The 72,089-nt window shown below is 37.4% G+C and overlaps 7 protein-coding genes and 1 pseudogene across 9 annotated transcripts; 3 read left to right on the top strand and 5 right to left on the bottom strand.

Annotated features, from left to right (window-relative positions):
* Positions 1-11,421: 11,421 nt before the first annotated feature.
* On the top strand, positions 11,422-12,576 carry LOC147514273 (uncharacterized). The gene has a single exon (XM_086581444.1). The coding sequence runs from the start codon at positions 11,422-11,424 to the stop codon at positions 12,574-12,576; it is 1,155 nt and encodes a 384-aa protein (XP_086437570.1).
* Positions 12,577-24,450: 11,874 nt separating this feature from the next.
* LOC147514272 (uncharacterized) lies at positions 24,451-25,888 on the top strand. Its single transcript, XM_086582146.1, has one exon. It carries the CDS (start codon positions 24,574-24,576, stop codon positions 25,618-25,620), a length of 1,047 nt encoding a protein of 348 aa, XP_086438272.1. The 5' UTR covers positions 24,451-24,573; the 3' UTR covers positions 25,621-25,888.
* A 2,951-nt stretch (positions 25,889-28,839) lies between these two features.
* LOC147514271 (calmodulin-lysine N-methyltransferase-like) lies at positions 28,840-33,298 on the bottom strand. Its single transcript, XM_086582134.1, has 5 exons — positions 33,262-33,298; positions 31,575-31,620; positions 31,269-31,384; positions 30,399-30,531; positions 28,840-29,734 (listed from the first exon to the last, which is right to left on the bottom strand). Exons 2-5 carry the CDS (start codon positions 31,580-31,582, stop codon positions 29,455-29,457), a joined length of 537 nt encoding a protein of 178 aa, XP_086438260.1. The 5' UTR covers positions 31,583-31,620; positions 33,262-33,298; the 3' UTR covers positions 28,840-29,454.
* Positions 33,299-33,305: 7 nt separating this feature from the next.
* On the bottom strand, positions 33,306-34,898 carry LOC147514270 (tRNA(His) guanylyltransferase 1-like). The gene has a single exon (XM_086581435.1). It carries the CDS (start codon positions 34,896-34,898, stop codon positions 33,306-33,308), a length of 1,593 nt encoding a protein of 530 aa, XP_086437561.1.
* Positions 34,899-35,052: 154 nt separating this feature from the next.
* On the bottom strand, positions 35,053-40,282 carry LOC147514269 (oligopeptide transporter 7-like). Of its 2 annotated transcripts, XM_086582118.1 has the most exons (7): positions 39,401-40,282; positions 38,816-39,300; positions 38,594-38,691; positions 37,110-37,679; positions 36,318-36,573; positions 35,892-36,074; positions 35,053-35,802 (listed from the first exon to the last, which is right to left on the bottom strand). In XM_086582118.1, the coding sequence occupies exons 1-7, from the start codon at positions 39,426-39,428 to the stop codon at positions 35,185-35,187; spliced, it is 2,238 nt and encodes a 745-aa protein (XP_086438244.1). In that variant the 5' UTR covers positions 39,429-40,282; the 3' UTR covers positions 35,053-35,184. The 2 variants fall into 2 exon arrangements, with proteins under 2 accessions (XP_086438244.1, XP_086438251.1); XM_086582125.1 differs by lacking the exon at positions 39,401-40,282 and having other exon boundaries at positions 38,594-38,694; positions 38,816-38,959.
* Positions 40,283-45,773: 5,491 nt separating this feature from the next.
* Positions 45,774-51,860, bottom strand: LOC147514267 (phospholipase D delta-like). The gene is given in 11 exon segments (XM_086582094.1): positions 45,774-46,117; positions 46,226-47,770; positions 48,139-48,287; positions 48,377-48,524; positions 48,778-48,846; positions 48,944-49,210; positions 49,667-49,861; positions 49,988-50,104; positions 50,503-51,174; positions 51,177-51,309; positions 51,311-51,860. Coding segments are annotated over 10 exon segments (1,956 nt in total). The 5' UTR covers positions 51,442-51,860; the 3' UTR covers positions 45,774-46,117; positions 46,226-47,695.
* Positions 46,515-47,650, bottom strand: LOC147514268 (SNW/SKI-interacting protein A pseudogene; annotated as a pseudogene).
* Positions 51,861-52,136: 276 nt separating the features above from the next.
* On the top strand, positions 52,137-53,771 carry LOC147514266 (DNA-directed RNA polymerases II, IV and V subunit 3-like). Of its 2 annotated transcripts, none has more exons than XR_015207480.1 (3): positions 52,137-52,518; positions 52,676-52,767; positions 53,124-53,771. XR_015207480.1 is itself a non-coding variant. In XM_086582104.1 (3 exons), exons 2-3 carry the CDS (start codon positions 52,826-52,828, stop codon positions 53,394-53,396), a joined length of 279 nt encoding a protein of 92 aa, XP_086438230.1. In that variant the 5' UTR covers positions 52,137-52,518; positions 52,676-52,825; the 3' UTR covers positions 53,397-53,771. The 2 variants fall into 2 exon arrangements, 1 of the variants encoding a protein (XP_086438230.1); XM_086582104.1 differs by having other exon boundaries at positions 52,676-52,831.
* Positions 53,772-72,089: the final 18,318 nt, after the last annotated feature.

The raw sequence follows: 72,089 nt of genomic DNA, 5'->3' as shown, positions 1-72,089 counted from the left end.
AGGGCACATATGGTAGGAACATCCAGAATCAAGAATCTACCTTTCGGCCATATAATCTTGTGTGGACTCACAGAGACTCACATTGTCCCCTTCAGAGCCTGAAGCAAAACTTGCCTCAACTTTAGCCTTACATTTCTTCTTAGCATTGTACTTGTTATCTTTCTTCGGGTGAGGACAATTACTTGCGTAATGTCCATTTTCATCGCAATTGTAGCACTTCACATGTGTTAAAGGTTTCTTTGACTTGGACCTAGACTTCTCATTGCTTGTAGAAGCCTCTTCATGCGACCTTCCTCTTGCCACTAACCCCTGTCCTGCATCATTGCTATTCTCTACATGTGTCTTCTTCATAAACTTATAAGAAAAAAGTGCACTCTGAACTTCGTCAAGATCAACATCTTCTCTATTCATAAATGTAGTAATTAGATGCTCATAGCTTTATGACAAAGAGAATATTAAACATGCCGCTTGATCTTCATCATTCATCTTCATGCCAACATTCAAATAATCCGCTAGGCATCGACGGAACTCACTAATGTGCTTTTGCATCGTTGAACCATCCACCATCATGTACCGATAAAGACGCTTCTTAAAGTACATCTTGTTCGTCATGCTCTTGGTTATATACATAGATTCTAGCTTGAGCCAAATACCGGGAGTGGTATTTTCTCCCATCACACTATACATGACCTCATTAGCAAGACACAACCAGATTGATGAACAAACACGTAGATCGAACTCTTCCCAATCATCATTACTCATATTTGCAGCCTTTGAGTTAATCCCCTTTAAAGCCTTGTGCAAACCTTGCTAGATGAGGATGTCCCTTACTTAGACTCTCCAAATCCCAAAGTTATTCTTCCCATTAAGCTTCTCTACTTCAAACTTAGCATTTGACATCTTGGGAGCCATTTTTCAAGTCACACACAATAACCTAAAAGAAACAATTTCACTTCGGAATTTTATCGAACACCTTTCTACACAAATTTTGAGCACTATGGTTCTTTACCAAAACTCAAAATCCTAGGTCGTAAACCTCGCTCTGATACCAATTGTTGTGAATAATACAATGCGGAAATAACGTTATCCACAACAAATAGATCAACCCTACACAAGGATTTATCTTTCTCACTATACAAGACTTCAACACCCTCCAAGTAATATCTCAACACTTCTCAATGTCAATAAACAAGCATATAAAGTAGAACAATTAATGTAAAGGAAGAACAAACCACAAGACGAGATATATTGTGGTTCGGCAATTTGCCTACGTCCACACTGCGAGTTCCAAGCTTTACTAGATGTCCAGAGTAACAGATTACAAGATCTCTCAATTCACTCACAAAGAATGAACATTCAACTCACTAAGAATTGCTCTCTTACAATCTCTCTCTCTTTCTTGGTTTTGGTTAGGTTAAGTTTTTACAAAAAAAACTTTATATTTATATTGTTTTTAAAAGCTTCCGAAAATAGTCAAATTCGTGCTGAAAAGAGAGAAAAGTGTCTTTTTTCTCTACAATGTGGCTAAATAAGAATTTGATAACGTTTTGTTTGTGAACTTGTGAGAATGTTGAGCCGCAGTGATAGTTAGTGAACACAAAGAAGAGCACAGGAACTTCCATTGACGATGCATAACACCATATATGTTGCCTTCTTTATCTAGCTAGCTCTCTTGTAGTAATTAAGGGCTGAATTGCAAAACTTTATACAGAAACGTATAGTAGATATAACTAGCTTTCATGATCGACAGTTGGCCAATTGGCCCGCTCCTATTAAAGTGTTAATGCATGTAGTTGACGAGAAGAAACTAAGTAATCACTAAACTACAACACATAATCAGTTGATTGTAATGATCCAACTTCATCATCTTCCATATTTAGTAGTCTCTTTGATCCACTAATTTTGACGTGTGTGGCCTTTTGTTTATACAAGCGGATTTGGTGTTGTACTTGGCTCGGGGTTACCTTTCCATAATAGGTTATCTATAATCCATATACATCTCAAGATTCTCCCAAATTCAGTATTAACAAATGGACTACAACTTCCAAAAGAGGAAAGAAAACAAATTACACAGGTAGCTAGATTACTTGTTGTAATCATTGGTTACAAACTCATAATCATGAGTTGCCATAGCAAGAGCTGTTAGAAAAATGGATGTGCAATTGAAAATTCAAAGTGTAGTGAACACATGGAATTTGGATTTGCACAAATCCATTAAGAAACGAATGAGTAATTTGCCTCCCAAGTTACCGCACTTGAGATGAAATGGTTGAGAAATGAGTGTGAAAAACACTTAGTCCCACATGGGAAGAACACCAAAGAGCTGTTGAGCTTATAAGGCCTAATTTTGGCCACTTAAGTTGGGCCCCAAGGGGTACCGTACCACTAATTTTCCATAGAGATGAAACTCAATCAAGTTCAACAATGTAGAATAATCAAAGTTAATTAAAGGGCCCAAAAACTCAAAAAGCTCATAAAACAAGCTTCAAAAGAAAGACAAGGCTTAGAAGACCAGTGGCTAAACCTAAGGAGGCTAGTTAGGTAGTAATTAGAATCTAGACCAATGGCTAAACCTAAGGAGGCTAGTTAGGTAATAATTAGACTCTTCTCAGGAGTAGCATATCATTAAATAGATAATAGTTTTTATTATTGTTTTCTATTTTCATTATTTTCAAGCTCAAGTTTTTATGAATCAAAGTTTGTTTTCTTCCATTCAAAGTTGTTTTAATCTTGTTATTCATCAACTAGTTTTTCAAAACACGTACTTTTCTATTCATTCATTCACACCCAAAAAATTAGTTATACTCATTTGAATCAATCAAATGAGTATAACTTGCTAACCAAGTTATCTCAACCACACCATTTAGTTACATGTGTTTGAATCAAACCAACCTAAATATCCATGTTTTAATCATTACTTAGATAACTAATGCTTTACCACCTTTTAAATATTCACTTAACAAAACAGCTCAGTTTCCTGATTCGCGGTTGGGATTCGTTTTCAGGGTGTATAAATCGATGGTCCCATGCTGTCACATTGGATTAGGAATTAATTAGAGTTTAAATTGTGAAATTTAAAAAAAAAACAAAAAAAAAAAAACCCATTCGTTTCTCCAAACGTCCATCTCTTTCTCAATTCTCCACTTTACGTCTCCCCGCTACCATCTTAATTGTGAAGTTAAATAAAAAAAAACTTCATTTCTTGCAGTGATAAATCAAGGGTCAGGACACGGTTAAATCAAGGGTTTGGGAATTTTGAAAACTTTAACAGTAGAAATGCCTTAGTTTCTCCTTTCGTTCTCTCTCTCCACCACCCCCACGGTTCCTCTTCCTCTCAAAATATCGGTTTTACTCCTTTTCCCTCTCAACTCATGTAGCTCGAAAGGTTCCTCTCCAATCAAATTCTTTTTTTCTTCTCTCTTCTCTCTTACTTTTTTTAGGCTTGGCTTAAGGAGATCTGTCCAAACACCTGAAATCAAACCCGTTTTCAAACTCAAAGCATTTCCAATTGCATCATTTTATCGCTTTAATGTATTGGATTCATGGTTTCCGTTTCAGTGCCATTTTGGAGTGGAACTTTTATATAACAGGTAATTATTTCCATTATTTATTATTTTAAATTGTGTGATTAGTTCCATATTAAATTACATTTTCTATTTTGTTTTCTGAGTGTCTTTCAATTTGATGTTAGTATTGCTTACTCAAATCATTGTTCTCGGGGATCTTTATCATAGGAAATATACCCACTACTTGGTATGCATGTTTCTTTGTGGATATGTATGTGATAAGTGCTTAAAAAGTGCAATTTAACCCTCAATTATGCCTCTTGTTTAGCCATCTTAGTGAACTAATAGTGTTTGTAAGTTATGTTTTATAATTTTACTGGTGAAAAAGAGAGTTTTGTGGAATATTAGAGAAAAAAGGGTAAAACGGAGCAATTCAGAGCATTAAGGATCACATGGGAAGCCCGTGGACAATCATGGAGAAGGCCAAGTAATTGAAGCTATTAAATATGCGACTTGGACCTATTTTAAAAGCCTATTTGAAAGCCCAAGGCTAGAGGATTCGTTGCTTGGACCAAAGCCCGCAAAAGAGGATAGAAGGATAGAGCAAAAGAGGGAAAATAGACTTTCGCGTCTGGGACACATGTATTGTGCGTCTAGACGCAATGCTCACGTCTGAGACGCAAGGATTGTGCATCCAGACGCATGAAATGATACTATAGCCACTTCCTTTTCAGTTTTGGAGATGAAGTTGGACTCTGAAAGAAGTTGATTTGTATTAGGAAACAAATGGCGGTTTGGAATGCTTCTAGAACTCATTGTAACCCCTATAAATAGAGGATCTAAGTGCCTCATGTAATTTGCCAATTCACTTATACTCTTGTCTCCAGAACTAGAGGCAGAGAGAGATTAATAATAAAAGATTCAGTTTTAACTAGTCGAGTCTTCATAAATTAGTCTTTCTAGTCTTATGTTCTTCAACTCTTCTTCTTCTCGTTCTTCGTGTTATTCTTTCTTTATGGAAGGCTAATATTCTCCTTCAAGGGAGGAGATGAAGCCGATGCTTAAGGTTTAATGATTCTTCTGGTTCATGGTGTTCTACAATTAGGTTAGTTCTTTATGTTTTTAGTTATTGGCTCCATTGCCCACACCAGGGGATGGAAGTATAGAATAGGGTTTATGTTTTGCAATATTAATATCATGCTAGTGTTCTTTACTTTTCTTCTAGTAGTATAGTTATTTAGAGTTAGGAAAGTATTCTTTGTGTTGCCTTAGAAGGGGTAGCTTAGGGAGTGGCTGCCTAAGGGAAGTATTCTTTGTGTTTGCCTTAAGTGGTAATTCATTGAATGGTCGCCTTATTAGGAAGTACTCCTTGATGTTGCTCTCGGTAATACATTGAATGGCTGCCCGAGTTTACATAAAAGAAAAAAAGATTAATAGCATAAACATAGGAACAACCTTAAGTAGAGTTAATTGTTAACGATGTTTCGTCCAAGAGGGTATCGACACTCGCTCGATTGCCTAATTGTAGTCTACTTGTAAGAACAACCATGGAGCAGAAGGTCATAAATCAAAAGTATTGGTGGATTCGAATCTCTTGAATTCCCTCTCTTATAAATTTTTAATAGTTTAGTTAGCTTAGTTTAATTTAGTAGTAGAATCTAAAATCTCTACAATCATAGTTTTTAATGCCTCAAACCCCCTTTCCAATCCTGTCATTCACATAACATACACTTAAAAGTGGAACGATACCCTACTCATCCTTTACTTATTGAGGGATAAATGGTTCGTATTTCTTCTTTAGTTATTGTTATCTTCTTATGACGTATATTGTTTGTTTGCTTTGGGGTCTTGAATTTGGTATCATGGTGCTTGAATGTTACTACCGTTAGACATGGTTACTATTTGTAAAGCAATAGTGTGTTTAACGGGCTGTTTCTTGACTCGCGGCTGGGATTCGATTTCAGGGGGTATAAATCGAGGGTCATGGTTCTGCCATATGTATTAGGAATTAATTAAATGTCTTAATAACCCTCGTAGTGCAAACCCTTGGTTCTCATTTTCGCCATTAAGGCAGTTATTTCTCCCCAGTGGTGGATTAGATATTAATTACCAGTCTTAATAATTATGTAAACTGAACAAAGAGAAATCTTTTGGTCTTCACAATCAACAAAGAGAAATAAACCCCGTTCCCTTCAAAACCCTTAGTTCTCTCTCACCAAGGAAGGGTTGCTCTCCTCTTTTCAATATTCTCTATGACCAAATAAGAAAAATAAAAATAAAAGAAGAAAGAATCATCGTATATTTGTATCCATCACTCCGTCAATTAGCAAGTTGTAAATTTTGATATTAGGTACGTTTCTTTTTTTTCCCAATTCTCTTGGTCAATCAATTTTCAAGATCAGTTACAACTCTTTTATTTAATTATCTAAATAAAAAAATTCTTCAATGGACCAGTTCTCATGATAAAAAAAAAAGAGATTGAGAGGAAAAGGAAGGAAGAGTTGAGTCGGTAATTCTCTTACCGAACTGAATTTCCTATTTATGATAATTTATGTCAATACTTTTCCTTTTTTTTTTTTTTTTTTTTTCCCCATTTGAACAACATAAGTTATAGATATTGGTTCATAAAGTGTCAGATATTGATTTTATTAATGATATTAAGGTATAAACAGTTGGATCCTTCTATGAGTGGAACTGTGGAAGAGGTGAGGAACCTATTTTTCGTGACAAAGAAGGTGAGAAACATTCTGTTCAGTATTTATTTTTTACGATTAGAATGGTTGTAAGTTGTAGCACATGCATCTGATAAATTATTGCTCCAGGAAAACACATACTAAAGGAGGAGGTCTTAAAGTTACAAAAAGGGGAAGCAAAGCCCAAGGTATTTTTAGAAACAATATGTCTTGCTTTCATATCTTATGTTCAACTGTATGAAGTGATTGCCAGTTTTTGTTCATGGGCCGGGTTTTTGGTTGTGGGTTTACTTTGCTCCTTTTGATTACTCTCTTAAAGTTGTGCTTTTTATTTTATGATAAACTTCTTATTTCAGTGTCTATAGTATATTAGAGTAGTACTATCTATCGCACAATTATGCTTATGCCATCTTAATCATGGTCAATTTGCAGTCCTTCATTAAATGCCTCTTGATGGAATACGTGCCAACTTTTTTAAAGGTTGTTGTTTCCACACTTCAGCACGGAGGTCCTTCTTCCGGTTTTGCATTTGGCATTTGGAATTGCAAGATCATCTTTGGCTTTACACTTAAGGTTAGATGACTACTTTTTGTTTAGTTTTCCACGGGCCTTTCCAAAATGAATATGTATTATCTCAATTCAGCTGGTAAAAATGCCTTAAAGAATTAGAATGTAGCAGGTCTAAAAAACGCACTGCCATGTCAACTAGGAAGGCTTGCAATCTTTAAGGTGACACAATCATAGATTATCCCAATCCTTAGACCGATTTTGTAATTCTATACCTTGATTATTGATTCCAAATATAAATTAAATAATATCGTTGAGCTGAATTAAGGTATAGCGGTGATTCATGTTGCTTCTTTGTCATTGTGCCACTAAACTGTTTATGTATTTGTATATAATAAGACAAGGCGGTTTTTGGAGAGAGGTGTTAGTGTGAGGTGTGGATCAGCTTTGAGGGGACATGTGTGCAGTGAGGATCTTCTCAGGTTTTACGTGGGCTTAGGCTTGGAATAGAAAAAAAATTCAGCCCATTAAATGAATTGAACATTTAACACACGGGCATTAATTTTGTGAATAAATGATTCTCTTTAAAATGTTATTTTGTTTTTCGATGATACTTTAAAACGTTATTTATCCTTTTTCTCTGTGAAACTGTCCAAATTGGCATTAAACACCCTCCAATTTTTGCCCACCTTAACTTTCTCATGATTCTCACAGTTTAGCTAAAAAAACCAAAAGTAACGTTCTCACAGTCTCTATTCTCTCCATTCACCTTCCATTAAATTTTTGGTTTGTGTTAAAACTTAAAAAGGAAAAAATGGTCCAGGGGGAAAATTAACGAGCTTATTTAATTTTGTCCTTTTCTTCTCCTCTATCCTGTTTTGTTTTATAGTATTCCAAATATTTTCTATTTTTGTTTCTAATTCTATCTTGAATGAATGAACAATGCAGAATTTCTAAGGACAATGTTTGTGGGAGTGTCTTCTACTTGCGCATGGCTCAACAATCAGTTGGGCTGGCAAACTGGCACAGACTACGGAAGGTAGAGCAGAAGTCATTGAAAAGGTTAACATGGGTGTGGACTCTGTGACTCTTTCTCATGATTATGGACCTTTTTTTAGTTGAATAGTTTGTTTTGATTGGTTAGAATAATGCAACATCTATAGACTTTGGTGAAAGAAACCAATTTGTGCTTTTAACTTCTATTGAAGAGTTGAACAACTTTTTTTGGTGTTTGATTGGAATTGGGGGTTTAGATAATTTAGAAGTGACTATCTATTATCACAAATTAAATCATCAACTTAAGAGTAAATCTTCCATGTGTACTATACTTATTACAAGTCCTAATATAACCCTTTTGATTTGGTTCATTAATTGACTAAATGCAAGATAAGCTCATGAGCAGAGTACTGTAAGGTGAGAGCCACTTTCAATATCTAGGTGATGACTTCCTTCTTATGCACACCGGCATGTATATCAAGTTCTAATATAGTGTCCTGCATCTCTATGCACAATCAACAATGTGCATGGCGACATTATTATTGTAGTATTTTATAAGTTTAATTACTAAGAATATGAGGTTTTGATTAGGAATATTTCTAAATGAGGATCTAACTCGATCTATATTTTCCATATCTAGAAGGTCACCTTCTTTACATAGCATTCTATGTAATTAGTTACACCATGCTTGAGATATTTCACACACCACCTTTTGTTATTGCGCAATTGAAGTACAATGGTTTTCATATTTCTAGCATGCATATAGTTTTTGTCATCAGTCTATGGTTTTCAAATTTTCGTTATCTTTTTAGAGTCTGAATTCCAGTTTACATGCTTCATTTCTAATGCACTAAAAATCAACTCTTTAGATGTAAGCTTTCATTATAGAAATAAATTGTATATCCATGCGCTTTTATGGGGATTTGGTCTAGAGACAATTTATGGTTTTACTGGAAGCAATAAAAGTTTTATCATCTATTTTGTATACTTTTCAGGGAAAAACGAGCGGCAAAGGAAAGATGTTACCAAGCAAATCTAGTGTTAAATGTAGTTAAGGTGATATCATACCCTACTTTATTGATATTATTCTACTATACTCTTATTCTCTTAATGCAGTTCACGTATCCATATTCAAGGTAATGAGACTTGCCTAGCCTACCGTATGTGAAGCGTACCTGTTTCAGGTGATATTTTGTTCACTATTTCATTGTTGGTGTAGAAAATTTCCTTCATTTCATGTTGAGTTTGAGTTTTCGTTTCATATCACCCCTCTCGATAACGATATGTCCGCATAACGGTAACTCGCATGTGCAATGAAAACAAGCGACCTTCTGACCATGCATTTGTTTGTGAAGTATTTCAGAAATTTTAGTATGTATTGAAGGTTTCATGGGGTATGACCATAGTAAAAATAAAGTGGATCTATAGGTGATATGTTCGTTCTTCCTCAAGCCATATGACCAATTTTCATATGACATCGTTTAACAATTACTTTTTATGTAATAATCCTTGCTAATCTCTACTTTAGTAATCTTAAATTCTTTAGTAATTATAAAGAATTCAAACAACTTTTGCACTAATTATCTTTTCATTCTAATTTATTTTGTCCACCCCATTGAATTTCAACGTGATAAACAAACACAATTGGTTCACATTAGTGTTTTGATTTACTTATTTATTGAGGTTCACAGGTGAGACGTAGAATGTTGAGATGTAGAAGAGGGAAGGAGCAAATTGCAGTAGGTCACTGAGGAAGCGAGATAAAGTATCATAGTTTGTGCTCTGCTTTGAACATTGAATGAATTACATATAGATTGCATTATATATAGCAATTAGATTTTTATCTTTTTCTTTTGTGCATGAGCAGTGAACTGTATTGCTTGGCACATTGACTCTTTCCCAATTTAATTGGTTTATTGTGTTATTCTGATTTTAATGATAGTGAATGTTGGCATAAATGACATCTCTGTGAATTACCTCCCACACCCCACACACACACACACCACAATTGACCATTGAATCTCCTCTTCACTAAACAGTATCAAACCTTACTACCTTAGGACTTTTAACAAGAAAGCTAGACAAATATCTCTAGATGCATCTGAACTTCCAGTGAAATGTTTGGATTCCTATATATTTTAGTTATAATCCAGGTGAAAACAATAGTTTCATACTTCAAATTCAAATTAAACTTAGCTGTTTGGATCTTCATATACGTCCTATTGGTCTTTATGTGTAAGTAGTAACATTTTAAATAATATTGTTAACCTTGAAACTGTTCAAGGTAGAAGACATCATTAACCAATTGGTGCTGCCATTCCATCTAAAAAAAGTTCCAAAACTTTTTCAGAGCACAAAAAGAAATTTAAGGGGAGTAGCCTGGAAGCCTATAGTCACGGGATCAGAACAACTATGACAGACTGTGATGTGTCTGATAATAGTACAAACCCATGTGGAGGAGGTGGGAAAAAATATTCTGTGAATATGTTACTGTTTTTGTTGTACATGCTTTTGGTCTTAGAGATATTATTGATACATGGCAATGGAGTGAGTTCTTCGCATGATTGGTGAAGCAAATGACTGTGTCAAAATTAGTAAGTGGCTGCACCCCTCGCACTTAATATTCTTTTTGCTAAATATATATTCTGAATTTATTTAGTCAAACTTAATCAAAATTTATTTTTCTTGGCTATGCAATTTAATTTTATTTTCTCTTTACTTTTTCCTTTATAATTCTTCCTCTCTTTTTTGATAGAACACGAGATTAAAATAAATTAGCGATTTAGCGTCGAGTGTTTGTTAGAGTGCCTGAAAGTAATGACTATCATTAATAGTAGGAATACTAAAATACAAACTAAAATTGTCACATCAAAACCTAATACCAACACCACCAAACATATTTAAATCTTCTATTTCCGTTAATCTTTGTACTTAATACCACTTGATATTTTCTTGCTTTTTATTGTTTGAATGCATGCAGAACAAAAGCAGAGGAAACTTTCAGGGGTATCGCATGAATATATCATGATGTACTTATGCGAGCTAGAAACTGAGTTTGGTTAATTGTTTGATTTACTATATTTTATCAACATTTCTAGGTATGACCAGTGCTTTCAACACAAAAGTTCTCAGTGCAAATCTTTTAATCTTCATAGTTGGAGGATACAGAAGATACTCATGTTGATTTCTTTCCATATGCAGATTATATGATTTTGTATTGTAGAAAAGTGTAATCTCTATGAATCAATAAATATGGCTACTGTCTATTCACTAGACAAGTCTTTCTACCCAATCTACTCGGTATCGGAGCCATCTCTATTCCAAATCACAGTCGCCACCACCACCATTTCCTTCCTTAACACACCACCTCCATTTCCTAACCGCAACACATCAACCACTTTTCCATTTTTTTTTTGCTTCAACAGTTTTTTTTGGTGTTCGGTTCTTTGTAATGTGTTAGGCGAGTTTTCTATTTAAATTCGTTCTATTCTATATTGGGGCTACTGTGGTGATCCAAAAGCGTGTTTTTTGGTGGTTGGATTTGTTTTCCGTTCCGCCGGTTCTTCGTGCAGCACTATTTTTGGGGTTCCTCCCTCGTATTTTTTTTTTGGTTGTTGCACAGTTTTTCGCCTTTGGTAATACAATAGCTTCTTTCGGTGGCTGATCTTATTATCGATTCTTAGTACAGCAGGATTCATATTTTTTTTTCTCGGTTCATAATGGCCGGTGAGACTGTATCTACGGTAGTTGCAGATGGATCATCTAACTCGTCTAATTCATCAATGCATCATCGCATTACTAATTCATTGCTTAGTGGCAGTAATTTTCCTGCTTTGTCACGCTCAGTTAATTTATTTCTTGGTGCCCGAGGGAAGACTGGTTGGTTGCAAGGGAAGGTACCAAAACCAACAGAGGCTACCAAATTGGCAGAATGGGACACTGACCGATGTAAGATCTTAACATGGTTATTTAATTCTATGGAGCTTGATGTTTATGAATTATTTATGTTTTATGATACGGTTGACGTCACTCATGCTAGTCAAAAGAATGACTCGGTGAAGGTTTATTATGGAAATCTGAAGAAGGGATGGGACGAGTTAGCTCATTACAAGTCTCAATTTCTGGCCAGTATTTCTGGTATGACTCCTGTTATTGCTAAGGAACTCCACAAAGTGTCGGAAGATGAGCAGGTATACCAATTTCTTTTGGGTCTTCGAGATGAGTATGAGACCCTTCGCTGTCAGATTTTGGGTACTTTTCCACTACCTTCTCCGAGTGAGGCTTATGTTATGGTAGAAAGTGATGAACGTCGTCGCCGTTTAAAAGTCACACCATCTTCAGAGACACCTACTCCCATTGATCAGATGGCATTTGCTGTTAATTCCGGATCTCGATTTCAAGCTTCTTTTGCTGGAACTCGCAAAAAGGAGCCATTCGTTTGTAATCACTGTGGGAATACGGGACACACTAAAGACCGTTGTTTTAAATTGTATCTGAAGTTGAGATTTAAGACTGGTTCTCATAACTATTCTAAGAACCGTGCTCCTCATACTGCTGCAGTGGCTGAAACATCTTTTGAGACTCTATCAGATGCACCTGCAGACATTAATCAGCTGAGTTCTAGGATTGATCAGCTTTTCACTATTGTTCAGAATTCTCGTGTCCAGAATTCTACTATCCCTACAGCTATAACTGCCTCAGGTACTCCTACTGCTCTCCATGTTAGATTGGGTTATGCTAAACCCACATGGGTTCTTGATTCAGGGGCTAATGACCATATGACTAGTGAGTCTAATCTTTTTACATCCACTGTATCTATTGTCCATCAGTATGTACGCCTTGCTGATGGGTCATCTACCCCCTATTCTAAGTAAGGGGGAGGTTTGTCTTTCACCATCTATTACGCTTCAGTCTGTCCTGCATGTGCCAAACCTTTCCCTTAATTTGTTATCAGTTAGTCAGTTAGCCAAAAATCTCAATTGTGCTGTCATTTTTCTCTCTGACCGATTTTTATCCAGGGCCGGAGTACGAGGATAATTTTTGGCATGGGGTATGAGCATGGCGGGCTTTACTATTTTGGGGAACCTCCACCGGTCACTGCCTTGCAAGGCTCTGTGTTGCCAGCTTCTGGCTCTTATGTTTTCTCTTTACAGTCTTTGAACTTATGGCATGCTCGCTTCGGACATGTTAACTTCTAGTATCTTTGTTTGTTATTTCCTGAATTAATAAAATCTTGCAAGTGTCATAAGTTTCATTGTCACATTTGTGCTTTCTCTAAGCATACTCGTTCTAGTTATATTTCTAGAATGCATCGTACTCCCTGTGCATTTGATCTTGTTCATTCTGATGTTTGGGGACCGTCTCTGGTAACATCTTGGTTAGGACACCGCTACTATCTCACTTTTATTGATGATCATACCAGGTGTACTTGGGTTTATCTGCTCAAGCAAAAATCTGAGGTTCTCTCTTCATTTACCAATTTTCTCAGAATGGTTAAGACTCAGTATAATATTACCGTTAGGGGTATTCAATCTGACAATGCCAAAGAGTATGTTTCAAATGCCTTTGTGTCTCAACTTAATCAACAAGGCATTCTTCAACAACTTTCCAACACCTACACACCTGAACAAAATAGGGTTGCTGAAAGAAAAAACCAGAGTCTTATGGCAATCGTTCGCTGCCTTTTACGAGGAACGAATGTTCCTAAATCTTATTGGCATATGGTTGTTTTGACTACTGGTTATCTTCTTAACCGTACACCGAGTCGTATTTTGCATAATAAAACCCCCTTCCATCTTCTTCATCCGGATAGAGTTTTATTCCCGATAGCTCCCAAGGTGTTTGGATGTACTTGCTATGTCCAAAATCGTAGTCCAAGTCGAACAAAGTTGGATGATAAAGCAATTAGGTGTATATTTCTGGGATACGCTGTCTTCGATCTCAAAAGGATATCATTGTTATGATCCCCACACTCGTAAGTTGTATCATACTATGGGATGTAACTTTTTTGGAGGATACACCATTCTTTGTTCCGAAACTCTATTTTCAAGAACAAGATACCTTTATGGGCTCTTCTTTTCCACCTGGAAATGAAAACTCTATCCCTGTTTGTCCTTTACCTATTTTTTATACTAGGTACTTGAGCAGCCTTTACAGGAAGATGTTCGTCATTCCCATGTTCCACCCCTGTCAGACTCCTCTGCTCCTGGTGTCTCTTCCCCAAGTAACTCTAGTCCTGTTTCTGAGGTTATTACATTATCTGGTCCACATGTTACTCCTCCTCCACTACCACCACCACCACTTCGTAAGTCTTCACAGGATAGGCATCCAACTGATCGTCTCATTGTTACCTGTTGCACTCACCATCCTATTAGCAAGTTTGTTTCTTACCAGGGACTATCTGACTCTTATCGGGATTTTCTAGCTGCAACATCTCCGGCCGGTTTCAATTCCGAGATCAGTTTCTGAGGCCTTACGTGATCCCCACTAGGTTACTACAATGCACTGTGAAATGGAGGCCTTGGAATGGAACTATACATGGGATATGGTTTTCCTGCCACTCTGTGAGAAAATAGTTCAATGCAAATGGGTGTTTTCTATTAAGTATTTGGCAGATGGTACTGTGGATCGTTACAAGGCTCGATTGGTTGCCAAGGGGTTTACCCAGGTTCTTGGCAAAGATTTCGGTGATACATTTGCTCCAGTGGCAAAACTCTCTTCTGTACGGCTTTTGATCTCATTGGCATCTTCTTATTCTTGGCCTCTGTATCGGTTGGATATCAAGAATGCTTTCTTTCATGGTGATCTAACAGAAACTATTTATATGGATCCTCCACCTGGTTTTCACGGTGAGGGGGCGTATGCTGGGAAAGTGTGTTGTCTTCAAAAATCTCTATATGGTTTGAAACAGTCACCACGTGCCTGGTTTTCTCATTTCAACCAAGTGGTGTTGTCTCTTGGTTTCAGCCGCTGCCAATCTGATCACACTTGCTTCATTCGAATGAACAAGTTTGGACATCGTGTCCTCCTTCTTGTGTATATTGATGATATTATAATTACAAGTGATGATATATCTGGTATTGCTCAGTTAAAATCTGATTTGAGTAAGGCATTTGATGTGAAAGATTTGGGGCTCCTTCGCTACTTCTTAGGTATTGAGGTAGCACGTTCCCGACATAGGATTTCTCTATCTCAGAGGAAGTATATTCTAGACTTGATGAAGGATACATGCATGTTAGGATGTAGGCCAGCTTTGTCACCTATGGATCCTAATGCAAAACTCTCTTATGAGTCTGGAGAATTACTTTCTAATCCATCTAAATATCAGCGTTTGGTTGGGAGATTGATTTACTTGACTAACACCAAGCCTGATGTAGCCTTTGCGGTTAGTGTTGTTAGTCAATTTATGCATGCTCCCCGTACATCTCACATGGATGCTGTTTATCATATCCTGAGGTATCTCAAGTCATGCCCAAAACTTGGTTTGTTCTATGCATCAGGTAGACAATCATGATTGTCTTGTTATACAGATGCAGATTATGCTGGTTCCAAGATAAATAGACGGTCAACATCTGGTTTATGTACTTTCTTTGGGTCACACCTAATATCTTGGAAAAGTAAGAAACAAAATGTTACCTCCAGATCTTCTACAGAGGCTGAATATCGTGCAATGGCTCAGGGAACTTGTGAGCTTCTTTAGTTACGTTCTCTCTATGATGAGTTAGGATTTCTAGTGGGGCCTTCTTCGAAGTTGTTTTGCGATAACAACTCAGCTATCATGCTTGCTTCCGATTCCGTACTTCATGAGCGGACGAAACATATTGAGGTAGATATACATTTCATACGAGAGAAGGTCAAAGTTGCTATTATCGTTCCAGTGTTTGTTCGATATGTAGAACAAACAGCCGATATGTTCACCAAGCCAGTTGGACCCTCATTGCTTAAGAGTTCCATTGTCAAGCTGGGCTTGATAGATATCTTCGCTCCAGCTTGAAGGGGCATGTTGGAGGATACAGAAGATACTCATGTTGATTTCTTTCCATATGCAGATTATATGATTTTGTATTGTAGGAAAGTGTAATCTTTATGAATCAATAAATATGGCTAATGTCTATTCACTAGACAAGTCTTTCTACCCAATCTACTATATTGATCAAGTTTTTTTTTTTTTTTTTTAATAATATTTTATTTGATATCCAAAATAAATCATACAAAGTTAGAAGGGAGTCATATGTGCTACAAATTATGCCGCAAGCCCCTTCTAAATGGCAAAACCAATTCTCCTAAATACATACTCATTGGAACCAACCGTCATCGTGTTGTTATCCATGATGAAGGTCTTTCAGATACCTAAGGTTAGTTATAGGTTACGTTGTGTATGGTTATTGTTCTTCTCTGAATTCTGCCATTTAGCGTTCTTAACTATTTTTCTATCGTTTTAGTAAATGAATGGAGTAGGTTGTATTAGACTATCATTTATAGATGCGTTTACCATTTTTAATACTTTGGTTTTGAATGTATAGTTACCATGGAAAAACAATTGCGGTGGAATCGCACCAAGAAAGATTACGAGAGTCGTTTCATATGTTTCCAAAGAGAACATTACATGTAGATCAGTTGTTCTAATCACAGTTCCATGTCATCTGATCAGTTTACAACTTCCAGGTGATCTCATCATTGCCTCCTATCCCTTAATAAGTTATTCTCTCTGCCTGCTACAATGGGATTGTGTTTTTGTTAATTTCTTAGTGTGCACTCTAAAGTATCACAACCTTTTACTTGAAGTTGTGAACACAAAACGCTCATGCATTAAAACCAAATTAATTACTTAGAATTAGAGCGCGCATCATTGAAGTTTTATATATTTCATAATCTGAAAGTACATTTACCCTTATCATGGTATGGGATTTACTTCTTTGGGTAGCATGCCTTAATAATTAATACTTTTTGTCCATGTTGTCAATCGGAATATTAAATGCATGTGCTTGGTACTGCAGTATTGGTTGTTACATGCAGTCCTAATGGAACTGTCATGGTTGTTCATCAAGTGCTCATAGTATTGGAATAATTGACTGCCAGTTCTTCCACAATCGTCTATACAACTTCGTAGGGAGTGGTGGACCTGGCCCCTCTCTTGAACCAGGATTTCTAAACCAGATGAGGTCGAGATGTAATAACAGTGGGGATTTACATGTGGAGCCTGGCATGAACATGGACTATGAGGGGACAACAAGATCAAGGTTTGGTACACACTACTATAAGAGATTGGTGGAAAGGAAGGGAATTCTACATGCTGATCAGCAGTTGATGACCAGTGAAGCAACTGCAAGCTGGGTTCAAACCTACTCATTAGATAATCCTATCCTCTTGTACATAACCATTTATCTCTGTATTAGTTATTTTACTCTTCAGTTCACCTTGAGGGAGATTATGCACCATTTCATTCCAACCTCCATCAGAAATCAGGGAGCTTACTCGAGTGTCATCAGGAAGATGAAGATGGTCTTTTGCCTCTTGTATAGTGTTCAGAATAATGCCATCAATCCACGGTTCATGCCATAAAGGGATAGTTTCACCTGTTGCAATGTTATACTTCATAAACTGAATTGCTATCTTCCTAGTGTCAAGTACATTCCACCAAACCCATGAACAATCACTAGGAATAACCATAGACCAAAAATGCTTTTGTATGATATTTTGGCTCCACATCCACTGTGCCCATGCATATACTCTCTTCTTCCATTGCTATCTTAAAAACCAACCCACAATAAGCTGCTTTATTCCAAACTTTAAGATCTAGAATGTTCAAACCCCCTTCTTTCTTTGTTTTGGCTGTGCTTTTCTTACTAGCATGTTGCATCTTTTTGGTCATATCTGGGCCACTCCATAAGAATCTGTTGCAGATTGTTATTATTTGTTCCAGTATCACATTAGGGAGAGCAAAGGTTCGTGCCCAACATACATGATATGTAGTTAACACAGAATGTATTAGTTCCAATCTCCCTACATGTGACAAGCATCTTGACTTCCAATTAGTTATCCTTGCTGTAATCTTTTCTATGAGAGGCATGCATTCCTTTATGCCCAATCTTGCTGAGACTAGTGGCAACCCCAAATAAGTAATTGGAGGTTCAACTAACTTTACTCCCATAGTATCAGCCATAAGCTTGCTATCACCTTGATTCAATCCTCCTGTAAGTAAGGTTGTCTTAGCTGAGTTGATACTAAGCCCTATGTATTATGAGAAAGTATCTAAAGTGCTTTTGATTGCTTCCATTGATTGTACCTCCCCTTTAAAGAACAACATGAGGTCATTTGCAAAGCATAGATTAACAATCTTCAATCTCTTGCATTTAGGGTGGGTTTGATCAATCTATTAGCCAAATCCTTATTGAGTAAGCAACTCAATATTTCCATGATTAGCACAAAGATGTAGGGGGATAAAGGATCGCCTTGTCTCATACCCCTTCAATCCTTTGAAATATCCTTCAGGAGTTCCATTGATGAGGATTGAATAATGAGTAGTGGAATAACAACTCCTAATCCATAGACACAGCTTTGGAGGGAATGACAATCTATGCATTATACCTTCTATTGCATCTCAACTGACTGTGTCATAAGCTTTGCTTAAATCCACCTTAAGAGAACACCTTGGAGACGGATGCTTTCTTGTGTATCCTCTTAACAACTCATGTGACAGCAATAAGTTATCCTGTATTGACCTCCCCAGCACAAACCGGCACAAAAGTTGATTGATTGAGGGAAACAAGAGAAGGGAGAACTTGCTTTAGTCTGCATGAAATAACTTTTGCAACACATTTGTAAATGGTGTTACAGCAAGCTATTGGCCTATAGTCTGTTACTCTCGAGGGATTTGGTATCTTGGGGACTAGACAAATAAAGGTGGAGTTCACACCTTTAGGAAGTAAGCTAATAGAGAACAAGTACTTGATGGTTTTGGTGAAGTCCTCTCCAACTATAGACCAACAGTTTTTGAAGAAGAATGCATTATAACCGTCTGGGGCTGCAGCTTTGTAATCATCCATCTCAAATAGACAATCTTTAATTTCCCTGTCAGTAATATCCATAGTTATAGTTCGTGATTCCGAACGAAACTTCGGAATTCCGCCCGTAATTTCGGTTTTTCAAAAAAACGGAATTCCGAATATAGAGTCGAAATATCCGAAATTCCAAAATCATTCGAAATTCCGAATATGATAGGGGTCGAAATTTAATGAATTTCAGTTTTTAGATTTGTCGGAATTTCGAGAATTCCGAAATTCCGAACTATGGTAATATCTGCTACCAATCCACTAGACTCTTCTATCACATTTCTCACTTGTAGACTGTCATAGAAGTCATCATTTCAAACTGTGGGTGAAGTAACCCCAAACAAGTCTTTGTAATGGGTTACAAACAATTTCACCACCTCTTCATGATCTGTGACCTTATTTCTAGCAGAATCAGAAATAGTCCAAATCTTCCTCCTGCTCACATTTTCTTTCATTACATTGTGAAAGAAAGTTGTGCATCTATCCCCCATAATCATCCAAAATCTATCCCCCATAATCATCCAAAAACACAAAATAAACTTACTTGTTCACCTGTTTTATATGTTCATTATTTTTTTCAACAATAGACAAGTCCAGTGAGTTCACTCAGTTTCTTCCACTTCAACTCCAATACAGTTCGCCCCCTCCACTTTCTTTTTCTACCGATTTGTCTCTTCTTCTTCTATTCTTTTTTTTTGTGCCTCTCTCAGCCACCGCCACTGCCTCCAACCACCATGGCCTGTTCTAGATATTTTTCAACCCCGACCCATTTGAACCAATTCCCCTTTATCAGCACTTAAAAATGCCAATGTTACACCCACTCTCTCTACCCAATTCAAAAAGTGCCAACTCCTTATTCCATTCTCTATTCTATATCAGTTGAGCTACTTATGAATTATGATCAAATTAAGTTCATATTTAATCCCATTTTAAGTATATGATGTTAGAGGGAGAGAACCCAACGACATAATGGCCTTTTAGAATGCAAACACACACACACGTTACTATTTTCTTGTTATGCTCCCACGTGGACTACCTTAGTAGTAGGGTAAACTTAGAAGCAGTTTTACTCGCATTTGCAGGGAAACCTTTTTTGGTATGAAGTAACTCTGGTTGTTTTGCATCATATGTACTACGTATCTCTTGATTTTCTGCATATAATGATTATTATTCATTTATGGACAGCAAACCAACCAGGACGAAGAAGAATGATGGTGCGACTTCAGTCAGCTATTCCCAACCTATTCGAGTATATGTACCTCCTATTGCTCCTCTACCACTTTATCGTATTTATCCTTTTGCAAATCTTTATCCTCTCTTGGGCCGTGGCTAATTTAGTACTTCCCCTTCCCTTATGGAGGACTAGTTGATGCCTGTGCCAGTCGGCACTCAAGATACATTGCGTTTAAATAACTCTTCAAAAGACTATCTCCATGTAGCAATGGATCAATGGTATAACCATTTCTAGTAGTTTTATATTTCATAATCATTTCATGCGTCTCACTTGATACTAACTTGATATTGATTGCACAACTTCATATGTCCTAGAACAACTTCATATGATTGCACACTATTGTCCTCCCCTATGGATAAATGCGCCACATAACACATAACAATGACTATACGAACTTCCTAACGTGTTGTTGAAAACTTTTAGCAATTTAACTTGGTACATGAAAGCAAACCACATAATATATGATTTTTCCAGACTTAGTACCTTTAGCATTTTGTTTACAAAAGGGCTAGTTCTCAAAAGGAAAATATCCCAATTCTTAATTTTGACAATGGATTTCGCACTTGAAGGATTGCGGGGACCCAATTTCAATGAAATAGCAGATCCTATCAAGCTTGGATCGCATGGTTGTTATGGTTTTTTCACTAAATCATATGTATATTGAGTAGGGTTTCTTTCGGTTTTAAGCTCCAATAAAACTGATTAATTTTCTCCCTTATGGTCGATTTTAGTATAGGGAGTGCTGTATTATGTTAAGTGGTTAACAGTTCGACACATTTTTGTGCAATTGCATTGTCCAGTAGTTGCATTTGTTGTATGATAAAGTGAGGATATAGTAAGTACGTGTCAAATAAATGTACAAATATAATTTTTTTCTTAAAATGCATTATGAGCATTGTCGTTCGCTTTAAGGCACCTTCCAGTTATAAGGTATTGACAGCTCAAGATTAAAGCAGGAGCCAAATTGTGGCGCATAGGTCTTGTGAACATACAATCTAGTCCGTCAAGTTTCATCAGGTTGATGTTAATCATGTCTTTTAGAATGTCATGTAGGCTTAGACCAGTTTCCATCTCATGCAAGCCTACTATATCCAAACCTGACTGGGTATCTAATATCTACATTTGACGATAACACTACACTCTTGAGTTGCAATCGGAAGAAACCTGACAACAAAAGGAAACTCTAGTTTTAGACCTCAATTTAGGTTTCACTTGAAACCTGACAACAATAGGAAAAATTATAGTAATATACAAATATGTAATGAGGTTTTCAAATGTAGCTTCCATGAGCATTTCATTTACTTATATTCATTGTACACGATCTCTACTACACCTTCAAACAAAACCTCATCTCCAATCAATTACATACAAATTTCAATCAATCAAACCCTGTGAATTAAAACAAACATAACTGAATTCTTATTGAAGTTAAAAAATAATGCGATTCAAAATGGAATTCAAAAGAGTAAACTTACTTGGAAATATTGAGATGGTATGGTTATGCAAAACCTTAAAATTAAGAATTAACAGATGGGCTCTACTACCAAAACTATAATTTCGTGTCTTTACTATTCATAAAGAAAATGAAACCAAATGCAACAAAAACAGGCGCCATAGACACATCTTGATCATCCCCTTTACTTCTTCTTGGCAGCATCCTCAGCCTTGGTCAGCAAAACAGGAAAAGAGACATAAGAATTATGCCAAAGGTGAAATAGGGAGTCTTGTACAACCACATATTTGAAATTACAATAACTCCACAGCTCCTTAGCCCTGTTCTTCCTCTCCTTCAATTGCGTTCTTGACTTCTCCACCTTCGTATCCAACCCATTTTGTGAATCAAAAGTATACGTGGCCCCAAGTCAAATAACTTTAACAAAATTCTAAATTTTCTGCATATTACATGTGAGCCTCCCACACCTTATTTAGTTCAACCTCAATCACAAACCAAAAATAAAATGAGGCTTCACATCCTCTTTAACATACCTAACCCAGTACCGTCATTCCCAAACCAAAACTACAACAAATGTGATTTATGCAATAGAAATGTGTGCATAGCATATATCCATAGAACATATATTGGTACAATTCTAGTTCTACACAAAAATTTCACCTTAGAGCAGTTGTCCTTAAAAAAAAAGCAAAAAAAATAAAATTGTCTCGAACATATAATTAATGGAACCGCATCTCAAACAATTTGTCATAAGTCATAACACACACATGAGCAATTTACTTCTGTATAAAAAATTATCTGTTCAAGTACACCAATATATACTTACTTCTTCAACGTGTTGAGCATCACCAAGCATGCAGACCTTCATCTTACGCCGAGGGATATGGGGAAGCTTACAGAACCACTGAAACTCTTGTCTTTCTGTGGGTTATAGTTCTTTAGTCCAATCTGAAGTTCAACTGTTTCCACAAATTTTCATTTTTTTTTTTCCTTTAAAGCAGCCACGATCTGGGTGATACATTCTCTCAATACATCACTCTCAAGCTTACTGAAAAGGTAGAAAAGAAAACATTCAATGACATCAATCACTTGGGATAAAACTCAATATAATCAACACAATATATTCAACACCAATAATATAAATCAACTTATGTTAGCGCTTGGGATAAAATACAATATATTCAACACCAATGATCTGAAGAAGACTATAAATCAACTTACACAAATAATAAAAGTGATGTTTCATCATAAATTTTAATGGAAATCTCAGCAAAATGAAATTTGGACTGCAATCTCCCAACCCGTGGTTAAATCACATAAAACTTAAAGCTTATAAGATCAGTGAGTCCTAGGTGTGGTAGGACTCGACTATTTCTTCACTATTAAAGGGTGTGGCAAACAACAGTACCTCCTAGAATCATGGGGATTCCCATAAGACCAGACTGATGAAACAAATTCAATCTTCGTGCTTTTTGAATGAAACAATCAACTTATTTTTGTACTCAAAAACTTTCCAAACTTATTAGTCCGATCCATAACCATATCATACATACACAGAGATTCCCAATCTCACTTAAAATTATATAATTTAACCTATAGCTCAATAAGGAAGGAAACCCATTCCAAATTTCCAATGAATTAACTTTACCAGTAATGGCGAAATAATGCGTTTTTCGACAGCAAGCACAACACCTTCTTCAAACCAATTGCAATGGAACCCAACTACACAAAAGACACATACAAATCATAATTTGACACAACCCCATTTCTTAAACAATGAAAATAAAGTGCGTTATATATACCTTGATTGCTTCAATTGCATATTCAACTTGAAACAATTTGAATCTGACCAAGGTTAAAATCAAAATTAAAATAATAGTTTCAAGTGCTTTCCTTTTGATTTTCGAGAGAGATGAGATTATATGGTTTAATTTTCAAGAGATGAGATTTGGGGCAGTGTCAATTTAGGAAGAACTGATGGTTTAAAACTGTTTCTTTAGAAGTGACGAAGGTTAGGGTTTTTAGGAAAGGTAGAGTTAATTCCCAAAAAAAATAAAAAAATAAAAATCGCAATACGGTGAGTTGAACCCGCGGCCTAACGTGAACAAAAACCCAATAACACCAAGTCGGAGTTGTTCCCGTCATCGATTGAACTGATGAGAATGTAAAATCGGAAGATTTGTGTTTCTTCGGAGATCAATTGATATGGTGAGTCGAACTCGTGACCTGATGGAAACAAATCCCAGAAAAACCAAGTAGGAGTTGTTCCCGTCAGTGTCCCGATTCTAACAATTAAAATTAGCGCACATATCGACTGTTAGATCATGCTAGAAATTATCTAGACTGTCTTTTATTATAATTTTGTCCTGTAGCGGAAAAAAAACCCTATCTTATTAGATAGATGTGGCTGTCCAGTTGATCGCACGTGTTGTGATCTTGCGTCTATGTATGTTTCTGTAATCACTCTATGCTGTTTGTTTTGTTTTTCCATTATTTATTAAGCTCAAATTTCAACCTCCCCCACAGGCTTCTTTCTTCTGGAATGGTATTCGCAAAGTGTATAGTATAAATAAACGTTTAATTTGGGGTATTGGAAGTGGAGATTTATATCTGTGTCCTTTATCAGCGTTGGATAATGCTGAATAACTAACAAGCCAATAGTCCTGATCGATTTTGTGCCTCTCACCAAGTAACTAGATAATATGTTGGTGTCTAGTGCTAACGGGGAGGATAAATTAGATGGATTGTTACGAAAACTGGAAAGCTAAGTGTCAAGTATGATTTTCAAGTGTCACCTAAAATAATGAATTTTCAAGTTCAGCCCAAATGCAAGAAGTTGCATTTGTACTGTTTTTTAGATGCCTCTTGTTTTAGCTACTGAATCTTGTCTGAAGTTGAAGCAAATTTGAAAGTCCCAACTGAGGTCCGTTCTTGCCAATCTGTATGTGATAGATGGTTGGGCTAATTGAATGGGCCTGGGCCCATGACCCAATGGAATAGAACTAGGACAAAAGTAAACAAAGAAAGAAATTGGCGAAAAGCGGTCTAATTCCAATTCGGAAACCCCTAAAATTTTGGTTCCGTTATTATAAATACCCCGTCAAATCAATCTTAGGGTTAGGGTTTGGTCGAGATGTCGGCAACAGGAATAGTGAAGTGGTTCAATGGTAAGAAAGGCTATGGTTTTATTACTCCTGATAATAAGGACACCGAAGATCTTTTCGTCCATCAGTCTTCAATCGACTCAGATGGATACCGAACTTTATCCGAAGGCGAGTCCGTTGAGTTTCAAGTCGAATTAGCCAACGATGGAAAAAAGACCCAGGCTGTTAATGTTCTCAGAAAAGGTAAGACGACTGCCACTACTACTACTATCATCGAGTGTTATACTTGTAGTCAGGTTGGCCATATTGCTAGGGACTGTCCACAGAAAAACAAGATTCTTGTTACTGATGGCGTCGTCGCCAACGGGGCCGTTATTCGTTGTTATAACTGTAAACGTATTGGCCATGTCGCTAGGGATTGTCTGGTTAAGAGTACTGCTGGTGAGGGCGGTCGTTGTTACAACTGCGATGGGAAGGGCCATATTGCCAGGGAATGTCAAGTGAAGCTCGGTGGTTGTTATAACTGCGGCGGGCCTGGACATATTGCTAGGGATTGTCAAGAAAAGAGTAATGCTGCTACTGGTGGTGGTAATAATAATAGTAATAATAATGAAGGCTATGGCACTCGCGATGGTGGCTGTTTTAACTGTGGTCAGCATGGGCATAGAGCTAGGGATTGTCAAGAGAAGATTAATGCAACTGCTGGTGCTAATAGTAATAATGGAGCTTATGTGATTCGCGATGTTTCTTGTTATAACTGCGGGAATCCTGGCCATAGAGCTAGGGAGTGCAATGCAAAGGAAACTGCTGATGGCCAAGGCGAAGGTTGTTATAACTGTGGCGATTTTGGTCATTTTGCCAGAGACTGTAATAATAATAATTCCAGGGGAAGTGGCGCGTGTTATTCTTGTGGTGGGTATGGCCATCTGGCTAGGGAGTGTTTTAATGAGAACAGTGGTGGCGCTAGACGCAATGGTGGCAGCACAAGTGGCGGAAACCAATGCTACAACTGTAAGGAGGAAGGCCACTATGCAAGAGACTGTCCCAATACAGCTGCAGAAGCAGCAGCAAATTAATCGAACCTGAATCAGAGATTGGGGGGTAAACAAATACCTTGTGTTTTTCCCAATTTTCTATATCATATAGCGGTTTACTATTGTTTTGGTAGTTTTGGTGATGAGACACCACTCTTTAAATTCTTTTTTTTTTTTTTTTTGTCTAATTGAGGTTGCTATTGATTAATTAGTTTTTTTAGGGAGAGTGAAGAACAATTGTTGGTGTGTCAATAGATGGTGGATTATTCTTATATTAATATTCCCATAATGATATTGTTTTTTAGCACAATCAGTTCACTATGTTTTTTTCTTATTTAGGTGGATGCTTACTATCTCGTTCTACCCTTTTGTGTTCGTTGTGGAGTATTGGTGTTTTTCACCACTCTAGTTATTTGTTTGGAATAGGAAAAAGAGGGCATAAAGGAATGAGAATGAAATAGAGGGAATATAAGAAGTTTGCCTTATAGATTAGCAGTACAATTTAGCCAAATTATTCCCAAAATTTTGCTATGAGAGATTAAGAGTTGGAAAATAATGTAGGAAGGAAATAAGTAAAACCTAATATTGTGCTATACGACTTTTACTAATTTGAATTAGAAGCAATATTGAATTGGGAACAAAAACTTGGGTGGGAAATATTGAAATCAAAAAGTAGGTTGGAAAGGACTCGCTAGAAGTACAAGAAACCAAAACAAGTTACTTGCCCAATTATAGGGTCTTTTTTGGCACATAGATCATGGTTATTGAATAATACTGAAATAATGTTTTCTCTGTTCCTGTTTTCATACTTTATCAACTCGTAGAACCTTGTGAACTTTAAACTGTATTGTTACTGAATAGAAAAGGTTGTCATTAATTAATGGTTAGGTTTTGGAACTTTAAAGACCTTTTGTAAAGGTTCTAGCAGCAGTTTATGAGTTGCATACATCCTAACCAAAAGTTTAGGTGTTTCGTACATGCAACTCACAGAGCGTGTTGCGTTGAATGTAAACAAGGACCTTTCTGTCTAACTATTTTAATTTACTATGCAAAACTCCTCATTGTGGTTGATATTGGGAATTAGAATAAAGGAAAGGGTGGCCGTATTTACACCATATACAAATTTTCATCAACCCAAGGGTCGATTACCTTTTCAATGTCATGAATGATTGCCCAAGATCACTAATTCCAGAGTCTAGTATTTGTACATTCTGATCTCTTATAGGAGCTCCCCACCCTAAGATGCCAGGCCAAGGCGCCTTGTGGTGGGATAGTGCTAATTTTCTGTGCAGTCCGGGACTTAGGAGTACATTGATTAAGTTATATACTCATGTATCCATGGAACTTTTGTTGTGCCGTGTTTGAAGAAACAGAAAATGCTGGCCTTAATCTTTCGTATAGCACTGAATTTATAGTTTTCCATTTATGCATCGTTGCGGTATTGCGGGACTATGAAGTATGATTGTCTGTGTGGGTTCTTTTGATGAGGTAATGAGCTCTTTTAAACTCCCTCCCCAACGTGTCTGCAGAGAATCAGAGATAGACTTAAATTGTGTTGTGTAGCACTGATTTTCTAGTTTTCCATTTGTGCATCATGGATGTAATAGCAGTTGCACACGACACTTAAATTGTGCCATGTAGCACTGATTTTATGGAGGGATTCCTGTTCTTACACATCTTGAGACTATCCCCCTTGCTACTGATTCTCTCGGCAGTTGAAACAAGTTTAAAACTGAATTCTGACTGAAAACTTAGAACTGAATAGTAAACGCTGTTGCCTTTCAGCTTGCGTTTTTGCATAGCGTCCAGCTTTATTCGAGTCTTCCAGTTTGAAGTTCCTTCTTGCCTATCTATCAGCTCCAGCTTTATTCGAGTCTTCCAGTTTGAAGTTCCTTCTTGCCTATCTATCAGCTGAATGCAGCCCACTAAAAAAAATTCATGTGAAAGCAACATTTGTTGATTTACCAGAATGTAGAATCGGTCTCTCGTCTACATTAAGAAGTATGAACCAAAGCTAGTTACTTGACGAACTTATACTTTCTCTTTCATACATGGATCATGGTTATTGAATAGTTCATATAGTTTAGAGTGTATGTATTAATTAGCTTTTGGAACTTTACACACCTATTTAAAGGTGCCAGCAGGCAACTTGTGAATCTGCCAAACCGAAAATGTAAAGAGAAAAGAACTAAAAAACTTTAAAAAATGTTGATAGAAGAAGAAGATTGTTGAAAGGAGGTGGACATGCCATGTTTAGTAAAGTGAATTTTCATGTTCACCCCAAATGCAATTATGCAAGAAGTCAGGTCTCTGGGACCACCATTGTGGATTTGCGGATGGCCCTGTATTTATGTAGCCCTCAAAGTTCTACTCTTTTTTTAGATGTCTGACCTTAGGGACCTCTTGTTCTTGCACACCGTCAGATGTCCTCCTTCTTCCTACTGACTCTTTTCAGAAGTTAAAACCAGTTTGAAACCGAATTCCAGCATTTGACTGCAAACTCACAACTCACAACTAAATAGTAAATGCTCTTGCATTTTCGTTTGCTTTCTCTGCATAGGCAGCAGCGTGATGCTGGTTTGAGGTTCGTGCTTGCCAATCTGTGTGTATAAATTCATTAAGGATTGTCCATCCTATACCAGCTCCGCGAGGAAGAATCCTTGCATTAACTTGGACCAAGGGGGGACTTTGTTTCTTATGCCTGATTCTAGAATTGGTCTCTTCTACATTAGGCTGGAGTAGGATGTCCATGTTCACACCTACTCTGTTGCAGCTCTGGAGAGATTTGCTGCTTGTCTTCAGAATGCAACAGCTTAGATTACCTGCATCTGCTCCAGATTCGATTATCTGTCTGCACTTAGTTTTTTAGAGCTTCGACATTAAGCCAGTTCTTATTCCATAGCTTCATGCTTTTGCCTTCACCTATTACCTGGAGGCGTTCCATTTCCTTCAAAGCCCATTTAACTCCACAAGCAGTTTGAGTGTGTAGTTGGACCAAGTTCCCGCATTATGGTACTCCACCACCTTCCATGGGTTTACAAGTTTTCTCCGAAACGGCCAAACCACAGTGCCTAGCTTCTCGTTCCATGGTTTGCCTGGCCAGACAGTTTCTAATGAGGCATTTAGACTCCTTCCAGAACATGTTCACGTTTACAAGATAGTGTTTACGGGCAAACAAGCACAACCTAAACAGTGGCACCTATGTCAGATTTCGTTTACTTTTAAATTTCATAAAGAAGAATATCAACAACTACCACTGACACCTCTCAACAAGAATTTGTATACAACAATCAATAAAAACTGTTTAATGAACAGTTTAATGAAACAATAAGAACTTCAATGAAAACTGTTTAATGAAACATATGGTTACTTTGAAAACCAAGCCTGAAGTCGCATATCAAAATAACAATCCTTCCAAAACCTTGATTAATTATATATTACATGACCTGATCCCTAAAGAACGAAATGTTGTGTTCTGATATTCTCTTCATCGTAGACCTCTTGGTGGAAGGAAATTTTGTATACGCCTGAGTGCCTGACACACCAACAAGCTTTACGTTTTGCTTTTCCCAACCAAAAGATGACGTCATGACAAGGGAGCTCCCACCACGTGAAATGTTCAAATGCATCTCCCTGTAGTACAATGGCAAACCCCAGATGTATACTACTGATAGGAAACAGTAACACATACTCCATGAGTAAGAAATTCGTACATTGATGAAGTGGTGAGCGACATGGATGCAGGTCTTTAAGCCCACTACTGCACCAGAAAAATGTGTATTCTGGTAAGTACATTGATTATACAAGGGACCTTCTTCATCCCTGATCCAGTAGAGTCCCTATGTCTACCCTGTGCAAGCAATGGAAAAAGAAGCTTCACAATGTAATTCTGACTCGAAACGGGTAAAATTGATCAGTTTCATAGTTGGGCCAAGATCTATCTCCATTTAAAAAGAATTGATGACGCTGCCAAACTTCCTTGTTGTAGTTCTCAGTTATGCTGAAACACATGCCTATCTCTTTAATTTTCTCAAGAAACTTGTCCAGTGAGTTGCCTCTTTTTGGGCTGAAAACTATTGCTTCAGATGCCTCTGAACGTTTTAGCAAGGATTTGATAGTTTGAGCAAGCCCATCATGGTATTCCTTGAAAAATGTGCTGCAAAGGAGATACACAATAGGGATGCCTTAACATAATGATATAATCATGTGTGCAAAAGAAAAAGGTGTGCAAATGCATTCAAATGCAATGATACGCTAAAATTAACAACAACAAGAGGCGTGGCAGCGCCATAAAGCTCTAAACGTTAATTCCTCATTTAGAATTTGTTTCTTATAATCTTTAAATGTAATTTGTTATTCTCAAGTTATCCTCATTGTTGACACTAGATATTTTTTTCCAGCTTGTACTTCCTTTTCAGGGTCTAGGACTAAACTGTGACAGTATGCTAGAAACAAGATTTACAAATAAACGGCTGAACGTGACAGCTAAGAGCAATTTTTTTTCTCTATTCAACAAAAGGATTTAATCAAGTAGTGTGCATTCCGTAAGTCGGGACAAAACATACGACAAAAAACTGAATACTTAAATGAATAGTGTCTGCAGTAATTTCCTTTGATCATGCAATATGTATATTACTAAGTGGAGTCGTAGGAATCATACTTGACTCCCTTTTTCCTTCCATCTACCAGTTTCTATGTTTTCAATTACGTACTCTCCACTTCAACTATCATATCCTATCCTTTTGAGCCCGGTGAGAGTACAAAAATGCAGGTCTAGAAGTACACATACAGAACAGAGTTCAAGATGTAATCAGAGTTACCAATCGCTCGCAATAATAATATCGAAAGTGTTCAAAACATTTGAAACATCCTCCTGGTTCCAATGCAACAGCATAGATTTCACTCTTGTTTCAGTAAATGCTCCGGAGTTGGCATGTATGTTACGCTGAATATCTGAATGTTAAAGACTTGAACACTGTAAAGAAACAATCACAATATACAAGGTACACATGGTATTAATGTCTGACAAGTCCTTATGAATTTCCACACTTAAAAGTTAAAACTATAATAATAAGCGGTGACAAAGTAGAATAATGATAGTAACAAATATAGTATCAACGTTTATTTGGAATGTATGGCTTCACCTGTCCATAACGAATTCCAATTGGAATTGTCCAAGTTTTAACACCATTAACAGACTATACTAGGTTTCACAGTAAATGACTAGCCATGCATCAAAAGATTCTGCTTAATATAGGTTGATTCTTCTCCTTCTCAAGTGCAAACCTACTAGGCTCAAAGGTCCTTCCAAGAAACAACTAAATGTAACAACCTGCTAAATAGTAAAGAGCAACCACATGTAGCATATCAATAACGAGGAACACATGCAGAACTTACTGTATCTGATCACAAGTCAGGAGATCTACAGGCCAAGAATGAAAAGATATACTAACTTGACATAAATTCCTAGACCACTAAATCACCACGCTTTATCTTTCAGTCACACAAACATGTAAATGATGGATTGGCTCATCTGAATGGGGAATTCTTTGCCTAGAACACCTATGATGAATCTAGTAAACAGTATCCGCATCCAGTATTTGCATGGCGCATAGGTACGGAATGGGAAGAGAATCTACAATATGTATGGTTTATTTCATTTACAACCAACAGTTACATGAAAAGGATACAATCAACAACTTGGGGGTTCCCATCAGATATTACAACCTCTTCTGCATCTGTGCTTGCTGCAATAACTAGTCCTGCTAATCCATAGCCAGCTCCAAGCTCAAGGATTCTCTTTGACCTATAGAAATAGAAAAAGTCAAAACAGTGATAAGCATCCTGAACTGAAAATATACGATTAAAAACTATAATGAACTGGAGCCATGCAGAGAAGCAACCACTACAAAGAAATTACTTAGAAAAACAAAAGTCCCATCAAAGTATTTAGGAACAAATACACTAAGGAAGAAGCGGGACAATATAGGACTCACCTGAACATATCTGCATGAGACAAGCAAAAGTAGGCCAGCACATCTTCTGATGGCCAGTGACCTGTAAAACAAGTTAACAACCCAGATGAATAATAACACTACTATTTTATTAAAAAAAAAAAAAAAAAGTATGAAGAAAACAATGCATTACTAGGAGCAGGAAAAAAATATCAAAATCAAGATTAACAATGCCGTGATACTTTCATATTATTCAGGACCATATTATAAAGCATAACAATAACAAAATATAAGGATTAAGGACCAGCTGTGTTAGTATTCAGGACAAAACAAAAAACACATTAAAAAAAGGGTGAAAACAATACAGAGAATCATATTTTATGTAAGGAATTGCAAAACCAATTAGAATTATATTTACTTAAAAAAAGACATGAATGGAAATACTAAGCAAGCAAAAGACTTCCTACATATTTGGCAAGCCCTTATATATGGCTTGTCGGGCGAGGGCTCGAACAAACCAATTATTTAGTTACTTGGCTAAGAAAAAAGAAGGAAAACGATTCCCTTTTTATTTGATGTTTACCCAATTCTTTACCACTATTCCACTATAGAATAACAGCTTACTACACATTGATTCCAAGTGGAAGTGCCACAATTGTGAAACACTAGAGTGAAAACGTGAAAAGCTAAGATAAACAATAAAAAGTGGTGTACCCAAATACAAATATCTAGGATCTGTTGGAAGAATCATAATTACCCGCTATCAATTATATGAATATTGTTGTAATTTCAAATATTCTCTTAGTAAGCATTCTCTTCTGGTAACCCTTTCAAAACTCTCAGTCTACAACCAGGGAGTACTCCAGATACCCTTTTCCTTAAAAAACCCAACCTGGTCAACTTTTACATAAAACTTAACAGTCAGTTGCTCAACCTCTGAGTACATCTCAAGCAACAATCAAATTTATTTACACTACAATCCTCATAGTCTTTAAAGCAAGCATGGACTAAGAAGCATCAATAGGAAAAGTCGCCCGCATCCCCAAATTCTCAAAATCAATTCGGTCAACTTTTGGGTAGGGACACCTGTTTTTTCCACCGTTGTGAGTGGCGTGTGGAAATGTTGAACCAAATTTCTGACCACCACTATGTGAGACATGTAGTAGATTTCTTCTACCCGCCATTCATGCTAGCGCACAAACCATACGCTATCTCGCTAAAACTGACGATATAGATAGGTAAAATAATAGCGATAGCGTTGGCGTGATAGTGTTTTAACGCACCATTGGATCTCAATTTTCCTCATATTTGGTGAGATGGCGCATCATTGGACTTAGCCTAACTAGTTGGATAACATTGGGTTATTTGGGTAGTTAAAAGAACTTAAAATTATTAATTAGGAACATTACAAATACTTATGCTTGTAAGTGGAAATGTTTATAATGAATTTTGAAGGTATGAAAGTACGTCTAAACGTTTTATTGTTTTTCCTTAAAAGACTTTTGGTGTAGTAAAACAATATATATAATGAATGGATGGTAATATTAACAACCAAACATCCCCTGGTTTTCAGCTTGCACAACTATCAAATTCAATTATGAAAAAAGCTAGCAATCTGCGAGATAAGCATACAACCAACTCTGTACAGCTATACTCATGTTCTAACAACTAGAAATATGCAGAGACTTTAAGTTAAAATTTGTGAAGGATAAACTAAAATTCAACTTACGGAAAGAGTAAGAAATCCGCCTAACTTGCTTTTTGTCCTTGCCGTTAATTGTCACATGTTATGAGATGTGGATTCTCCTTCCAAAAGCTCTCCCCAATTATGTCACAATGTTCTATAATCACTTTCATCTGCACTTTTTGAATATGACCACAACCATTCTCCCTATGCTGCACAATCTCTTCCACCTTGTCCCTAAATATGAAGGATCCTTTGCGAAACATGGCTGGTAATGTGTTGTAATCGATGCCAAATTGTTTGTAAAGCAGGTCATTTTTATCTGGTGTTTGAGTACCTTTCAAGATAGATTGAGCTTCTCTCTTGGTCTTTCCAGATTTAACCAGCATCCAAAAGCAAGTATTGTATTGGTTGTTGATGTGACAATCTACTTGCCTCCAAGCCAGATAATCTCGAAGAATCTTAGTCGACGGATAGCATATGGCCCTACCATCAAAAGAAGGCGTGGACCTCAATTCTTTATGGGGGAAGAATTCATCCCAATTCAAAACATATAAGGATGAGAAGAATGATACAATCATAGACACGATGTTGCTGCCTTGCCTTTGTTGGAACTGAGATGTCTTGCTGAATACAAAGCTGTATTCGTCACTGACTCCATAAGCAAAAATTACATCTTTGAACTTTTCTAACAAGGCTACCACACAAGCGTTCATCAATCCCAAAGCTTTAGAATCATTTGGCTTGTCAAAATCATGCATATCAGAAAATTGGTGAAAATGCCGACCATCAATCCTAACAACAATCCATGTGTATGGGAGCAGTTTGTTTTTAACTTCGGTTTCATTCTTCATGCATTCATAGACATTACTAGAATGCACATTTCTCAACAGGTTCAGATCTTCACTGGCAATCAGGCTTGGATGCTCTCTCCAAAAGCTCTCCCCAATTATATCACAATGTTCAACAATCACTTTCTTCCGCAATCTTACAACAGGATCACCATTCTCCCTATTCTTCACAACAACCTTGAGTTTATCCCTAAACACACTAGACCCTTTGCGGAACATCATTGGCACCGTGTTGTAGTTAATATCAAACTGCTTGAAAAGCAATTCGTTCCTACATTGCGTTCGAGTACCCTTTAAGATATCTTGAGCTTCAGTCTTAGTCTTTCCAGACTTAACAAGCTCCCATAAACAAGTATTATACTGATTACTATTATGACAATCATCTTGCCTCTTAGCTAAATAACAGCGCAGAGTCTCATCCCACGGAAAATACATAATTTGGCCGACAAAAAAAGGCGTACACCTCAAATCCTTTTGTGAAAAAAACAGATTCCATTTAGTAACATATAAAGATGAGAAGAATGATACCAGAGTGGACAGTATTTTGCTAGCACGCCTCTGATAAAACTTGGACGTCCTAGTGAACACAAAGCTGTACTCATCTCCGAAGCCATATGCAAAAACAATGTCCTTAAACTCCTCAAACATTGCCACTGCACACGCGTTCATTAAACTCATTAAAGCTCGAGGGTCGTTGGGTTTGTCAAACTCTTGCTCTTCAGAAAATTGGTGGCCATCAATTCTGATAACTATATATGTGGATGGAAGTAGTTTGGTTTCGAAATCAGGTTCGAATTCAGTCTTGACGTATTCATACTTGCTATTAGCCATTGCAACAACAAGTCAACAACTGCTTCAACAGAAAGGCGGAAGTATGTATTCAGTATTCTTCTTCCTCACTTATCAAAGGCCAATGGGCCCTTTATCGATAAAGGGCCCAACCAATATTTTCCGGGAACCAAAACCATTGGGTTTTATATGGCCATGAGCTTAATCATCCTTCTGAAATAAGATACGCCCAAGTTACAGCAATGAAATAATCATTTGTCTACATTTGTAAAACAATTAAGTACACAGTACTACTGGACCAATACAAAAGAAAAACAAGTGTTCTGATTCAAGAAACTGATGGGCAACCATCAACATGGATTCCCTCAGCAGTTGGGCAAGAAGCTATGGAACACCCATCCAAGTGGCTTCCCCACCAGTCTAGTCTCACATGCTCCATCCCCAAGCACAAATATAACAATACCCCCATAAATGCCAAGCCCGCATCAAGTGCTCCAGATAGAACGTAGTTATGACGCTTCCACCAATCACGTCGGTATCTATATACGACAAACCCTGAGAAAAACGCCACGATGATCCAGCTTGTATAGTTCACCGCAGTGGCGGGGGGCATGTTCACAGTGGCACCCAGAAGCACAGGCATGTTGATGAGACGGATCCATTCCTTGTCTGGGAAACCCTTGTGTGCAAGCCACACTAGAAGAGGAAGGATGGCTCCGACTAAGAAGAACCAATTGATAGCTGAGTACAAGCCTAAATCTCCAAATATTCTACGAGGCCCTATCAAGCCCCAAATAACAGAGGCATCATAGAACACATGGTCACCTGGGCAAGTCCAGGGGTTGCCACTGGGTAGGAACGTAGTATCGCAAATGTGTGGTATGGTGTCCATGAGCCACCATGCTGTTCCCAAGTGAATAAACGCCGCTACCAGAGTTCCAACAACCTGCTCATACACCAATCCGATTTCAACTAAATGTGAATACCACATTCGAGTATTACTCGAGTAAAACAAGGGAAACAAAATACAATTACCTGGGCCATGAACATTGCTCGAGGAGGAATCTTCATGTAATGGCCAAGCTTGAAATCTTGTAAGAAGGTGATGCCTTGTTTCATACTTATGTACCCATATACCTTGAAGCATACATTTGCAACAGGGCGTCCTGGGTAGGTATACCCAATAATGTACTCTGTGATAACATTCAAAGCTGGCATCTGTTCACCAGTGAAAGTTCCATTAAAATCAGAGAGATAGTGAATTCAGTAACTCAAGCAATTAAATCATATAACAGGGTTCCTTTAAATTTTGAAGGACATATAAAGTTCTGATACTACTTGCCTGTGACTTATCGAATATATGTTGCTTAGAAGTGAAGATGCGCATGTACACTTTCATGTAACTTGGGTTCTATACATTCCTTTACATAAAAGCATGTTCTTCTAGAGAACATTTTATACCTGATTTGTTGTTGCTGTAATAACTCCCACCGGAAGAGTGAAAATGAAGGCAATGCAACATGCCAATATGACCGCCCACCAAGGCAATTGGAGTTGTTTGTTGTAATATTCACATGCAAAGATGGTTGCAGCTATATTGACTATCAGGATACTCCCAAACCACCATTCTGGGACTTGCTTGTATCTTCTCATGAGCATTGTGTGCACATCAATCTTTTTCTCTTGGAAAGCCTTTTTGCTTAACTGCCTTATTTCTCTACATAAATAAGAAGGTGAGATAAATTCATAAAGACGTGGAAGGGGTTTAAATGCTCAATAAAAGAAAAAATCGTCACACTTTTCAAGGTTATTTGCTTGTTAATTTGTTGATAAGTAGTGAAAGGCAAACACCTAGTATACTAAACTGGGAAAATAATTCCCTAGTAGTGACGGTAAGAATCTGCATCAAGGGAAAAGAATTTCCTAGTAGTTAAGGAAGTGTCACCGGAAGAACATATGAACTTGAAGATCATGACATTTACAACACCATATTGCAGAAAGGAAAAAAAAAACACTGGACGATGTTCAAATTCCAACTTTTCCCAATTAAATGTATTCAACTGAACTTTAACTTAAAATAATTATTAAATTGGGGCAAACACCAGTTAGCACTTCTCAAACCATGTTTTATCTATCGAAGTAGTTTCAACATATATCCATATAAGTATTATAGATTCACCTAGTAACATATTTGCTAGTAACATTTCTCAAGGTAGTTAGCGTACAAATAGTAGAGGTTCAAACTTAACTCACCTTCCATGAAAGAGGAGGACATGGACAATGGTGGATGTGAGGCAGGCAAAGCCAACACCATATGACATTGCAAAAAATATGCTAAGGTAGAGAGGTCCTTCACGCTTGTATGACTCCGCATCAAAATGGAAGTTGGAGTCTATGATGGTCGATATATTGTACTTCTGGCCCGTATACGTGAAAAGACCATCAGAAAATATGGGGTAGGACTTGGCTTGATAGACATTTAACCAATAAGCAAAGGGAGTGATGATGTATGTAATAAGTATGAACCCAAAGGCAATGTTGACAGTAGCAAACCATGGGCTAGCAAGGGGACTTCCTAGGTAAGAGGATATAGAGGACCAATCAAGCCCGATAGCCCCTAGCCCAAGACCGTGCAATCCTGATCCTAGTTGTTGTGCTAGAATGGAGGTGGGGAACATCCAACATATCCAAGAAAGGGAGGTTAATATAGGTAGCAAATAACCTGGGAGGACATAATAAGCAAAGCTACACATGAAAGCAATCAAGAAGAACTGGTTTCTTGTCAAACTTCCTTTGGGCCTCTTCTCCTTCTCATGTAAAGCTCTGCATATGTTACAAATGTAAACAAGTCAAAAGAGGTCAAATTAACAATGAGTACGCAGAAAGAATATTTTTGTGCTGAACTAGCAAATTGTAGTTATTGCTGCAAAGGCATAACTATGCCGCCTAGTTGTAGCTAACTGAACAATTTGAACATGAAAGAATTATTTGGTTGCTTCCTACTGGCCGGGGATGTAATTAAGCAAGATGTCATTATATAATTACATTATGGTCACATACTCGCCGTAGACCTTCTGCAAGCTTGTCATTGCAATTATGGCTGTCTCCTAAAGCCTTCTCAAGCAGCTTTAGTATGATGGTGTAATACTTGTATCAAGAAGAGAACAACTTTTGTGTACTATAATGATTCTATTGTGTAATCATTTTGTAATCTCGCAACATATTTAAGATAGAAATAAAGCCAGAACAAAACGCAATTAGGTTTTGTTTCTAATCTTCAGCTCCAAGGTTCATTGTATAATCATCAACATCGCATAAGCGAAAATTATAAGAATATCGTCGTATTCCAAAGCATTTTTCAATTTATGAAAAAACAAATGTGAATTGAGTCCTTAGAAACTGTTTTGTGATAACCAAAACCCAGATTCCTACACTTAGTTTGAACTTACGCCCTCGTGTTAATATCCACCAGAAGATCTATAAGACTGTAACTGAGACATCTTAGAACACGCATTTCATTGTGCCAAAGACCTAGGCACCAAGTGAAACTGTAGAATGATAAAGTGACAAACTACTTAATCGATGGACTGTGGACAGTGCTTGGGAACCAACTACCGTAAGTGGTAAGATTTACCGACCAAGCATGCTTGTCCTTAGCACACCCAAATAGTAATGCGCATTTGAATTGAAGATACCTGAAATACCATGCACTTGAAATAACATAGAGAGGTATACACCTGAAGAGAGAGACTTGGACAAGATTCTGAGGCCACCACATAGTTGCAGGCTCCACCAAGTAGCGGCGAAACAACCCCGCCCAACCAAAACCCAATACCTACTAACAATGGCATAAAAAAGTGAAATAAGTTCACAGAGCCCTAATAACTAGACCACTTTCACTTGAGGATCAAATAATAAGAGAAATGAAATGAAAATAAAGCCACTTGATAGCTAGTTACCTGCGTAGTTATAACGACAATTAACGAAACAAGAAACGTGAGATTCTTCTTGTAGAATATCTTGACAGCACTAACAATGTGTATGGCGTAAACATTGCCCGCACCGGAGTTGGCAAAGATGGTTATCAATACATGCTCTTTGACATTAAAAGGGCCTGGATTGAGCGTAAACTCGCATCGGGTGTTCTTAAAAAAGATGCGTGGAGTAATGTAGGATGCCATTAAATGTCCCAATGGAAGCACTGCAATCTGGGCAGAGATGGAAGTGATGGTTAAAGGCTCTTTTCGGTACCAAAAGAACTGGTTGAGGAAGGACAAGAGGATGCAAGCCAGTGTCCCTAGGACCCACATGCGGAATGTTAGGACGGGTAGTGAGGGGTCGTCTGTTATTGGAACTGTGAGTGCCACCTGCTCAACTGGAGAATTAGCATCAGCATCATAGGAGCTGTTGGAAACTTGGTCGTTGTTCTTCTTCTTCTTTGGAACTATTATTGCATTGCCAAGTGCCAACAACAAGAAGAAGAATCAATTCATAATAAATAAATAAAAATGGAGTAACGAATGAAAAAGGAAAATCTATCTTACGGAGAGGAGCTGCTGCTATTTCTTGCATCTCTTTTTATTCTTGCTTGCTTGCTTGCTAGGAATGACCAACTTCTAGTACATGCTCCTGTGTCAGTCTTTAAACTTGAGTGGATCAAGTCAAGACACCAAAATTAAGTTTTTGGCTACATCCTAGATGCACCTATGGCAACAATAAGGCCAGGTTCCAGTGGCACTATATAGTCAACTAGCTTGATGCATGTGCTGACGCACATGTTTTTATGCCCAAACTAAATGATTAAAGACAGCAAGGGTACTATTGTAAATATACAAAACTAACATGGGCAAAACCGTTTTAGTAAAAGATTAGTTGACAACAATTTCCTTTTACTGATTTTCCATAAAATATATCAAAACGTATTTAGTATGTATTTATTCACGAGAAAATCAATTGGTTGGATATTTGGATAAGAGAACTATAAAACGGACTACAATTTGGAAAACATGCAACAAGCTGCACCGCAAGTCTTTTCTGAATAACAAATTATATTCTCCTAAAGACAAACTCGTTAGAACCAGCTGTCATTACGTAGCAGTCTATAATTTTATGCAATCTCTTAGGGAGTTCAACAAACTGTTGTGCCAAGAAACTAAAAGTGTCAAAATTAAACGGAATGAAACAATACTGGTAAAGATAATTTTATTATTATACAATTTATCTCTCTTTGGTAGAATCTTTAATTGGCCTTTGTAAGCCCGTTGGTCTTATTTAGGGAGTCCCCCTTTATCTGTTGATGTGGCTAGATGTTGCTTTAATAAAACAAACAATCACCTAGATAAGAATAAATGCTCCAACCACCACGTATTTTCCCACTAGACATTCATTGATCTTATTTTTTGATGCATAATGAAAATTCTAAATTGACTGGTGTAAATACCAAAATGAATCTATTTAGGACTCACTATAATACCGCACCAAATGAGATTAGGATCAGATTAATCTGTGATGAAAGGGGAAGGTTTTTGGTGTTTGGTAATAGCTGCTCTTCTAGGGTCAGCTTTTATAGATCTAGTGTGTAAGGGGTCTGAATTATGGTGACTTGTGGTGGTGGACTTGCGTGAATGGTATGGAGTGATATGGATAAATAGTGTAGTTGGTGAAGAAGTGTGGTCTCTCTAATTGGTGGAAGTGTGATGATTGCGTCAAGTATGGTGAAAAAATAATGGTACTACAATGAAGGGATGGTGGATGATGATATGTACCTTGATGCGTATTGAAGGAGAGAACTAACACTCCGGTTTTGGTTTAGGGCTTTATGTATATGTGTTGGGGTTTATAAGTCGGTTGGATGGATATGGGGATAATGGATGAGATGGTTCTGGTTATAGAGTGTAGTATGTGAATCGTAGCTTGGGTGTTTGAGATATCTTATGCAAGTATAGCGGTGTTGAGTATAAGGCACAGTGTTTTACACCTGTACTGATGGTTTGACCTGCTGTGTTGCTGGCTTGTCTTCCACGTGTCGCCCCATGATTGGTTGTTGGAGATTGGATGAATATATGTACTTACAACTAGTTGTAACATATTAAATAGCCTTCACACCATGGAAAAAAAATATTGTACCGACTATTGATAATGAGCACTACTACATGAACCTACTTTTTAGATCTACTATTGCGACTCACTATTTAGATAAAATTGGTTTGCATTGAAATACGCAGACACGTGTCTCAATATAAATCAATGGTTATCATTAGTAGTGATAAGCACCCAAAACTGTAATATTAAACCCCGTAAAGGCATAGCAAATTGGGTAATTATGTGTGTAATAATCATGAAATAATTATATTTTCTTACTTTGCAGGTTTTCGCAGTTAATGTAAAAATGATAATAAAACCTGTATTAAAGCACGAAAATAGTGTATATATATCTGAAGTCTTCCTATCAAACCCATGTGAAGCCCAACAAAGCCAAGGCATGGAAGTTATTGTTAAGCAAAAGGCCTTACTAGACATAAAAGGTACGCATTTAAATAGATGCACTCACTGTTTGGTAGGAAAACAACACAGGGTGTCTTTCCAAAGATTCCCGTCTCACGAAAAGGACAATGTCCTTGAGCTAGTTCACACTGACTTATGTGGTCCTATGAAAGTAAAGTCCCACGGGGGAGCTTTATACTTCTTTGACTCTCATTGATGATGCGTCAAGAAAGATATGGGCATATAGTCTAAAGACCAAGGATGAAGTACTTCGCGTGTTCAAGACTTTCCATGGCATGGCGAAAAGAGAGACAGGAAAACCTTTGAATTGTATTCGCTCGGATAATGGGGGTGAGTACATAGGGCCATTTGAAGAGTATTGCAAGAGTCATGGGATTCGTCATGAGCAGACCGTTCCCAAGACCCCGCAACAGAATGGTATAGCCGAGAGAATGAACCAGACCATTGTAGAGAGGATGAGATGCATGTTGTCTCACTCTAAGTTACCTAGAAGTTACTGGGTAGAAGCAATGCGTACAGCTATGCATGTGATCAACCTATCGCCGTTAAAGCCTCTAAATAGTGATTATCCAGAGAGAGTGTGGTCAGGCAAAGATGTTGATTATGGATACTTGAGGGTATTGGGGTGCAGGGCATTTGTTCATATTCCCAAGGATGAAAGATCCAAGCTTGATGACAAAGTCAAGCAGTGCATTTTTCTGGATTATGGGGATGAAAAGTTTGGCTACAAACTCTATGATCCGATTAACAAGAAGGTAACCCGAAGTCGAGATGTTGTGTTCTTGGAATACCAAACCATAGCAGATTTCAAGGAGGGTGAGAAACTATAAGTTTTCACTAATGATCTTGTTGATTCAGAACCAGAAGTTCCTACTGTGAAACGTGCAGAAAGCATTGAGAATGTAGAGAACCATGGGTTTGAAGCTCATGATGATGATCCTATTGTTCATGATGGGATAAAACCTATTGATATAGAAGATGCAGATGAAGTGCATAAACCACCACCTGAGCAAGCAGAAGTGCATCCTCCTGAACCACAAATAGATGGGGTAATGAGGTCAGATAGAGAGAGACAAGCTTCAATCAGGTATCCACCACATACGTATGTTTTACTATCTGATGGTGGAGAACATATGTACTATCAAGAGGCTTTTGAAGGTACAGACAAAGAGAAGTGGTTGAAGGGTATGCATGATGAGATGGATTCTTTGCATAAGAATCACACTTATGAGTTAGTTGAGAAACCAAAAGGAAGAAAAATTCTCAAGAATAAGTGGATCTACAAAGTCAAGCATGAGGAGAATAATCCACACCCAAGGCACAAAGCTCACCTTGTTGAGAAGGGATTCGGTCAAAAGAAATGGATTGACTTTGATGAAATTTTCTCTCATGTAGTGAAGATGACTTCTATCCTAGTGGTATTGGGTCTGACCGCAAGTATGAACCTGGAGGTTGAGCAACTAGATGTTAAGACAGCTTTTCTTCATGGAGACCTTGAAGAAGATGTCTACATGGACCAGCCAGAGGTGTTTGAAGTCAAATGCAAGGAGCACCTAGTATGCAAGTTGATAAAAAGTTTGTATGGGTTAAAGCAGGCACCGAGACAGTGGTACATAAAGTTTGATAAAAAGTCTATTTCCGATCATTGTGTGTTTGTTCAGATATTTCCAGATGGGGATTTCATAGTGCTCTTGTTATATGTGGATGATATGTTGATAGTTGGCCCGAACATCAACAAGATTTTCAAGCTGAAGAAAGACTTGAGAAAGTCCTTTGAGATGAAAGATTTGGTCAAGCAAAGCAGATACTTGGGATGCGGATCACTCGTGATAGAAAGAGTGGGAAGTTGTGGCTTTCAAAGCTACATTAAGAAGGTGTTGAAGAGATTCAACATAGATCAAGCGAAGCCAGTCAGTTGTCCGCATGGTGGCTAGTTCTGCATGACCAAAGAGATGTGTCCAAAGGGTGAGCATGAGCACAGTCAGATGGAAAAGATTCCTTATGCATCCGCAGTGGGCAGCTTGATGTATGCAATAGTGTGTACAAGACCGGATATTGTTTTCACTATTTATGTTGTAAGCCGATTTCTGTCAAATCCGGGTAAGGAGCATTGGGAAGGTGTTAAGTGGATATTGAGATATCTCAAGGGAACTTCCAAATCATGTTTGTGTTTTGGTGGAAGTAAGCCCTTACTTAAAGGCTACACTGATGCAGACATGGCAGGTGATGTTGACTCGATAAAGTCCACCTCCAATTATCTGGTTACTTTTACAGGGGCAGCAGTTTCTTGGCAATCTAAGTTGCAAAAGTGTATTGCCCTCTCCACTACAGAAACCGAGTATATTGCAGCCACTGAGTGTTGCAAATAGATGCTATGGATGAAGAGGTTCTTCAATGAACTAGGGCTAAAGCAAAAATAGTTTGTAGTTCTATGTGACAGTCAGAGCGCCATCCATTTGAGCAAGAATTCGAGTTTTCATTCTAGATCCAAGCACATACATGTTCGTTATCATTGGATTAGAGAAGTACTCGAAGACAAACATTTGTGCATTGAGAACATCCATACCGACAAGAACGGGTCGGATATGATGACCAAAGTCTTGCCGAAAGGTAAGTTTGATGTTTGTTGTGCTATCGACGGAATGATAGCACACTCCTCCTGTTGATTTGGAAATTGCATGGAGGTATCCCTTCTCACTGTTCGGGAAGGAGAGATTATTGGAGTTATCCCTCATATGAGAATGAGGAAGAAGAGAAATCTGCGTAAAAGGTCCGAGCGTGCACGCCAGATTATTAAACCTGGCAAACCCCGCGCTGTGGTACTAGAAGTCATGAACATGTTGTTGAGGGCGCGCGCGCTCGACATTGGCCTTGCCGAGAGCGCGCCCGCGCCCATGCCTATATTTGGGGTTTCTGATTCACTACAGTAACGGTGAATTTGAAAAGGCAGTATAAAACCCAAAATAAGGTTTTGGAAAACCTAACACAAGAAAAAGAAACCAAATTTTGAGAGCTATCAAAATTGAGAGATAACCTTTGCAAAGAGAAAAACCTGTAAAGAGAGAGGAGTGATCTAGTAAGGTGAGAGACTGAAATAAGTGATTGTAACCTTCTTTCCCACTTTATAAAATGATTAACTCTTGTAGAACTAGACACTATTGGCCGAACCGCTGTATATCTTTGTGTTGTGGTATGCTTTTACTTCTTTGCATTATTATCTGTTGTTAATAGTTGTTTAGAGAATTGGGCATGTTAGATTGGTTGTAATGAATATTTAGAATTTGTTTGGAGAAGTAGTTGAGTTTAAGTACAAATTATCTGTGTAGTGGGGATCGATTGGTATAGTTTCTCCCCAACACTCCATTCTATCCACATACAAATTTAAAAGGGTGAACTAGTATTACCCCACTAGATGAGATGAGCCAATTAGGTTTCCCCATACTAGATGGGAAATTAGGGTCTCCCCCCTAAATACACACAAAAAAATTTCGGTCAACTCACTTTGACTTTTTTTTTGTATGTATGTAGGGAGGAGACCCTAATTTCCCATCTAGTGGGGGAGAAATCCTAATTGGCTCATCTAGTAGGGGGGTAATACTAGTTAACCCAATTTAAAAATGTGGCTACAGCACCAATCGGTAACTCTAAGCATACAAACTATGTACTTGTACATGGAAGCACCTTTTTGTGTTTGGTAACTGAATTTTATTGATTGTTGGAAGTGGTACAGGATTATAGAGATCATCTAATCCGAAAATCAGAAATCTTTCCAACAGTCCAACAGGTTTCAACGATAAATGCAACAGGTTTTCGCCGTTGATTTTATATAACAATTCTAACATATTGGAGAAGGTTCGAATATTCACATTAATGTTTTTTTTGAACAGGACAACCTCACGAAAAATTTGATCCTCGCATTATCTATTGATCGTAGCATACCTTACTAGCCAACCCATTCTTCCAAACACTAGGGTATATTATTGGGAAAAAAAATAACAAACACTAAGGTATAATAACATAAATCTATCACACCTTGTTCTGCAACAGTTTTTGCAAATCTCTAATTGGAAAATATTAGATTTGTTAGCGTTTTCCCACTAAACATTTGCCAAGTAAATTTCTAGTGAGAAAATTTCAGTTTGCCAATGTTTGTTTGCAAAAATTTCATCATCTTGCCAAATGACATTTGCCAATTTTGTCAGTGTTTGTTTGTATAGTTTTTTTCTCGCGGCAAATAAAATTTTATATTTTTTGAAAATATATTTTTTTAGTTTTCAAACTCAATTGTGCATGAAGAATCTCAAGAATTAAAGTTATTATTTCTTCATTGATTTTTACCGTACCATTGGTGGGGTTATACATCTCCAGATTAGGGACTAGGGAGGTAGTAAACTTATATTTGAGAGTATACCATATATAAGTTAAAATATATAGACGCAATACTTTATTTGTAACATCTGGAAGTTCACTTCAGACTTACAGAAGAATTGTTCCTAGAAACAATTTGTAGAATCCTTTCATCCATCTTCCAGTTTTATATAAGTAACGATACCAAAATAAATAAAAATGAACAGACATATACATCAACTTGCTTGAGTGAAGTGTCATCACGTGAGTACATCAAAGACAGTGGCCAACCCTTCCTCAGCTCGTCGCGAAAGGGATGCAGGACAATGTGCTGGTAAATCACAGTGAACAAAACTCTTTGTGCCACTTCAGTTAGGCATTCACCATAATGTTACATCTTACCGAGAGAGCTGAAACAATTGAAAGCACTATTACTATGAGAATGAAACATTCTGAAATGAAAGCAAACATGTTACTGCATGCGGCTATAGTACAGAGAAGATGACACAAAAGTTTACCCTAGCTGGAGCAGCAGCACCTGGAAGTAGCAGCAGCAACAACGCAGCAGTCACCACCACACCACCAGTCACCACCACACACACTAGTCACTACCAGTCCACCCACTACCATATATTCCAAACCAGTCCACACACGCGACACACACCAGTCCACATACCACCACCAGTCACCACCACACACTGCAGTCACCACCAGTCACTACACACACCACCACCACACACCATCACAAAAACTCATTCACATCAACGACCCCTTTCAAACCCGATGCGAGTCCTGCCAGATCCTCCATCATGACCATCTCACACACATTGAAGACCCAGCACTTGCTTTCATGGTCCCTCCACTCCCAACCTTGTCCATTGGTTTCTTGCCCTTCTTCACCTCTGTCAAGAAGTGATCCAAACCGAATGGATCAGCTTCCTCAACCTGCTTCTCAAACTCAACCGACTTGTCTCTTGGACCTGCTCTTTCATTAGCACCTGCAATGCCCTTATCCGGCTTAAACCGGTCCGTCTTAATAACCTTTTCCAACTGCTCATCTGCACCTCCATACGTATCAGTGTCTGTGTCTCTCGTTGGCTTGTCAAGGCTAGAAAGAGTAGATTGTGCAGTAAACAGCCCTTATCATAGACATTGTACTGATCATCGGTTGCAAATCAAGAGTTCATTCCTTTCTCTTGGTTGAACAACCTCTGGTCATACATGACCTCGCCACCACGCCCTGCTCCAGTATTAGCCATCCCAAGTGCAACCTTCTCACTGATACCTCTATCCCTATCCCTCGTAATCTTGCTCTTCTTCCCCATTGCCGCATCCTTGGCCCCCAACCTTCTTTCCCTTCCCCTCTCTTCACGAATCTTTTCATGCCCTAAGCGCTCTTCCCTGTCATCCCTTGACTCCTTCGGAGGCTCCCTCTCTCTTTCTTTCACCCGTTCATGGTCTATCCTCATGTCATCACCATCCATCATGCTCCTATCAACAGTGATGGTGGAAGAGGGAGGGGGACCACTTCCTCCAGTCCTTTCAGATCGAGCTTTCTGTGCCACTGCCTGCAATTCCTGTTCCTTCCTATCCTTCTCCTTCATAAACATTTCCTTCTGAACCTTTGACCTCATTGCAACAGCTTCTCTTGCCTTTTGTTCAGTAACATACAAAGATTCAGACAACTTTGCAAAGTTATCATTAATCTGAACTTCCTGCAAACCTCTCCCATCCGCAGCCAGACGCTTATCCAATGGAATAGTATAACCTTTAGGATTCTTCCAATTCGATATACAAGGTGGAATCTTCCAATCCTGCTGGTCTTTCACTGTCACAGGACGAGGAGGAGACTGCATAACCGGCACAGGTGAACCAGACGCCTTGGGTACTCTCTTATGCTTGAACTTTGGTGGCTCAAGGGGATCCACAGGCATCTCAACCATCCTAATAATCCTCTGCTTAGCCCCAGAATTAAACGCAGCAGACTGCTATGACGGCTGGTACTTAATAAACTTGGAATCTGTCGACTGTGAAGGAACATTCTTTGGTTGTGCAGCCATGAGCTGAACATTAAATATAAGCTCAGTTCGAATTTAATTTTAGAATGGCAGGTCCAGCCCCGACGTAATTTGGGTTGCAAAATTCTACTTATGGTGAATATCTGCTTGTATAAAAAGTAGTTTTTCCATGACATCATTTGTCAGTCCTGTAATTTTTACACATGGGCAAAAATCTGATCCACAAACCGAGTTGGCCCTTGTGATTGTGAACTCAAGCCACTTTTAAACCCACCATAGCCATAAGTTTAATACTTCAATATAAAATAAGGTAGTGGTATGTTGGATACATGAGGCAGAGACACACTAAAGTCAGCAGAAGTCCTAAAAACACGAAACTATAGCAAGAAATTATGGGAACAGAAAAGCCCAACCTGCCAAAAAAGAATTTCTTGCATGGAAGCGCTTGTTGGGACGCCTTCAGGCCACATTGGGATTACAACATAAACTGAAAAACACTTGTTTTCCCTGATTTTGCTGGCAATTTTCAAGGCCAACTCCATGGGCACTAAATTATCAGCACCTGCTTAAAACATTCTTTATGTAATTTGGCAAAGCAATTAGCAGAAATATTTTGGTGGTGAAGTAACAAACAGACAACGATCTATAAACCTGCATTTTTGTAGGATGGCCAGTAATAAGAAGATTCGAGGAAATACTGGTTTTCAATATATATGAAATGTTGGGCCGATCTTATTGCTTTCACATATGCAGCATGCATGCTCCTGTCAATTTTCAAGTTCTTTCCACACATGAGATTCTGCAAACAAAAATACAAACTAACTAAAAATATTTATAAAGAAAAGAACAACAGCCATAATCATAAACAACTGCCAAAAATACAAACAGGCAACTAAAAATATTTTCAGAATAACTGCCATAATCATAACGTTTCACATTGGCTGACACAAAATGGGAGATACTGTTGATGCATAAGTCGAGACAAGTATAATTGAGCATGGATACTGAATTCAAAGAACAGAGATGCAATATAATGTCCAACTGTAACTCACCTGCTTTTCAGCTTCCTTCACTACTTTTGGGAATCCCTTAACAGATCCGGAATCAAATGAGCCAAACACCTAGAAGAAGGTACCGATTATTTGTTCATATGGAACAGAAGAACAATGACGTTCCTTTTTTTTTTAAATCAAGAACTACATACATCTTCATTCTTACCTGCACATGCCAGTTTTCGGGATCTCCTTCTTTGGAAACACGCACATTCTCATCATTAGAAGCAGCAGGAGTAAGTATCCATGACATCCGATCTAAGTTTATCAACGCATCATCGTACCAGCGTGTGACTTTCTTGATCCCGATATCTTTCCATTTTGTAGCTTTTCTCCATCTTTGTTCAAAATTGGTTAGTATGTCATGTGCAGCAGGGCCATCGATTCTGCAGTGTAAATCATGCCAGGGTTGTCTTGGACCTCTGACCCGAGACTAAAAACGTTATCAGGAAACTTAACAGCTAAATACATACTAAAACAGAAATATTTTCCTTTTGAGAAATGATCTATAAAACTATTCTTTCTGTTCATGAACAAAACACAAGCACAAGAAAGTAGATACACAGTGAGAGAGTAAAACACAAAAGGTGTGGAATAAACTCCTATTTAAACTATCAGAGTAGCGTCATTTACTAACATCACAGATATAATGTGAGCTGATAAAAGCTTATACAAGCAGCACTTTCTCTTGTAAGAAGAAGCATTACTAAAATTGGTAGATTGCTTTACTACAAACGTCTATGAAAAGGATAAAACTATATTCATACTGCACCATTTGGCCAATAAGTGAAAAGTCAGATATTAAAGCAAAGTGATATGAAGAAATTTCTTTAAAGTGAGAAGCGATGGTGCAAAATAACTTTTATTTTGTAAGATTATCAGCACTTACAGGAAATGTTGGATTGTGAAAATCATTCGCAAAGACACTGTCAAGATCGCAAAAGAGCCGATGTTCAGGGGTGTCATAGTGACCATCACAGAGATCAAGGCCACCAATGAAAGCAGTTATTTTTCGATTATTTCTAGATGCCTGGGTATCAACAAGAATACACTTCTGATGGTGTGTAAAGAGTGTCCCAACAACCTGGATTGGAAGGTTCACTCCAAGACTAATTAGTAATGCTAGTAATCTAAGATAATCAAAATGCATTATAAAGTTATTGTCCTTGTAGCTATTAATAACATTTTGCTCCTCAAATAATATCTCCACCTGTTGCTTAAAAATTCTAAGTTTATTGCTGGCATAACGCGGAGAGAGTACACAATGGAGACTTGAGTGTCTGAAGAACTTGCGAGTCTCTTCATCGTGAGTTTGCATAACACCTTCCTGCATTAAAACTACATCTATCAAACATGTATAGACGTCAAGAAGATTCAACACAGTGCTTTAACTTCCCCTGTTTTCCTAATTGTATAAACAACTTATTCAACTTCATGGACAAACATAGGCAGCTGTGGTAAGACATTTTTATATTCGTGTGAGAGAAAGAAAAGCACGTTGACGGGATTTTGAAATTTAACCATTTTGTAAAAAAGGAAAACTTCAAATAAACATCAGAAGATACTTAAACCCAAATTCTCAAAAAGGTAACGATCAGTGAAAATAAAAAATAAAAAGTTGAACTTCTTGCAACAGCCATGACTATACATGAACAGTTCTATAGCATTTGATAAAGCAATGAACCTCCACAAAACAATGTTCAAGGTAATGTGACAGATTATTACTGTTTTGAAAAGAAAGTTATCATGTGAGGTTTTGTCATCCCAAATCATCATAGCAACACGGACTCCTTCTTGCGACTTGAACTTTAACAATTCGCCAAGGGATAGTTCTCCTCCAGTGGGCAATGGTTTTGTTGGCTCTCTTACCAGCTTTACAGTATGGTTCACGGACCAGCCAACTATATAAATCAAATGGTGAGCTTCCAAAATCGCATGACAGATGTCTTCCCAGCATTTACCTTGCTGAAAAACCTCACCCCCATCTAGTAGTATCTCCGGTAGCATCTGATTTGGCACGTGAGCATCTTGATAAAGGGTCACACTCCCTCCTTTACGAAGTGGGAAGTATGAGTTTGGCACTCCTGAGTAATCTGGCCCAGCTCCAACACCATCTTTATACAAAGGGTTTTCAGCAACTGGCCTAAACTTGAGAGATAGATGCAGTTCAGGGTAGGGTTTCAAGGGATTGCCATAAGGACCAACAACAGGGAACCAACCGTTTACTGTGTTCCCACCTAGAATTTTCTCAATTGGTATGTCCACCACTCCAATAAGTTCGACCCCGAGAACATCATTATCCTTAACCTGTAACTCCAACTTCGAGACGGGGTGAGCCACCGGAATGCAAAAGTTTTCATCCCATGATAGATTCTCACAGTTGGAAATCACTCTAAGCTAGTTCGAGCTACTGTTGCCCCTGCCAAGCACACTGACACATAAGGGTCACTAGTTATTATGTTATGCCCACCCTTATGCCTAGGTTTCCTCTTGAAAGGAGATGGACAAGTGCCAAACATTGTAAAACATCCATCTGCTCATCCTCTCAGAAACTAAATCCATATTCGGAAGAGATTTCGCTTCCAATATCCACAAGTCCAGATCACTGTGCAAGAAGACTAGCTTCTCAGCAACCTCGGTTTGTTTGAGCACAGTTTGTTCCATGTAATCTGAAGAACTGGCCAGAATCTTAATAAAAATGCGCGCAATCTAACAATAACAGCATAGGGAATAACAACTTACGTTCCCCGCCACTAAGACAAATGAATAGATGAACTTGCGAAATTCCAGAACTAAGAGAATGACGCACTAGAACCTTAACAAGTAATTGCAAAAAGTAACTAAAAGGAAAAAGGGAAAACCCGCAACACCACCCCAATCATGCAACACTTAAAAACCAATGATCTAGCAAACCCGATTTGCTCTCAAGTAAGTAATGGGTGGCAAAGATCTTTGCCACTGGCCACAGCGGCAACTAAATAATTGTTTGAATGAATGGTGCATCAAAGACTTTATTCCATATGACCATATTACTACTCAAGATTTATTTACGAGGCCTGGAAAAAAAGGACGAAGGACGATCAAGAACGAACCTGTGGTTCTGGTTATAGACATATATAGAAGAAGCGAAAAGGTCACGCCATTTGGTTGGTGGTGGAGTGCTTCACTCGCCCTTTAATTCATTTGTTTGTGCAACTGAAAACGAAATTAACAAAATGTATGACCATAGCTCAATAGAAATATTGTTACACATAATCTCCAGTTGAAAATGTTGAGTTCTTTTTTTCCCACTTAAATCATTTAAGAGAAATGAAGAATTGAGTAGTGTAGACTGTAGACTAAACTAAACCTGTAATCACCTTTCTATACTCACTTTCTCCTTAATCCCCATGACAGGCATTTCCAGATTACAAAGAGCTACAGTCCCCTCTAAAACATTAGTGCATACCAAAACTCGTTCACATCAACGACCCCTTTTATCATGAACATCTCACACACATTGCTTTCATGGTCCCTCCACTCCCAACCTTCTTCACCTCTGTCATAGACATTGTACTGATCATCGGTTGCAAATCCAAAGTCCATTCCTTTCTCTTGCTCTTCTTCCCCAGTGCTGGTCGTTTTTCCATTGACAATACAGTATAAATACGAACACAATTAGGATAAGCTTTGGGCCTACCCAAGTTGCAAATATAGAACCGACCCGGACAGAAATTTAACCTTCAAATTCCATATCTCCTCGTAAGTTTTCCTTCCTTTTTAATCTATATATATCTAATTTTATAGTAACTCGGGAATAGTACATTAATTTAAGGTTTATTTTTTCCTTCAAATTGAGACCACTCTTGCCTGATAATATTTTATTTTGGTTTAATTTTTTGTTTGTTGGTGTAATTAGAGAGAGATGGAAGGAGCAAAAAACATCTTATCCATTGACTAGCCATATGAGATTTGGCACATGGACCTGTTCACTTTCCGTTCTACCCAGAGGCATGTCTTGTTTGAATGTGTACTGTCCTGTGTGCATAAGAAAACTTAACAATTATCTATGGAGGTGCTTCTGAACTTCAATGGTTTCCAAGTTTTAACATGGCTATCAACTGAAAATGCTCAAAATTTTACTAGTGGAGAAATAATGAAAGCTTTTTCTTACGGAGAGATGCAGTGAAGTAGTGTGCATTGTGTAAAACAACCAGATGAAATAATATACAAGCTGGTTTACTTGAATCAATATGTATATATGTTTATGTGCCGTGCCTCTAACTATCACTTGTTTTTCGTGTTGTAGTAGTGTTTACTTCCTATTCTTTGGTGTCATAGTAGAGGGCTCTAATATCTGTTTTCAGGTCATGGTGGTTGACGCTGAGGCGTATACATATGATGAAGAAGTCATTAAGAAAGCAGAAGCAATGGGGAAACCAGGTCTTGTGGAGATAGAAGCCAAAGAGGACAGCTTTATCTTCACTGTTGAATCTACTGGTCCTATCAAAGCTTCTCAGCTAATGATCAATGCAATAGATGTCCTGAAGCAAAAGTTAGATGCAGTTCGCTTGTTCGATGATACTGTGGAAGCTGATGATCAGTTCGGTGAACTGGGATCACATATGCGGGGAGGATAATCAGTTGGCATGATTGGATTCACGCACATATGGAGGCATGTTTTCTATTTTTGGGAATTTTGTTGTTAGGCAATACAACCATTTGATAAGCTTGCTACATTAGCCACTAACGCACTCCATGTCCTAAGTTTAAGTTCTAGGCTTGAACTACTGAATGTAGATGTTGTTACTTGTTACTAACGCACTCCATGTCCTACGTTTAAGTTCTAGGCTTGAACTACTTAATGTAGATGTTGTTACTCCTAACTATTCTGACATGGTGCTTGGGCTCAAAATGAGTAGTTATCTTTTGGATGAATGCGCTCCTGCACATGTATTCTGCCTGTGTAAACTTTTGTTATATTTTGGAGTTAATCTGTTCAGGATTTTGGTCTTCTTTTTCTTTTTCCCTATTGCCTAGCCCTTTTTATTTGCCTTTCCCCATTTTCTTTATAGTCTTCCTTAAATATTAGGTGTCATCTTTTTTGTTACATTAGTTCGATTTTATTTTGGAGTTCATTTACATCTTGTCCTTAAAATTTGTATATCATCATTATTCAGGCATGTCACATGTTACTACACTCTTATTTGTTCATTTGATATAGATGCTCCAAATTAAGGTTTAGAAAGAACATAAATAAGCACCCCTTTTTGCCAAAACATTTTTATTTTAATACTTTGGCTATACATCCCCGCTTTAGATAACATGAATTTCCACTTGGTTATGGGCTTCTAATAGTAACATTAAGCTTCTGGAAATGCTGGTTGCTTTAGCTTTCGTTGGCGGCCCTAGCTTTCTTAATTTTTTACTCAAGGGTATTGTGTAAATATTTATGGTAATGGCCTTGTGTAGTTATTTTTTTTGGTGAGGGCCTTGTGGATTCTTAGGGTGGGGGGATATTTTCATCTTGCTGATTGTGTTGTGCAACCTGGAGTTCAAGTAATTTCTTAGAAGTAGCTGTTGAGTTCTGCGAGTGGATTGGTGGAGTTACTAAAAAAAACTAGTTGAGCCAACGTTAGTTTTGAGTAGATTATGAGTTTTTTTGCTGGACTGCCCATTATGGCCGCGTTTTCAGATATCGTTTACAAGAATGATGCTCCTTTTTATACCAATTTAGAAACTAAGTTTTCTCTCAAGTTCAGTGAATGTGGAACTATTAGATTTAATCTACTGGGCGACTTACGAAGCCAAGAAGTGGTTTGGTTTTAGCTAGTGGTATGCTTGCCACTCTCTTATGATGAGTTGCTTTTTAACATTCCTTCCCGAGAAATGGTCCCTCAACTGACCAGTAGAGGCCTCAAATCTTCTGTGCATGCAAAGGAAACATGCATGTAGGATGAGCTGCCAAATTTCACAGATTTGGGACTTCGACAAAACTCCCTGGGCTCACCTAATACTGCTATTGTCTTTATCTTCTGATCTAGGGCACCTTCTTAGGCTTACTTAGCTTTATCTGTTTACCCAAACAGACATCAGAAGAGGCTCATCTTCGTCAACACCCCACTCTTAACTCTTTGTTTAGGACCACTCTTCCCCGTTTTGCAACATCCCCTTATTTATATATGTCATATTTAATATGCCCACTGTCTTCTTCAATGTTTTTTCTGAGGTATCAAAGCTAAGCATTTCTGACTGTCCTCCCTTTAAATATTTGAAATATCAATATCTGCCATAATATTGTTTTTTTGATGTATATTGATCGTACATATCCAGTATGAGCAAAAAAAGTAGGGATAGCCGGTATTTAGGTTATATGATCAGAGTACCCTACAAGACCTACAACTGGGAGAACTAGTGAGTCAACTGCCAGTGATGAATTTGGACTGATGGATGTGATGGGGATAGATTTTCTTTGTAGATTTGGCATGCATGATTATCAAAAAAATCTGAGACAATGTAGGACGGGGTAGTTGTTAATGTACCATGGTTGAATTGTTTTGACATCTTACTATCTTAGGCATAACATTGTTGAAATGACAACAGCAGCAGCAGCAAGCCAGCACCGTTATTTTAGGTGCGTTACTACAGAGGTAGCTGGACTAGCTGCTAAGCAATCCTATCAAAAAATGCACAGTGCAGCAGTAACTAGTAAGTACATACTACCATACGGATGATATGTTTCAAGTTTCTTGCAGGCCAGACAGACTAATGAAGTGATCTCTGATGTATACTTTGGACTTTTACAGCTGTTGCAAAAAACAAAAAGTAACGTTTCATGCATCTTTTAAACAACTAGAAATACCAAGTGACCAACACTCACTGTGTTGAACGCGTAAGTATGCTTCTGAAATTTGGAACTATGAACGCTCCACCACAACACGCTACATCGAAATTTCTTTAATTGAGCTATGGACGTTTTGACCTTTACAACATTCACAGTACTGGGAGACTTAACATCCAATAGATCATGTAGCTGAAAATTCTTTAGAATCTGTAGAAATATTGACATTACTCTTCGGTTCTGACCAATTTTAGATACGTAATCAAGTGACTACAAGCACCACTTCTTATGGAGGATCCCACCATCTATATGTTGGATTCACTATAACATTTCCCACGTAACATGATTTGGTGGGGGCGTTAATGCTTAACTCAATCCCGCTAAGGTAAGTGGAGTCTGGACAGCAGAGAGCTACACTTTGATATGTACATATAGTCCCAACTCCTAACAAATGGTTTCTTAACTAGAAAAGGAAAGTTAACCAACAGAAAAACAAAAACTAGGACATAATACTTCAAGAGCACTGCCGGTACGAACTACGCAGTACATACTGCAAGTTTAAAACTGAAGAATTACTTATACACGAATAACACGAGCTGCAGTCTCCCAGAGCTAATAAGACTTTCCATCCTATATACTGTCAAAAGCGACGACATCGGAGACTATCAGGTATGTTTAGCCAGGGTAAATAGTAATACTAGAATGGCTAATCCTAACAAACGCTCATGTGTTACTCGCCTGAAAGATGAGCATCCTCACTACTCTTAAGTAGTCCTGAAATTTCAGTAATTACAATCCCAGACCCTCTTAAGTACGTTCAGTTATTCAAGATAGTACTAGAATGATTAATTTCCTGAAAAATGTTCATGTTCCAATCTCAATGCTTCCCCTCCTCTGCCTCCCCGCCCCACTTTACGTAGTCCTAAGAATAGTTATTCTCAAATTATCCAGGGGAAAACCAAGTATACCATCTCAACTGATGCAATGTATTGGAAGGTATTAACATGAGAGGATTGTTTGTGGACAAAACTGATGCGAGCCAAATATGGGAAATTTCTTAGGCCCATGTCAGATGATACTTCTAGACCTTCTAATTCTTCTTTCATGTTCAGTAGCATCTCTAAGGCTAAGGAAATAGTGGCCACAGGTATGGCATGGCAAGTCGGCAATGGAAGTGCTATAAGTTTTTGGAATGATCCATGGGTGCTCTTCTTGGGAGAGTATAAGCCTCTGAAGCATTGGGTAGAGAGCATTAATTATTCAATTGTGACTGTTTGGGATGCCTTTCTCCCTGATGGAGATTGGAATATAGCTTTTCTCGAACGTCTGCCTCCACCTATAAAAAGTGTCATCATATCCATTAAAGCAAGACCAAATCTCCCCGATAACCTTATATGGCAATTCACTAAAAAGGGCAATTTTACAGTGAAGTCAGCCTATCAGACAGCCATCACCATTAGGAATAAGGCATCAAACGCCTCTTCCAGTGGTTTCAATCCCAAGATATTTTCTCAGATTTGGAAGCTCAAAGTCCTTTTGAGAGTTCAGAATTTTATATGGAAGGCTTCTCATAACATCCTTCCTACGGGTGAAGTCCTTGTGGCTCACCACTTAAATATTGACCCCATGTGTTGTTTTTGTAACAATACTTCAGAGGATCTATACCATCTTTTCTTCATGTGTTCATGGTCTAGAGGAATATGGTTTTTATCTAGCTATGGTCTTAGAACTGAAGTGAAAGATTTTGATGAGATAAACTGGTTATCCTTCTTCCTAAATTTAAAGGAACCCCCTGATATAGGTTTCTTTAATCCTTCTATGCTTTTCTATGCCATCTTGGATGCTATATGGCAAGCCAGAAACAAGAAAAGATTTCAAGGAGCTATGCCTAGTCAACAGTCAGTTTTGCATCAAGCTTATTCTTCTTATCAGGATTGGAATCGAGCTTTCTCTGAAGAAAATGATATACCATATATCATGGAAGATGATGATACTAATCCTATGACTTCTGATTTGAGTTGGATAAAGCCACCCCCTGGATGGGGGAAACAAAACTTTGATGCTAGCTTTAATAGATAGAGTTCTCATGCCTGTTTAGATATGGTTGGCAGGAATAGTGAAGGTTTTCTTTTGGGAGGAATGGTCAGCAAAGTCACTTCTCCTGGTGAAGCAGAAGTTCTTGCAGTAGAGTTAGCAGTAAAGTTTGCAATGCAGAAGCAATGGAAGGAAGCCATTTTGGAAGGTGATGCCAAAACTGTAATCCAAGCTTGTGGACACATAGCGGAAACATCCTCCTGGACCTTGAACCAAGCTCTGCTATATGTTTCTTCTGTTTCAAGTAGTTTAAATACTCTTTTGTTTGGATTTACTCCCAGAACATGTAATGTTTCTGCTCATAAACTTGCAAAATGGGCATGGCATAAGGAGTTTCCTACTTAACTAATTTAATTTGAGCCTTTCGGCTCTATCCATTTATTCACTCGATCCAACCATAAATTTATTTTTTTGTAACGCTCTAAGAACCCAAATAAGATTTTGTACCAATCTCGTAAGGATTAAGTACTCTTATCTTAGAGTTATTCATTGATACGACATCTTTTTTTTTTCCATTCGTTCTCTCTCGGGATCGGTCCGTGGTCTTACAAACTCTACCAATGGTATAGACGAATCCGTTGCTTCATCCAAATGTGTAAAAGATTCTAGTTGCACTTAAAAGCCGAGTACTCTACCGTTGAGTTAGCAACCCAAAGTTTGAATTATGGTGTGTAGATACGATCGTAAAAAAAGAAATTGGATTGCCCATAAAAAAAAAAAATTTTTTTATAGTCGATTATGAACATAAAAATTTATGGGTTGCCCTTGTTCTTTTAGTTTAATTAAAAATTTTACGTTTTTTTTTATTCAGAACAAACTTCTTGTGTTGTGTCAATGGAATCCAAGGAACGCGTCACTTACATGAAGTAAAGTAAAAAAAACTTATAGGGCGTGGATAAATGGATCCATTTATCCACGATCAATTATATTTGTTCAATACAATATTGTCAATATGAACGTTGAGAGCACAAAAAAATAATAAAAATAAGGACTTGTGTGGGATTGGCACTTCATAGACAACCTATAAATATAATAAAAAAAGTGTAGATGTAGAAAATAAATAAAGAAGAAGAAAATCTCGGGTTTATTCAATATCCCTAAAGATACAATAAGCAAGCTCTACCCCTTTATTTTAGTCAAGTCTCACCAAAAACCACCCGATTGAGGACAATCCCATAATTTTATAGATTCTGTTAGTTCATCTATTTACTCGATTTTTTTCTACCCCTCTCACATTGCCTCTCATATTGCATATCATTTTTTTTCTTTTTTATTTCATTAATTTCGTGTGATTAACGCGAAGTTCATGAAATACCTCTGCCTTCTTTGAAATATCATGAACAGTTCCGGTAGGTTGAGCGCCTTTTTCAAGGAAATATAGAATAGCGGGAACATTTAAATAAGTTTGATTTTTTATCGGATCGTAAAAACCCACCTTCCGAAGATCTCTTCCTTCTCTTCGGGATCGAACATCAATTGCAACGATTCGATAGATGGCTCATTGGGATAGAAATAGATGAAAAATCCCCCCCTTCGAAACGTATAGGAGGCTTTCTCCTCGTACGGCTCGAGAAAGAATGATTCTAATTAATGTCTATGTTATAGTATATATAGTGGCAAATAGATTCATAAAACGATCAATTCAATTAAACTATTATTTTTTTTCTTCTTCCTTCCTCTTCCTGAAAAAAAAATAATAATTAGATTCATAAGATTCATACTTTATTTATAACTCAAGTTGGATAATTCTCAAAGAATTCAAAGGAAAATTCTGAGTCCTTGGCATTTCATTTATTGAATTGTCTCTAACCAATTTTTTGTCTCATTTAGAATTAGAATCCATTTTTTTTATTCCATTCCTTTTTCTACTCAAATTATGTTGTTAAGACAATTGAAAATGGTGTTTTCTTGTTCCGGGATCGTTTATCTTTGTTTTGAATCATTGGGTTTAGACATTACTTCGGTGATCCTTAATCATTTCAAAATGGCAGCAACATACCCTTTGTGATTTCTTTACTATCGAAGAATCATATGAACCATTGATTCCTGTGTGATACACTTTTGATCGAAATAGGTTTCCCAATTCCAACAAAAGTTTCAAACCCAAAAGGAGATCTTGTTGGAATTGAATCTTTTCAATTTTTATATCGAAGATATGCTTACGAAGTTGTTCCAACTTATTGATTGACATTAACCCTAGATCCTTACCTCTGAGAAATAAATTTCTCTTTTCTGCTCGAGCTCCATCGTGTACTATTTATTTTAACTCATAACCCAAATGGGGGTTGCAGTAGAACAGAACAAACTATGTCGAGCCAAGAGCACCTCATAATTCCTATAAAAAAAAAATGGCGGATGTAAGAATCCACAACCGATCATGTCCTTCAAGTCGCACGTTGTTTTCTACCACATCGTTTTAAATGAAGTTTTACCATAACATTCCTCTAATTTGGAACCGGTATGGAATTGATTCAATATGGAATCATGAATAATCATTGGCTCAATAGGTACATAATAATACATACTTTATTTATATAATATATATATATATGTAATGTAATATATGTTTATATTTACATTTATCTTGAGAAGTATCAACAAAGATTAAATTTTATTAACTCCATATTTTATTTTATGAATTAAAAAATTTATATTTATAAAGAACACAAAGAAACGAGTTCTTCTTTCAATACGCATCGTCAACAGATTGTTCAAGACGACCAATCATAAAAGATCAAACCCTTTTCTTTTTCGAATACAAGGAGAATGATGAAAAATTTCCTAATCCATAGTGAACTGAAAAATTTTATGGGGCTCACGAGTCAAAAAGCCCTCTTTTGGTACGCTGTACAATCTTGTCTAAGTGAAAAGACAAAATGATTCATATTTTTTTACTTGTTTTGTTCCTATTTTTATTTTAACCCAAACAGGTTTTTGGGGCGTAATCCCAGTGATGTAATTAAATTAGTACCAAGACGAGAACTCCCTCCTGTTTAGAATTAAGCATCGACCATCGACATAGAATTAGTACCGTATCCTTTTTTCTTTTTCAATTATACATTGATCAATATTCCTATCCTACCCGGATCACAAATGGATTCTGTAATGTCATCGATACTCGATTAGGTTTGTGAGAAAGAGAGTAAAAGAAATAATTCTTTTATGAATCATTCGAAATTAGAAAGGAAACAAGGGGCTGTTAAACATTAGATTCTTAAACAGATTTAATTTAAATAGAACAATCCTTATTCTGATAAAATTGGACGGCTCTGGGACGGAAGGATTCGAACCTTTGAGTCGCGGGACCAAAACCCGTTGCCTTACCGCTTGGCCACGCCCCATTTATATTTCTATTCAACACTAATAAACACTAATATAGGTATTGGCTGTTCGTCAATTCCCGCCCAAATATCTATGGAATCCATTCGATTGTTGCAACGATTTGACACGTGTAGTTGTAAAATTAAACTTAATTTATTGATCATTACATATAATTCAATTAAGATATTGTATGAAAGTATGATTCCTTCTATTTTGTTTGAGAATTGAAGGATTTTTTATTGGGTTAGTCAAAGAAAAAGAAGAATTTTTTTGCCTTTTTTCATTTTTAGCTTATATCGAAAACTCAATCAAAATACAATTATCTCCAAGAATGAAATATTTGTTATGCTTAATATTTTTTGTTTGATCTGTATCTATCTTAATTCTATACTTTATTCGAGTAATTTTTTATTTGCCAAATTCCCCGAGGTTTACGCTTTTTTCAATCCAATCATAGATGTTATGCCAGTCATACCTGTTCTTTTTTCTCTTAGCCTTTGTTTGGCAAGCTGCTGTAAGTTTTCGATGAGATATTTAATACTGTCTTACAAACATTTATGATTTATAAAAAAAAAATATTCTAACAATAAATTGATAAGATCATACAAGTCTTACATCAATTTAAACAAGGTAATTCTTGGATAGCGCGTTTGGATCACCCCATTTCCTCATTCTGACCTTCTACTTCCAGTGAACAAGGACCCTATATAGGGTCCCCACAATAACTAATTGTGCTATGAAAGATAATTTTCATACCGAAAGAGTCTTTTTACAATTTCTGAAAATTCCTTTCTTTTCTAGAAACCTCTTTTTTTTTTTCATTTCTTGGTTTGGTGTAAAAATAGAATATGCGGTATAAAAAATGGATAATCTATTCCCTTTTTTACCAAAAATGATCTTATCTTGGAGATTTTGTAATGCTTACTCTCAAACTCTTCGTTTACACAGTGGTGATATTCTTTGTTTCTCTCTTCATCTTCGGATTCCTATCTAATGATACAGGACGTAATCCTGGACGTGAGGAATAAAAAAATAAGGGATTTTCCTACTTAACTGGAAGTCTGTAATAGCTTTTTAGACCAATTTCTAAATAATGAATGAATTATGGAGCCCGTGAATTCCTCATGGGTCTTCACCAAAAAAGCTAAAACAAGACTTGAGTCAATATCGAAGTTACTGGAGTTAATGAGAAGATGGGTTTCTTTTTCTTTAGAAAAGAGTGACACAAGCTCTTCATCTTCCCAAACACAAGTCTTGTTCTAATAAGAAAGTAGTTGGGTTTGTTGTTTCATTAGTAACATTACTATTCTCACACTCACTCTCTTCTCCTTCTTCCAAACGTTCTTCTTCACAGTATAGTGCATCAAGAAGATAGAGACGGTGCTGGTTTGATGATTGTTGTTGTTGTTAGTTTTGAGATGCCATCTTCTTCTGGGAAGAAGAGGTTTAATGCTCTATATATTATAAACCATACAAGGTTGAGTAGCTTACACACACATCTTCTTCTCTCTCTCGAGGGCTGAGCTAGTACGCAAAAGAAGAGATTTTAGATGTGGGCTATTATCAGACACTCTCTCGCGTACACTTTCTCTCTTCAATATTATTTTGCTAAATCTATGGTGCGCGAGAAGTACCAAAACTAATGGTGCGTGCGTTTTCTAGCCACACATTTGCAATGGTAGAACCAGAACAAACCAGGTGATCGAACAAGTTAATGCAACAAAAAAGTAACATAAACTACTATATGTTAGAATCGATAACATAGTGTTTAATGGATATATATAATACATTATGGTACTAATAGTAACATACTATAACAGTTGTTGTTAGTTCCAATAAGCTCACCAAAACTGGTTAGATTAAACCACTTATGTTGTCACTTCCAGCATATTTGGCACATTTCGCCCCATGAACGACATACAAGATCGATATGTCTTTAATGACTCTATATTATGCATTATGTTACTAATAGTTATATCCTGTAAAGTTATGCAATACCAAATTATGGAAGTTGTATATTTTTTATAATTTGAGTCACTTCCAGTATATTTGGCACATTTCGCCCCATGAACGACATACAAGATTGATATGTCTTTAATGACTCTATATTATTCATTATGTTACTAATAGTTACATACTGTAAAGTTATGCAATAACAAGTTATGTAAGTTGTAAATATTTAAAATTTGAGTCATAGCCCTCGAAGAAGTCACACATTTATGTTGTTTTTTATTGTATAATACCTTTGATACCTTTAGTATATTTATAGAGCAATATTTATAATGTCAAACCACCACTTGAATTGAAATCGCTTGTCAGCTTGTGTATGCATTGTTTTATTAGCAATATACTAATGAGTATTTGCTTTGTTTAAATTGGTGCCTAGAATTAGAGTCCCCTTATAGATCTAAAAAATTGAGGGTGTAAGAACTAGTTCTACTCAACTACTTATGAGGTGGCAGCTCACCAAAATCTGTCTAGAATCTAGATTCCCTTGGTTCTTCTACTGATCCCTGGTTCGATTAAAATGACTTATATTGTCACTTCCAACATATCTGTTACATTTTAGTGCCACAAACGACATACAAGAAAAATATGTGTTTAATGGATATATATAATACATTATGGTACTAATAGTAGCATACTATAACAGTTGTTTCTTGTTTCAATAGACTCACCAAAACTGGTTGGATTAAAATCACTTATGTTGTCACTTCCAACATATTTCTCACATTTTCCCCCAATGAACGACATACAAGATCCATATGTCTTTAATGACTCTATATTATGCATTATATTACTAATAGTTACATACTGTAAAGTTATACAATAGATGGGAGACCCCAGCCCAACCCAGAAGCTCAAGTCACCCCATCAACAAACTTGACCCAAAAAACCGCCGACTCTCCATCTCCAAAAATCAAAACCCTCAATTCGTACATCAAACTCAAAGACTCTCTAACCAACACTCTTAATCCAAATAACCAGTGACTACTCTCCCTCTCATTCTGTAACATTCTCTCTTCGCATCATCAACAATTGGTACAGATTTCTTATTCCTTACACAATTAGGTTTAATGTTAAATTGATTATGTGCTTATGAGGCAAAATTGAGTTATACATTTACATTTTAGGGTATTAGTCAGTTTGAACCCCATTAGGAAATCTAAATGTAACTTAATGTAAAATTTGATTTATGCATTATTTTCTTCTTTTTTACTCATTTTTTATTTGCACGGGTTTTTATAGTATGTGGAGTTTGAATTCTAAACTGCAGTTTTTCGTTTTGTAATTATTGTTTTGATAGGTTGTGGTTTTTTTGTAATTGAAGTTACTTTTCTATATTGTATAGCTTATGGAAGAGGCAGGGGATGTAGAAAGGGGGAATATGGACACTTATTCTACTACAGAAAGGTATGAGGAGAATGCCAGTGAAAGTGAAGATGCAGATATTGGTGATGATGGCACTAAAGTTGAAGTTGAAGGTGATGGTGGCAATGATGGGGGAGACGTTAATGGTGGAGATGGTGAGTACCGGCAATGCCAATATGGCAGTGGCCCAACGGACTCGTCCCTTATGTATAACTATTTTGCACACGTGGCTCGCAATGTTTGGAATGGGAATGTAATTTTGAATATATGTACTTATTTATTTAGTATTTATTTATGATTACTTAACTTCGTGTGCAATTTAATTTTGTGTGTTTTATTGTTTTAGGAGTGTGCTCCACTAAAGTGTATTCAACACAATAAGAAGTTGAATCAATGGAACATCATGGAAGAATGCAAAAGTTTTATATCTGAGCTAAAAAAGACAGGCTTGTATGACTTGGTGATTGGTGTAGACCAGCACCCTCTGGATTTCGTGCTTATCTCAACATTCGTTGAGAGGTGGCATCAAGAGACTAATACTTTCCACATGCCATTTGGAGAGCTGACCATCACCTTGGATGATGTGTTCCAGATCCTGGGTGTGCCAATTACTGGGAAAAGTGTTCATGGAAGTACCGATAAGGACTTGAAGAAAATGGAGGCGGAGCAACTGCTCCATGAAGTTCTTGAAATATCGTTGGTTGCGGTGAAAGAAGAGTTGGAGAATTTTAGGTCTATGAGTGTGAGGTCGGAGTTTATTAGGAAACATTTGGCGGAGAAATGCAAACCAAAGGTCAAGAAGAAGGGGGGGAAGACTATTAGGAAGGGGTCGAGTAGAAAAGAAATCCAATGTGCAGTAAAGGGATATCTATTTTATTTTTTTGGTTGTACCCTCTTCTGTGACAAGACAGGACATGCAATTACCATTGTTTATTTGAGGTTGCTTAGGGTATGGAAGGAGATCAAAAAGTATGCTCGGGGTGCCGGTATACTTGCATATCTCTATCGGCAACTGGGGATTGCAACATGTGCTGATGTGAAATCGATTTCCGGCTTTATTTTTATTTTTTTTATTTTAGTCTCTTTAATTATTGATGCATTAGTATAGTAAATACCTCTAGTAAATATTGTTTTTTTTAAAAAAAAATATATAACTGTAGGTATGGATCTATGATCATTTCCCTAGGTTTAGGCCCCACTCTAACCTAAGGTATAGCTTTAAGTTGCCGCGTGTGAAGAGGCACTCAAAATCCAATGTGCAGTATGAGAACCTGGCAGTGTCTTTGCAGTGGATACGAGTGATGTTGATAACATGGGTTTAAAAGCTTCACTGTTTTTGGCTGTTTGAGAGGCCCACAAACATATCTTCTTGCATTTCCCTATAAGCTCACTGTGACAAATAATGGAAGCAGCCTGCGAAGAAAAACTTGGATCATTATTTGGAACGATAGATTTCGCAACTCGTGTCCATCTCCTTAAAAAATAGGTCTAAGGTATTTCACGAAGGTCCTCATGTTTGTAAACTGAAATTATATGTCTACATGGAAATCCAAACGACTAAAATAGCCCACATGAATATCTAGCATCCTGCTCTAAAAGGCTGTATTCCACACTCGTCTTTTTTTGCTTGTTCAGATGACGACTGATGGTGTATACACGAATATTGTCACCCACATCACGTTTATCTTCTGCATTGTACATCGCTTCCTCCTGTAACTACTTCATAAAAGCAAGAAACGCAGCTCGAGTATAGATGTATTCTGCCTGCTTTGCATATTCAATCAAGTGGCTACCAATGAAAGGCTTCGTCGTTGCAGTCCTTACCTCTTCTTCGTGCTCTCGGTGACGGATATTTGCAATTGCCAATTCCATTTTCCAAAATAGCTCAAACTGCCGTATCCCGGACTTAACATGATGTCATATAACAGAGTTAATAGACTCGCAATGTTGGTTGCTTCTACAACTGCCAAAGAACTCACCATGAAGATACGATTCTGCCTACCTCGCCCGTTTCTTCTATACCTTCATCACCCATGTGTTATGACTAACTTCGTATTTTTCCACTAGCTGTCTCCACCTTTCTTCAAACTCTCCCTGAGAACATTTCATAAACATAATAGAGCTGAACTCTATTTCAAATCCAGGAATTTTGACATTGGTGATGCAATTTTTCAATACGTGCCAAGAGCACAACCGGTGTTTCGAATCTAGAAGAATAGATTTCAAAGCTTTACAAATAGCGAGGTCACCATCAGTAATGACTGATTTAGGGTGTTCACCACACATTGTGTCAATAAATGATTTTAATGCCCACTTATAAGCGTCATCACGCTCACTTATGATCAAAGCAAAACCAAAAATTATAGTCTGTAGGTGGTTATTGATTCCAGCAAACACAATGATCGGCATATGGTACTGATTGCTACTGTACGTTGAATCAAATAACAACACATCACCAAAGCTACAGTAATCCAGGTGGGAGGTTGATAAACATATAATTTCATGTTTTGGTTTTACTTAAGTCCAAGTCCAAAGTCCGAAGTTCAAGGTCCACAGTCCAAAGTCTAAAGTCCGTTAGTCGTCCGTTTAGTCCAGTTACCTTACTCACGTGGGTTTGGTAGGATAGTTAGAGTAAGGAATCATCCATACTTTAGGGCTCGGCAAGGTTTACAACTGGATTTACAACTTTTGGTGAGTAGGATTTTAAGTTATTTAGTTGGTTTAAGTAACTTAACGGTAATGCAGGTAACGTAAATTAATAACTATTGATTTCTACGTAAATAACAGGGAAAGAGAAATAGGGGAAGGGTTAACCGTACTCATGCAAGAATCAGTTTCAACAGTTATACTACCACATCACTACGGCTCTAATCCGTCTCGAGTTCATAGACAAACCCGAGACGACGTCGACTATCGATCCCTAGCGAGATGCACGCATCTTTGAGCGCATCTCACTAGCATAAGGAGTTGAACTAATATTTCATCTCTGGAATATCATTTCAGCTCTTGGTTTGATTCTACATCAGCTGGACAAAATTGGAAAGCTGTCTGACACCATGGAGTCGCGCGCGAGACTGTTCTGGAGCATCAGCACTCCAAACTTGTACAGTCTAAATTATTTTGGGACCGGATGTATAATCTACACCTAATTCCTAAGTAGTGATTCTAGAACGTTAAAGTGTTAATCCGGATCCTCACACGAGCATTATAACCCTCCCCCTGAGGGGGGGGGGGGTTTAGCTCATGGTCATTGGATGAATAATTGAACTTGATGTATACAATAAATAAGTAAATGCATAACAGAAATTAAACTTGAAAAGAAATGACTTTTATTAAGAAAGAAGACTTACAGTACTGAAGCTGCTGGAAGGGAAAATGACGGAATGTAAACTACGTACTGGAATGAAAGCTACAGACTATAGTCTATACTATGTAGGCTAAAACTAACTAAAAAAACGGGAGCATAAAAGTTGGAGACCCTTCTCATATAAATAGTCTCCAGACTCTTCACGTGAACCCCCCTCATTAAAATGTTTTGTTTCATTCAATTTGCTAAACTCAAAACTTTTACAAAGTTTTGTCCTATTATATTTTGTTTTGTCCTTTTATGTTTTGTTTTGTCCTTTTGCCCAATTCAATTCAAAACATTGAATTGGTACGTGTCTTTTCTTTTTGCAAGGTGGCACAAAATTGTGACCATCACTTGCCACCTGCTTATGCTAACTCGTCATGCCTTTTGGGTCCACAGAGTGGGTCCATGTGGTGTGTCTAGTGGTGGTGCCGATTTCGGCATTTTTACAACTTTCTTTCTTTGCGTAGAGTTCGTCGCCCTGGTTGCTCTAGCAGTTCACTAGCCGAAGTCGGTGTCCAGGTTTGAAAGATGTGAACTTCGGAAGTTTGATGCTTCTTTATATGTGGACCCGTTCTGCACTGGTTTTGTCCATTTAGAATCTTCGGCTCTAGTCAGGCTTTGTTGGGCTTCACTGGGGCTGAGTGGGAAGACTTCAATAATTCCAATATTCCCGTACTTTAATGCATGTTTTATTATCATATTCACGTTAACTGTGGAAACCTGTAAAAGTACGAAAATATAATTATTTCATGATTATTAAACACATAATTGACCAAAATGCTATGTCTCTCGGGGTTTAATATTACAGTTTTAGGTGCTTATCACACCACCCCCAAACAGCACTTTGATTGTCCTCAAGCAAAGAAGAGACATTAAAATGATAAGTGGCAAAAAATGTGTTGTCCTAAGCTAAGTCTCATTTCACAGAGTGCGGTAGCATTGACCGTATGCAACAAGGCTTTGAACCACTAGGAATTCCCTAGTGAACGAGTTATAGCCTCGTGAGAGTTTTCTAGAGTAGATATTCACAAACTTCATTTATACTACAACGACTCAATAACAAAGGCCTATTTCCTTAATTAATCTCATATATCTATACATCTCACTAGCGGGGGAAACAAGGACTAATTCTTTCGAAATTCAAGTTAATATACATACAATAATCAAAACATCTACATATGAGCATGCATGCAGTGATCTTTACAATGAAATGTACGAGCATGGCCGTTTCTGGATCCTTTGGATAGCGTCTTTAAGTAGGTTCTCACAGGTATGTGTCGAAACACAATTTCTCTCTTATTTTTCCACTCAAGTTTTGCTAACTCGAGTGTGCAGTGGGCACACATTTCCTCACATACTCAATGACAGTCAGAGGAGCCGAGGTCGAGAATTCACAACTACTTCTTATTATCATACCACCCTACTCCTAATTGAGCTAGAGGTCTTTATTAGGTGTTATGGGGCTTAGGAGGTAGTAAAGAATAAAATGGAATGGAAAATTTAAAAAAAATGATAAGTATGAGAGAATAAGGTCTTCGAGATATTTATACTAGAGAAATCCTTATTTTCTTTCCTGGTTCTAACATAGGTTTCCATACTTGGCTTTTTTAAGCTTTTGTATTCTCTTTTGATTTGATTTTGGGGGAAATTCTAAGTTTGATATTTCTTTTGATTTTTGGAAACATATTTCTATTTTTCTTTTTCTTTTCTTTTGAAGCAGGTAACTGATTTTGATTTGTGACAAGTTTTTCTCTTCATTTTTCCGTACTTCATCCTATTTCTCATACTCATCATCTAGGTGGGCTTATTTATTTGTGGTTAATAGATGGGTAACAATTTTTTTTGGTGAAATAGAAAAGATTAATGAAAGGTTCAGTGGGGCGACTGGCGGTAAATTTTTTTTACAGGTGTGAATATTTGGCTATATCGATCCAAAGAAGGCCTAAATTCTCACCTAGGATTTGGGTAGTGATCAAGTAAGTAGACGTGTGAACTTCTCTATTCGGAAAAACTACTCCTCTGTGTCATTACTCACATATCACACATTTTGAGGCTTTTTGGTTAGATTCTTACACGATATGGAAACTAAGTTGTCTAATCGTGGGTCCCAGAAACTTACTGTTGTGTACATTTAATGATAGTCAGTGCATGAATGCTCATAAAAAGATGTAAAAACTATTGCATACGTATTAACTTAAGTTTCTAGGAATAAGTCCTAATTCTAATACTAGGGTGAGATTTCTAAATATTTTTCATCACAGAAAAGGAAATGAGACTTTGTCACTAAATACGTTTATTTAGACATAAAATAAAACTATCTACAACTATGCATGCTTAATTTTTGCGAAAGGTTCTCACCACCCCCAAACAGTCGGACGTTGTGTCCTCAAAGTGTTAAGAGTAAGAAAGAATATACCTGAGATGCTTTGAGCAAAAATATAGCTGACATCTTCTACAGAAAATTATGATAACACACTATATATTATACAACATAAAAGTGAAAGCACGCTGTTAGGTTATTTATTTTTCATATCAAAACGTAAAACAAATATGTACATCAACTCACATTGCCCCAATTACGAACTGGGGGTAGGTCCATTCTTGCTTCGTCTTTGTAGAAATGTTATTCCTTTGCGTCACACCAATCTATCATAGTCTTCCAGACTTCGCTCCACTTCCTCTTTCTTGAAATGGTTAGATGAGCTATCATGTTATCGTCATCAGGGAAACAACGATCTTTCTTTAGATACCTTACAGGGCGCCACCATACCCGAAATTGCAAAGAACGAATTATCTTGTTTGTTGGACACATAGAGTCTACCTTTACCCAGTCATGAAAAGTGGCCGTAAACTGTGGGAAGTACATCCTCATTATCCTGCATGCTGTAACTGGCAAAGTGAAATAGTGCTGCCGAAAAGACCGAGCCCTCTTAAGGTTCTCAATTACTAGGTCTGTGATGTCGAAGGCGGTATGTTGCTGGGCCAGGGCATGGAACGTCTTACAAGCTAATTTTGAGGCAATGGAAAAATGTCAATCCCCCTTGATGTTAAGAAGAATAAACAACATGGCAGTCCTAACATTCATGGTCATATTGGCTAGTGGAATAGTGTTGTCTGGCCATCGGCCAGCTTCTGCATGTTCAATGACTTGGGCGAGGCCATCACCATAACGGGCAGCGAAATCTTCCCAAGAATAGTCATTAAAGTTGTTTTGTATCATGTATTGAATGGGGATGCCTGGCTGAAGAGGAGGAAGGTTCAAAGCCATAGCAACTGCTGGCTCGTAAAAAGGGTGTCGGGTGTTACCAATACAGATTGCAAATCCGTTCAACACGAAACCATGTACAGCAGGTAGATCCTCCATATGATCATAAAAATAAGTTGCCAAACCTGGAGAGGATGTCTACTCAGTGTGTAATATGAAGGAGTTCCAACCAACTTGTGTGATGAAGTCTATGAAAAGATGTCCATATGCAGGAGAATTCAGCAACGAATGGAAAGATTGTTCTAGAATAATCTTTGGAGATGCCATTGTAGAAGACGTGTGAAGAAAGATACAACCTGTAGACAAAGATAAACAAAAATGAGGATACGATGGAAATGACTAAGTAAAACAAATGACATTTATAACCATAGGAAAATTGCACTATATTAACAACTAAAAAGAAAATGACAAATAACATAAAATTGCAAAATCTAAATTGTGTCATGGGCCCAAGTAACGGCGAGGATATTTTTATGAGAGAAATCCATTTATAAGATTCTCGATGTCGCCAATCCGTGCAACATTTCGCTCTGTGTCTGGTAAATCTCTGCGTGGTTCTCCATTATGAGAGTGTGATTTGCCAAGAACTGGTTGTGGCTGTTCAAGAATTGTGCTTGTTCCTCTTCTTGTATTGTCCGCAGGTCGTGAAATTCAAGAAGACTAGTGATGATAATGTTCTGACGTTTGTATAATGTCATCAGTCCTTGGTGAATTAAATGAAGGCCTTCCATATGATTAAATACGTTGCGTATTGCATTTTCAGTGAAGATGTGGTCAGCGGAACAAGCTTCACCTGTTTCTGCACAGACATAGTTCTTTGCAACATCGGGATTCCATAAACCGTAAATACAAACTAAGTGAATGGTGAGAATGTTAGCTGTTCTGAGAGGTGTATTAGGAGCGGTAATAGGAAAACCCCAACGCATCATGATAAGTGTCACAATGGTTGGCAAAGGAGCTGCCTTTTTCCTGGCACATGCGATCGCGTTCCAAAGAAATTTAATTATGCAAAAATCATTGCAGTTAGTCTGCAAGACCCAGAGTAGATGGAGGAGGGGTTTTGTTATTTCGGAAGTCTTAGATGTGTC

This window comes from Coptis chinensis, chromosome 2 (genome assembly GCF_015680905.1).
Source record: "Coptis chinensis isolate HL-2020 chromosome 2, ASM1568090v1, whole genome shotgun sequence".
NCBI classification, from domain to species: domain Eukaryota; kingdom Viridiplantae; phylum Streptophyta; class Magnoliopsida; order Ranunculales; family Ranunculaceae; genus Coptis; species Coptis chinensis.
The sequence above is the reverse complement of the archived record's forward strand: the minus strand, read 5'-3'. Positions and strand labels throughout refer to the sequence as shown.

Coding starts and splice junctions, on each gene's coding strand:
- LOC147514271 (XM_086582134.1), bottom strand. Junction 30,532..31,268: donor GAACCCCCAAGTTGTTGATT/GTATCCTTTTCA, acceptor TTTAACATTCAG/ATATTCAGCGTAACATACAT. Junction 29,735..30,398: donor ATTATTATTGCGAGCGATTG/GTAACTCTGATT, acceptor TCTCCTTTGCAG/CACATTTTTCAAGGAATACC.
- LOC147514270 (XM_086581435.1), bottom strand. CDS start 34,898: ATGGCTAATAGCAAGTATGAATACGTCAAGACTGAATTCGAACCTGAT.
- LOC147514269 (XM_086582118.1), bottom strand. CDS start 39,428: ATGCAAGAAATAGCAGCAGCTCCTCTCC. Junction 38,692..38,815: donor TTGTCGTTATAACTACGCAG/GTAACTAGCTAT, acceptor CATTGTTAGTAG/GTATTGGGTTTTGGTTGGGC. Junction 36,574..37,109: donor GTCCTCCTCTTTCATGGAAG/GTGAGTTAAGTT, acceptor TTATTTATGTAG/AGAAATAAGGCAGTTAAGCA.
- LOC147514272 (XM_086582146.1), top strand. CDS start 24,574: ATGTCGGCAACAGGAATAGTGAAGTGGTTCAATGGTAAGAAAGGCTAT.
- LOC147514273 (XM_086581444.1), top strand. CDS start 11,422: ATGGCCGGTGAGACTGTATCTACGGTAGTTGCAGATGGATCATCTAAC.